Source organism: Chenopodium album, chromosome 20 (genome assembly GCF_948465745.1).
Source record: "Chenopodium album chromosome 20, dcCheAlbu1.1, whole genome shotgun sequence".
Taxonomy (NCBI): domain Eukaryota; kingdom Viridiplantae; phylum Streptophyta; class Magnoliopsida; order Caryophyllales; family Amaranthaceae; genus Chenopodium; species Chenopodium album.
This window is the reverse complement of record NC_137853.1, coordinates 24,405,964-24,478,052: the sequence shown is the minus strand read 5'-3', so window position 1 is coordinate 24,478,052 and position 72,089 is coordinate 24,405,964. Positions and strand designations below refer to the sequence as shown.

Genomic DNA, 72,089 nt, shown 5'->3' with positions numbered 1-72,089 from the left:
GGTAGCTTTCGGCTCAGGCGGAAAGTTCTTCTTCCCTTTCCCCTTGAAGCCCTTCTTCTTTTTGCCTGCCCTTTTGAACGGCTTACCCTTCTTAATCATGAGCATATCATGCTTTCCCTCATCCTTGAGCGTCTGCTCAGCTTGCTTCAACATCCCATGAAGCTCGGTGAGGGTTTTCTCCATGCTATGCATGTTGTAGTTCATCTTGAACTGGTCATAGCCTTTGTGAAGGGAATGGAGAATGATGTCAATAGCCATTTCGGTTGAATACCCCGCATCAAGCCTTCCCATGTTCTCAAATAATCCGATCATTTTGAGCACATGTGGGCTGACTGGCTCTCCTTTCTTGAGCTTAGTCTCAAGGATCTGCCTGTGGGTTTCAAACCTTTCAGTTCGAGCCTGTTCTTGAAACATATTCTGTAACTCAGAAATGATCTCATAGGCCGATTCCTTCTCGAAGAAGGTTTTCTGAAGTTCAGGAGACATAGTGGCTAGCATTACGCACTTGACATCCCGATCGGCCACTTGCCATCGATTAAGGGCCGCTTGAGTTACCTCCTCATTGGGAGCCTCGGGCATTTCCTCATCAAGGACATACTCTTTCTGTTCTTGCATAAGAACGATGCGCAAATTCCTTTGCCAATCAAGGAAATTAGTACCACTCAACTTCTCCTTGTCGAGAATTGAGCGTAATGAAAACTGGTTGTTTGAGGTTGAAGACATGATTCTACAATTGAAAGAATTTTAATGAAAAACCATTCAAAAAATATTTAAATAAGATTGAATTTTATTAATGCAAATTTTCAATACTTATTTAACGTCTTATTTACACGTGAAATTGTCCCTATTTTGTGAAAATAAGGCGATTCCAAGATCCGAAGAAACAAAGAGTGGTTAAGCATGCTTTGGCTTGTCTTAAACACTCAATCATCTAGGGTAAGCATTGCCTTGCTAATGGCTCTAAGCCACTCTTGGTTGACAATCGTCGCATCTAATGCATCTTTGACGATATATCTCTTTTGCCACGGTATGTGAGGACTCCTCACTCATACCGATGAGTTAAACCAAAACCAACGTGCACACCTGGTGTGCCTTACGCCCCTTGGAGAAGTGATGGCACCTCGCTTTGGCGTAGCCTACCATAACCATCGTCCGGTTAGTAAGTGTTGATTTGGAAAGGCAAGTTTGACTAAATATTATTAGGGACCTAGGATTTCTATGTTGGTTGATTTAAGTGAACTTAACTAATCATCGCAACATCAAGAAAACCTAAACATGCATCTAACGAATAATTCACACATATTTATATAAGCATAAGATATAAAGCGAAATTATAGATGCATATTGGCAACTAGCATGACCCCTTGAAATCTTCATATCTTCAAAAGGTCTTCATTTGCAATTCAAGGCTTTGTCTTCCAAGATACGCCGTCTGCTAGACTTAACCAAACTATGCAAATACTAGTGTCTACAACTAGGAATAATCTAAATATTAAAGTACAAAAATAATTAACGGTGCGTAGACCGTATTTAGATTTACAAAAATACATAACGGCACGTAGTCCGTATTTTCTATCCTAGTCGGGTCCCACTAGTTGCCATTTCATAAAACCTGTGAGAGAGAATATATATATTCCATTCATCCATTCACTATTTGTGAATGGCCCATGCAATTTACAAATCAAAACACGTAAAATGCATTTAAACAACGAGCGCACTAGTAACTAATCTAGGTGGTTAATCCGATTAACACGCCTAATTAAAACTAGTCAAAGTTATTTAACCGATTATATAATTTACGTCATTAATAATTGAAGCTCCCACTAAATTCCGCATTTCCTTAATTAATCTAATTAATTAAGTCGGTAGCACCCAAACTTATCAAAATGAAATTTTGCCAATGCCACTCAAAACCGAGGCCTAGCCTCCCAAAATTTTAATTAAAATAAACAAAATTAATTAAAATAAATAAAACGGCAAAATGATTAACATTAAGCCTACTACGGCTAGTCACCTCACCGCACCAAGCATACGCACACGCCAAAAAACGAACACACGGCCCACGGCACACGGCCGCGAGCTGCTGCCACGGCACAGCCGCGCGTGGCTGCTGCTGTCGCGCGTGTGCTGCTGCCGTGCGTGGCTGCTGCCGCGCGTGTGGCCGCAAGCAAGGCGGCGCATCCACCTTGGCAGCCACATACGGGCTGCTGTGCAGCCCGGCTCGCCAAGGTGGTTCGTTGCCTCGTTTTACGTGCCACGGCCTCGGGACTTGATCCCTTTTTCGCGAGACAAAAATAATTAATTCTAAATTAATTTTAGAACTAATTTAGTGAGCAAAATAAAATTTTAAACAAGTCTAATGCAAATAACCAAAATAATTCCAAGAACCATTCTTAATTAAATTGGTTTAGCTTGGTGCAAAATAAAATTGAGGCAATTTCTCACTTTTAATTTAATCAATTTAAATTAAACTTGAGAATTTGACAAAGTAAAGGGAAGTTGGAAAAATATGAACTTTAATGTTCAAATGAAAATTCCAACATCTAAATTTTGTGAATCCTTGAAAATTATATCTTCCAACATGAAGATAACCAAATTTCTATCACAAAAATTGAAACTTTATGTTTCCAATCAACTCAAAATGATTAAAACAACAAAGTTCAACACAAAATAACATGGAATTTAGTGGTTTTTAAAGTTTCAATCACTTATCACAAATAAAGATTGAATCTTTAACACTTAGGAAGCCTCATAATTAAAACTTTCACACTAAAAAGCAATTAGTTTGCAATTATGTGAAAATAAATCAACCTTTAAGCATCAAATACTACCAAGTAAGTGTGCTTTAAGGGGACATAAAAATGCAGAAAATAATGCAAATAATCAACCATATAATCAACAATTTATGCCATTAATTTCAAGGTTAGAAAAGACTTAAAATTTTTCGTCAAAAATGAAAAACCCCTCGAAAAAGGCATTTCTGGTCAAAATTTGGCTAAAATCACAGTCCCTTTTGGGGTAAAAACCTTCCCAGAACACATTTTCCACCCAAAATTCACTAGTCTTGGGCGAAAATCTGGGTTCTAGGCCAAACTCGACATTAAAAACGGGATTAAAATAAATAAAACCGAGCTACTAATCTAATTAGCAACTTAAACCAGAAAAATAAGCCAAAATAAACCTTGAAAAAAAAACATGATTATAAAAATAAACGAGCGGGGCTCCGATACCGCTGTTGGGGTTTGGTGAGTCCGACTCACCGCGGAACCAACCCCGACCCGAGGAACCACTCGCAATAATTAAAATCATAAAGCATAAATAAATAATCACGAAGAAAAGGAGAACGAATCTTACCCTCGAAGCGAGCTTCGCCCAAAAACCGGGGCTCTTACTTGAAAGCTACGAGCACGTCAAGCGCCGCGCCTCCGGCGGTATCCACCCACAAAAAGGCGAACACAACTTTAAGGTCCGCTACCTTGGGGTTAGCAAGGTCCGACCAAAACCCGAGTGTTATATGAGTTTAAGAGTTTTCCCAAAATTATGGAATGCTCTTTGTAACTCCCACTCAAGCATCATTCCTAATGCCCATACTTGGGTATTTATAGGAAATGATGGGAGTATCATTTACTCTCCCATCAATGTGGGATAGTATGATTTTTCCATTTTATTTTAAAGCTAAAATAAAATAAATAATCAAGCTAGTAATAAATCAACAAGTGGCAAGCTCATGTGAGTGGTTTGGTGAGGACCACTCGGAGAAGGGGGGGACCAAACTTGCTCCCCACTCCCTCTCCCTTAGCAGTCCACCTCACACCACATACACTCAAGGACCACAAGCCACATGGCACCCACCCTTGGGCACCAAGGCAGCCAAGGTGGGCTGCCATGTGCTGCTGTCCGTGGCAGCTACGAGCATCGCAAGCCCAGCAGGCCCAGCACTCGCATGCGGGCTGCTAGGCGCTGCTGCCCAGCACGCCCAGCATGCTTGTGCGGGCTGTTGTGGCTTCGTGCCTTGGCCTCGCTGCTAGGCAGCAAGCAATGGCCCTCGCCATGCTGCTGCTAGCTGTGGCTAGCTGGCGCGCCTAGCGTACTAGCTACTGCAGCTTGTTACAGCATGGCTTGCTAGCCAATGTGCGCACAAGGCTGTGTCTAGCATGCTAGCACGCACTAGGCAGCGCCCAGCTTTGCGATGCTAGCATGGGTGCGCTAGCACGCACCAGCCAGCCTAAGTTCCGCTTGGTGAGCATGCTAGCCACCATGCTAGGCCATACGCCCTTAGCACTCGGTTTGCTTGGGCATTCCGATGCTAGGGGTATTTTGGTCTTTTGTTGATTTATTACTATTTCTCGTCTCATCTTTCACTATTTTTCGACTCGACTTCCGACGCTCGGTTTCGACGCTCTAAGCTCGAATTACCGACGTCTAAATATTTAACACTCGGGCGACGAATTAATTTCTTCCGAATTAATTCGTCGAGTTGGTTTGTATATTTTGCTTGTGTGTAACCCGAAGGGTTCAGTCAAGATTAAGCTGTAATATTAATTATATTAATATTACTGATCGGAAGCGGCCTCCACCCAGGCATTCCAATCACTTGACCTTACTGAATATATTAGCTTTCTAATAATTCTGAACCCGCTATCATAATAATACACTTGTTCGAAGGACACCATACCTTTTAGGGACAGTCCATCCATTTTGGCCTTCAGCTGGCCCTCCAAATCTTCAATCCTCAGGCTTTGAGTTTCAGCAGCGGTGTTAGCCTGAGAAATATGAGCGTCCTTGGCTTTCAGTGCCTCCTCGACGGTTGTTTCCTTAGCCTTAGGGATTTCAACCCTTGACTGCAGCTCTTAGGTCTAAAGGGCCACTCTTGCGTTGGCCTCCTCGGCGATTCGGCGCTCAACAGCCACCTTGAAGCTGGGGATGTCAACAGCCCCATACTCATTGATCAGCTGCTCCCCTTCGAATAGAGTGGGGAAGATCTCAGTTTGCATGGCTTCGCAGAACTGTTTGAGGGCTTCGGCAGCTTGCTTCTCATACTTCTGAGCCTCAATCTGCTTCACTTCAGCAGCTTTTGCCTTTGTTTCGGCCAGAGATGCTTCAGCCTGGGCAATCTCCAGCTTGTCTTGGAGATTGTTAATCAGGTCTACAATAAGAGTCTGATTGTGCACAACCTGAAAGCCAAGGCACAAGTCAGTAAAAATAATAAAAAAAATAAATAAAAATATTGCAGAGCTGAAGTTGCAAAATGAAAGCAAGTACCTGCATCAGCAGGCGTTGGTTGTCATGGGCAGGGTCAGGAATCTTCCTGCTGGACTCCCCCATCCAGCAGTGGCCTTCATAGACAGCTCTCTTGCCCGCTCTATTTCGGACATTCCATCAAAAGTGCCGAAGAAGGCCACGGCCTCGTCTCGACGACCCCAAATAGTCTCACGGACACTGTCCGGAACGTTGATGAATGGGGCATGGAATCCCATTTCTTCGGACCTGAATGTCTGGAATGAGGGAATTGAAGATGAAGGCACCTCAGCATTCTGGTCCTTTGTCTCTTTAGCAAGTATCATTCAGGTTAATTGTCTCAACCACTGGATTTTCCTCTTGCTGCGTCAGTAGAGCATCGGCAGCACGCTGAATCTACGCAGCAAACCCTTCAGTAGTAGCAGCATTCGTTGTCTCTTCAGCTGCTACTGTCTCCCCAGCTACCCCCGTGGTAGCTACATCCTTCTTAGTTGAGAGCTTGGAAGCGCTCTCTTGGTTCAGCACCTCCTCCTGAACCGTTTCTTTCGGCTCAGGAGTCCTCTGATCTACCTCCATCTCCCGTGTTTCTAGAGGTGGGGTCTTCGGTGGCTATGGGATCCGAGGTGGTGGCTTAACTGGGGGTAGAGGACCCCTTGAACTTCTCACACTTTGAGCCCTGCCTCTGCCAGGAACAGGGTCTCTAATTGCAACCCCTGGCACCGGCCTCAGCTCAAAGCCATCTGGACCCACAACAGCCGAGCCTGTCCTTCTCCTTTTTCTCTAATAGAGAGGCTGCTCATCCATGTCTTCGAAATCAGAAGATTCTGAATCCAAAAGGTCTTTAGGACGGGCTGCCTTCTCTCATCCTACTCTTTTCTTCAGACTGCAGAAGTGGGGGGCAAGAAAGGCTTGAGTAAAAGTAAAAAAATAAAAAAATAAAAAAAATAAAAAAATAAAAAAAAAGAAGAAAGAAAGAAAGAAAGAAAATAGCAGACTTCTAAAATTGCTGAAGAACTTACCAAAGTCCTCGGCTGGGCCTCGTCTGTTGCTGCTTCCTCTTCGGCAGCCCTAGAGGTCTCTTTGCCTCCTTCACAAGCCTCGAGTGCTCGAGCGACCTCTTTGGCTGTCCGAGCAGCTTCCTCTTCTTTGGGAAGTAAGCAAAGCCAAGGGTCGTGCTTCTTCCACCAAGGTTTCTGCCTCTGATAGAGCGCAGCAGCTTCAATCTGGAGATGAGTCGAGTGCAGGTGTTGCTCTCGGTCCTTCGGATCAGTTATGGGTGGAGCAGGATTAATTATAGTCCTCTCCACGTTAACTCCAAGGCGCTTGTAGTTGACCCTGGCAGTAGCCTCGCTTAACTCTGAACAAGCAAAATAAACAAAGTTAGTTCAGCAAATGAAACACTGAATAGCGCTAAAGAGAAAATGCAAGACAAAAAAAAAACAAAGGCCCTCGGCCCCAGCCGAAGAAGCTTACCATCTCTAAACTTTCGGCTGAGGCCGACGGCAGCAAGTGTATTCTCTTGGAAAGCCTAGTGACTGTCCGGAAGCCAAGTCATCGAAACAAATTTCATTCGGCCAACTCCTGTGGAATTATCTATCTTCCTTAAGAGATTTTCTTAGTTGAGATTGAAGTCCCTTTCGCCGTCATTCTCGAGTGGGCCCAGATCTGACATCGTTGGGTCTGGCTTGGATAGATATCTGGGAGCGCTAAAGACGTAAGGGTGGTCAGGATCTGTGGGTGCCCTAAACCATATCCATTGTCCTCTCCAGTCCTTGTCTGAAGAGTCGTTCGGCCACATTGTCAGGTACTGTGAGTGGCTCTCAATCCTATACCAGCCAGGACCATGGTCGCTGTACCTACTTTGGGCATTCGGCACCATCTTGTGCAGATTTTTGAAGCAGTGCAGGTTCGGCGTGTACTTAAAAAACTTGCAGACCAACAAGTATGTAATCACCCTTCGGATGCTGACAGGGGTCAATTGGCACAGGGAGATCCTGTAGTAAATCAAAAGGTCCCTGACGAATTCGTCCAGGGGAAAGCGCAGCCCATACTGCAGCTGCCTAGTGTACACCCCCACAAATCCAGGTGGTGGACGATGAATCCTATCTGATGCCGTGGGCATTCGGCACCAATACCCATCGGCTTCCATAATGCCGTACTGCAGTTTAATTTGTTCGGCGAACCGATACACTTCGACATGCCTCACCCACCAAGAGTAAGGCCTATTCTTCATCATGGACGAGATCGTCTCGGGATCCTCCCATTCAGTGAAACCAGGGAGTATGTCCCAAAGCGTGGCAGGAACCTCTTCGTCCTGCCCAGAAGTGCTCGGCTCCTCCGTTCCTTGGGGAGGCGCCGAAGAAATCGGGATAGCTCTAATTCCTTCTACGGGGTCGGGTCCTCCCTCTCCCCATTCCAAGTCTCAGTCCGGTCCCTTGGATCCGGAATTTGCCTAGATCGTTGGGGTTGACGCGCTCTAGCTCTCACACCTCTCGCCATTGTTGGAATTTCGAAAGAAAAATCAAGAAAAGGGGGGTGCGTTCAAATTTTAAGAAAATAAAAAGAAATCAAGGAAAATTACCTTAATCTGAAGCGGAATTTGCCGATCTACAAGTTCGGAGCGACGAATTTTAGTTTCAAATTTTAATTCTCGGGGATTCAGTGAAGTTTTGATGCAGATTCAAGGGTTTTTCGTGAGTTCTAGTTTGTGTTTGTGAAGAAGTGAGGAGAGAGAGTGCGCTCCTTTTGTTTTTATTTCCAGAAATGGGAATCTGGGAGTTCGCGCTTTAATTTCTCTTGAACACCTCACTAAGTAACCGTTAAACACACTCCCTCCAAATTAACTACCCATTATCCGTCCAACTTCCTAAATTATCCATTCAACTGCCGTTACTTCATTAATTGCGGTTTAAATTCAAATTTTTTGGATTAATTAAATCATTTACTTCCCTCCTTTTTTCTGGTTAATCAAACCCGACCCGTCATCCTTCCAAATCAAGTCTGGGGGCAAGTTGTTTGGGTCCAATTTAGTCCAATTGTGCTAAAGTCAAGGTCAGTCAATATGGCAAGCCCATTTGACTTAGGCCCACTTCTCCAAGTTATGCAAAGGTATAAAAGCCATCAATTGTACAACTTTACATTCATTCACATATAGCCTCAAGCAATTAATTCTCTTGCACAGCTATTTCTCTCTACACATTGTACTGACTTTAGCATCGGAGGGGCCTTCCTCGACAACACCCCCGAGGCTAGTTTACGTGTGTTAGTTGTGCAGGAAACCCTCGGCCCAACATCATTTGGACCGAGCCCAGTCTTCACCACCTCTCTAGACCTTCGGCAAGGTCCCGTTGTTTTCATCCAAAAACATAATTAAAAGAGAGAAATAAATTACCTTAATGAATTAAAGTAACAAATTCAAGGACAAATCCATGGAGGAATCCATGGTGTTGTCCATGAAAAACTAGGGCTAGAGAGAAATCTAAAAAGAACGTAAAATCTAGAAAATCAAGCTTAAGGGAAAAATAATATCTCTTTAGTATATATATTATCCTAAAACTAATCTAAAAATAATTAAAGAAAAGATATAAGTAAATATAAATTACGTACACAAGTTGCATTACTATTGGATAATTGAAGATGATGTGGCACAATAACGTAAGCGAGGTTGAATGGCGTGAATCAACGAAGGCTTGTGGGCTGCTCGCCAAAACCTGCGGGAGCAGGCTGCTGGCCGCGGGCTGGCGGTAGCACCTGCTGGTGTCGAGTGGTCGCGGGACAGGGGCGCAGGGTTGGCCGCAGGTGCTGCACTTCGTCGCTGACTGCATGTCTCAGATTAAAACACCTATAACTTCTGTTCCACGAGACTTCTTAGGGTGTGTGACCTATCATTGGAAATCTCTTTAAGTTTAGTTTCCAACGCAACTTGAATCGCTTCAATCCGATTTGTAGAACTCAAGTTATGATCAAAAGAGTGGACAAAGGTCAGTTTTGCCACTTTGTAAAATATCGTTTAACTTCGTTTCTAACTCAAACTCATTTCTGAAAGATGCATAGCAACCCTTGTGAATGCTATCTTATTCCTCATGCATATAAATCTCAAAATCAACATTCACAAACATGGTATCTTCGATTAATAAACTCGATTCATCGGCTTCCACCTAAATATCATCTTAATTAACTCCAAACACTTCGAAAGCATCCAATTGACTATTAAATCACCTGAAACATTAAGAAAAACACAAACGGAGCTTAATAAAGCACAAAACAAACAAGTTATGCATTTGCGTCCTAAAAGCAACAAAAACACCTAAAAAGCTATTATAAACTTAGCATAAACGTGCCTATAAATCCTATATAAATGTGATTCATCAATCGTGACACGGACCACCGTGTGACGGTGGCTTGCGCCGTGACACGGTAGTTTCTGCCGTGGCGCGGCAGTCAGGAAATCTGACTGGTGCCTCTTTTTTTCTTCGTTTGCAATCAGGTTATCTAATTTTTCCTACGGGACAGACCTAATAGCGACGTTGAAATGTCTTATGCAAAAATTGCCATATTAATCACAGGAATGTGATTCAAGAATCTTTCAAGTCTCATCCACTCATCTTAATTAAATACCGATCACTCAAATCGATAAATAACCAAGAATCCTCCCTAGTGGAGTCGCTAAATTGTAGACGTCGTTTGAAGTGCACCTACGTTAAAGCATGTGGTGGATATGCTTGACACTCATAGGAAGTGGGAATTGACATTACGATTAGGGACAACGAATAGGGACAAAGCAAAGTAGGGAGCCGCCAACAAGTATTTAAGGAACTTGTAAACCGTTCACAGATTATTTATGGCAACCATGATTAAGGGACAACGAAAGGCAACAAAGATTGACCCGTGAAGATTACACCGTATTCATAATCCATGAGATTACTAACTCCATATGGTTCGGAACCGTGTCACGGCAACTGGTACCGTGCCACGGTGGATTTTCACGCGAAAAAGATTTAAAAACACCACCGTGACACAATGTAACCTACTGTGTCACGGCACTAGGCTCCCGTGCCACGTCATCAGGTGTCGTGACACGGTGGTTTTATCATGTGCGTGGTAATTCCAGTTTTTTTACCTGTTTTTAAAATCATCATAACTTTTGATCCGTAACTTGGAATAAGGCATATAATATATCATTGGAAAGCTTATCAAGTCTACTTTCCATCCCAATTATAATCAAGTCAAAATCATTTTTATATTTTACGATATGACCGTTTTAGTAGAAGGGTGTTGGTTTTTGGCCGAGTTTAGTGTTTGGCTCATATCTTCTTCGTTTTAAATCAGAATTGGGCTTATGATATATTTTTGGATAGCTTATTGAAAGGCCTATTCAACCAAATAATACTTGGATCAAAATTATATAGCTATAAAATCAATTCATCCCGGTTTTGTGATGTGGATACGAAAAGTGGAAAATAGGTTATTGTTTAGGGAAATGAGCCAGGAAATGGGTTGGTTTATGAAATGCATTGGATAGAAACATGGTTTTAAGCACTCCAAAGGTTAAATACTCAACCCGACCAATGATGGCGGTGACATATTATTCATCATCGGGTTTGGTTTTGCAGAGACATTTTTAGATGTCTACAGTAACCGGTTGTTACAGGTTAACTCTCAAGCAGTACCAAGTTCAGTACCTAACTAGCAACAAAGCAAAGTTGAGTACCCAATCTGCAACAAAGTGAAAAGTTTATAATACATTAGACAAAGATAAAATGCAAATGCAACTAACCCTGCTTTTCTCCCAAATCCTATCACTATCTCAATGTAGATTTTAAAGTAGGGTTATTATGGTGTATATGACCTATTGAAATAATTTTAGGTTGGTAACATTCATCTTTTACCTCCTTAATACATTTGGCGTTTTAATATGAAACAATGAAATATTTAGGACTAATTTAGCACCTAATTATATCACCATTACTTCTATTGGTAACATCACATGGAAACAAACACAAGGGTTAGTATAATAATAGTAATAGTAATAGTAATAGTAATAGTAATAGTAATAGTAATAGTAATAGTAGTAGTAATAGTAATACCAATAACAACAACAACGACGACGACAACAACAACAACAACAACAACAACAACAAAGAAAATTGAGAAAAGAAGAAAAATACCTTGAGCTAGACGTAGCGATTTTCAGATAACACCTTTGTCTTACCAAATTCAAGGATGAGATCACTCTAATTAAAGAGAATCAAAAGAAGTCTAAGTGATCTTTTTGTAACTTTTGAGATATTTAGAGAAACAAGTGAAAATAAAGCTCATGAACTTATTTTTTTTTTGTATTAATAAAATAAAATGGAGCATTGTACTCTGACACTGTAAATGAAAATATTAATACACTTATTATACTCTGGAGGATCAAATAATGCTTGTTAATAGCTTCATAAAAAACGACACATTCCCCTGGTGAGACAAAGTGTCGTACTTTTTATACTATACGATTATCATACGTATATGTATAATAAGACGGTATATTATACACATTTTTACTATAAAAAAAATTCCATTTATCCAAATCTCCACTCATCACTTATTTCTTATCTCCTTCTATCTTCATTTTTACCCAAAAAAATAAATAAAAGTCAGCATCAATTTTGGCCATCATGTTCCAAAATAACCAAGAAAATCAACTTATCTTCACCTTGGAAGAGAACATAAGAATGATAAAGGTGTACCTCATGTACATTGTGGGCTTAGTGGTCCTCCTAATGGCCGCATTAATTTACTTACTAACCGACAAGTGAAGCCCGAAATTACTTTAGTGGAGTTCGGCAAATATGCATGTGGTGTTAGCCGTACTTCGATTTTTTGTAATTTAGTAGTTTAGAAGTACAAATTGTAACATGCGTTTCGGAAGTTATGAATAAAAATTATTATCATTACTCGCGTTTTTCATCTTAAATAATTTAAATATTGTCATTAAGTTTAGCCACCGAACCTGTCGTAGACTAGTCACTGCCTAGTCTGTCGGCCACTATTGTGGGTTCTCTATCTCTTTCTTAGTTCCCTTATGTTTTAAATTGTTACTTATGTAATTATTTACTTTAAGTTTTTGAAAAGTTAGTCTTTAGATGTGTTACTTTAAGCCTTAGTTGTTACTTTAAGCCTTAGTTATTATCATGGTGGCGGTAATATTATGATTATTTCCTAAGTTAATGATTTATTTAAGGGTATTTTAAAATAAGGAAATTTTCAAGGTGTTATAGGAAGATTCGAACAAGAAAATTTAAAATACTAGGTTCATTCAAACAGGCCTTCGGTTCACTCGGATGCATTCGATACTCTATTTTCTTTTCTTTTGTTTTGGAGCTACAATGGAGTTGCTAGTGGCTTTGGCCGACTAAAACGATAGTGGTGAAGGAGTCGTGGTTGCTGGTGGAGGCTTTGTGTGTGTGCGTGGTGGTTAGTAAAGTGCAACGCTGATGTGGTGGAATAGAAGTGCGGGCTACAACTGTGTTTAGTGGTTGGGATTTTTGTTGGAGCTTGAAAGAGGGATGTAGCATGCGAGGCTGCTGTGTGAGTGAGAAAAAGGAGAAGCAGATGACTTTGTGTGCATGTTGTTGTGGTGTAGGATGAGAGATGGGGTGGTGTCATTGGCGGACCCACCTTAGATCACGGTGGGTCTCACGACCTAGCAAAAAAATTAAAATTTAAAAAAAAACCAAGCTAGGAAAAAAAACAAAAATAGTGGGTAGCCGAGATAATATAATAATAATAATTATTATTATTATTATCATTATTATTATTATTAAAAATAACAAAAACCTACAAAGTCAATCAACTTACAAGAAATTGGTGGGGAGCCGAAATACAATCTGGGCCACCACCCCTCTAGTTATAGCGAACCCGATCTTGTTGAAGATGTGAACAGCTACACAAGCACCAATATCCAGAGTCTTAGCGAACACTTGAACCCGCTTCAGCAATGCAGTATCGTCCTTCTCTAATTCCCCCAACGTAGAAAATGAGAAAGGTAGAGAACAATAGCCAATAGCCCTGCAACGTGCCCCATACCAGTCTCGCTTCCGCTTTGCCGTAACCGACACAACCTGACTAGGAACGAAGTCAGACAACCCAGATTGTGTTAAAGGAGAAGACCTCATCAAATCAACACATACATCAAGGCCTCTGTCCCAAGAATAAAGTAATACATCTGCTAGTCGAAGAGCCCCGTCGTCCCCTCCAGTCAACCCAACGTTAACCTCCTTTCTCAAAGAAATCCCAAACCAGAAACAAATATCTACAAGGGTATCACGAACAACGTTGTGCCGATGTTTAATACCCACTTTCCTAACACAAGACGCTGCATGATCCCCATAAATATCCCACCAAAAACCCTTGAGCAAGCAAATTACGGTGTCAAAATGGAAAACGAAGGAACTGATGAGTGTCATTTATGGCACTCATTTGATTCTTTTTAGGGTGAATTTCATTCTCTTTTGTAGCTCTTTTCATTCCTTATTCTTTAGTTTTGCTCTTTATTCCTTTAGTTTGCATTTTCCTTTGTTGGCGTTCCACCTTCTTGTATTTCTTGGTTTATTTTGCCTTTTTTTCCTTTTATTTGTTTGTTTTCTTTCATTTTCAGGTTAAGATCGTTATCTAAGGATTCCCGAGGTTCCTTCCCGGATTTTGCATTGATTAGGATGCCTACTGCCTTCCATATAAAGGTCAAGAATAGAGATGTGCAAGTTCCAAGTTTCCTTAGGGCTTGCATTCAAGTCGTGGGGGCACCATTCTTGGTGTTGAACCCACCATAGAAGCCCCTTGGAATCTCCCATGTCCCGTGTTCATCAAGCACACCAAGTGGAGCGCACGAGGAGCGTTGAAGTGAAGAAGAAGGAGGCTGCCCTATTCCCAAGCGCAGCTGCGCACGACTTTGCGCGGGGCCTTGGCGCGGCCGCGCACCTAGAGGTCCCTGTTCCGTACCCTTTTCTGCGCGGCCGCGCACCTAGAGGTCCTTGTTTTGTACCCTTTTCAGCGCGGTCGCTCATCTCCTTGGAGATGGCCGCGCCTGTACGGGTCTATTTTGGACGATCTAACTAACTTCCTTTTGTTAGTATTACTATATATAGATTTTCCTTCTATTTTTAGAGAGAGAAGTTTTTGGGAGATTAGATTTTAGAGAGAGAAACACTTGTTTTTAGTTTTTAGAGAGAGAAATTCATGATTGATGATTCTAAGCACATTTCCTTTGATTTGATTCAAGCTTGTAAGGATTTCCTTTACTTTAATGCAATCTTTAGCTTTTGATTTCAATTTTTTTGTTGATTGTTCAAGTTGATTGAATTTGTTTGATTAATATGATGATGATGAATTTGTTAATTAGTGTAGTTTTGATCTTGATTTCATCCATGGATTGTGAGCAGTTCACTTGGTAGGGAGATGGAGAAACATGTATGAGTAATGGATCAATACTAATTGGGAGAAATTGATTGATTTAGCATTGTGATTAAATTGGTTGATTGATTGTCTGCATGTGTGTGATTGATTAAAGAGTAGCTAACTTTGATTGACATACTAGATTGCATTGTGAGTTTACTTGATACGGACATTGATTTGTAGCTTGCATTTGTCGATTGATTTGGTTAGTGACATTCCTAGTAAGAGTCTTTCGTAGTTGGCGCTAGTTAGACCTTTTGGAGATAGCTTATCAAGCTCTTTGATTGCATTGTCTATCTTCCCTCGCAATACTCGAATTAATCAATCTCCAACTCTTATACTCGTTATAAGGGTTTGTTAAGTGATTACAAATTTTGTTTGGCTCTAGGGAAGATTAGATAACGACCTAGTCTCCATCCTATGTCAGGAACACCCAACCGGTAGCAAAGAACACAACGGTAAGTCTTACCATTCATAGTCTGACCCAAACCTGATATTGGGACCGCTTGCAACCAGGCCGAATGTGATCCCCCTGTTGGGACTTCCATAAGGCAACTTGACGCGGAGATAAGGAGAAAGTGGATTCTGCAGATGCAATGACCTTCGTGAAATATATATCTGCCAATGTCTTCATGAGTTTGGGGGCAGCGATCTCACTAAGGTTACTCATAAGGCCAGTCTCCATAGTCCTATCAAAAAGACTAAGAGCACCATCGAAGGCCGGTCCAAGACCAACAATACCAGAATTGCGAAGAGGGCTAGCTTGTAGACCAGAAGACTGCATAAGAGACACAAGGAAAGCATAGTGCCGAACATCACTTGCTGAATAGACAACCCCAATCCACCAAAGCAAAAGGTAAGGTGGCAAGTTGCCATTGCCAATCACCAAAACCAGGCCCAGAAGCAGTTACAATGCGATCGAAAGAAGCTCGAAGAGCCACATCAAAAGAAAACTGTTCCGCTTTAAAAAGACAAGGAGGACAAGTACGCATAGCAAAGTAGAGTTTTGAAACCCCAGTACACGCACGAAGAAGTAACAACTCACATTGGGGATCATCAAGCTTAGCAACATCATCCATTAGCACAATGGTCTTTGACACTCTCTGTGAAACAAGCTAAATCACCACCAAAAGAGGAATCCGCATTGAAAAGACCACCCTGCAACTTAACACCATGTATAGGATGGCCAATATCTGGAGGAAAGATACCCACGAGACGGCTACGAGGGTCCTCCGAGGGCCAAAGAACTTCTGTTTCTCAATGTTGACATGGAGGCCAAGACGAGGTCCCTCCGCCAAAATCAACTTCAAAACCTTTCCTACCACTAATGTGTCACCAATAATATTGTCATCATCTAAATACCAAGCGTGCAAACATAGGTCAAAAGAATCCCTAATTTGGCACACCAACGGATGAAGAATCAAAGAAAAAAACAAAGGGAATAGAGGATCACACTGTTGCACTCCCTGATATGACCATTAGATATGCTCCCCGTAAAATAACCTGACAGGAGTAGAGTAACAGAATTCAACCCATCGCGAGAGAGCTGGATAATGGAGACAAAATTCACGCAACAAAGCCGAACGATCAACCAAACTAAATGCATTTTGGAAATCCATCAGCAACATAGAAAGAACAACATCACCACCACGAGCCTTAACCAAACGATTAACAGCATACAGAATAGCCTCACCACCCGCCCGCACCCCAACACCAAATTGAAGACCTCCTAAATAACTTCCCAGACGTGGACCAATTAAATTAGCCCCAACCTTTGAAACCAGACGCCTCCAAACTGTACCCACAAAAATGGCTGAATACCACAATCAGGCTTAACAAGAGGTGTGAGAGAAGCACTAGCAATATACTCTCCCAACTCAGCAGGACATTTCCCAGCGAGAAAAGGATTAACTGTTGGGGTTTGGTGAGTCCGACTCACCGCGGAAACAACCCCTTCCCGAGGAACCACTCGCAATAATTAAAATCACAAAGCATAAATAAATATTCACAAAGAAGAGATAACGAATCTTACCCTTGAAGCGAGCTTCGCCCAAAACCCAGGGCTCTTACTTGAAAGCTAGCACGTCAAGCGCCGCGCCTCCAACGGTATCCACCCACAAATGGGCGAACACAACTTTAAGGTCTAATACCTTGGGGTTAGCAAGGTCCGACCCAAACCCGAGTGTTATGTGAGTTTAAGAGTTTTCCCAAAAATTATGGAATGCTCTTTTTAACTCCCACTCAAGCACTTTACTCCAAATCCCAAGGTTGGTATTTATAGAGGGAAGTATGAATGGGAATTTCTATCCCATCAATGTGGGATCATGAAATTCCACAAATTAATTTAAAGCTAAATTAAATTAAAATTGCAAACTAATAATAAATCTACAAGTGGCACCACCATGTGAGATGGGTTAGTGAGGACCACATGGAGAGTATGGGACCATACTTGCTCCCCACTCAATACTCTCCTTGTGCCACATGTCCTCTCCCACTTACTCCCATATTCCAAGCTTCCCCTTATTTATGGCCCTATGGCCCGAGTCAAGACCCGAGCCAAGCCCGAGCCCGACCCGAGCCCGGCCCGCACCAGCCCGCACCTGGCCCGAGCCCAGCCCGCACCTGCTGCTGCTGTGCCTAGCCGCGGTTGGCCGGGGCTGCTAGCACGGTGTGCTAGCTCGTCTTGCCCCTAACATTCGGATGCTCGGGGCACTCCGATGCTAGGGGTATTTTCGGGAATATGGTCGATTCATTATTATTTTGCGCGTCTCGTCTTTTATCATTTTAGACTCGACTTCCGACGATCGGTTTCGACGCTCTAAGCTCGAATTACCGACGTCTGAATTTTTAACACTCAGGCGACGAATTAATTTCTTCCGAATTAATTCGTCGAGTTGGTTCGCATATATTTGCTTGGGTGTGACCCGAAGGGTTCAGTCAAGATTAAGCTGTAATACTAATTATATTAATATTATTGATCGAAAGCGGCCTCCACCCAGGCATTCCGATCACTTGACCTTACTGAATATATTAGCTTTCTAATAATTCTGAACCCGCTATCAGAATAATACACTTGTTCGAAGGACACCATTCCTTTCAATCTCCCACTTGTTCTTCCGGACAAGTGTGCATTTAGTGTATAGCCCTTATCCTATGTCTCTTCATGTCTCTTCATGAACTACAGAGTAAGATTACTAGTCATCTCTGTTACGTCCAAAAGTGTTTCTCGAAATCCAAGTTTGACTGCCAATAAGCAGATGATTTCTAAAATCCATCTGAGCACGGCCATGCATTTTTCACAGTCTCGCTATTCGAGAGGCCTTGTAAACAACAAGACATGTTCCCTATTGTTAGTAGGGGGACATTTCCAGTCTTATAATGTAGCTTCTCTTACTAAGAGGACTCACCCGCCCGATATCCGTCTTTATAATCCCCAATTACGGCAGACGTTTGGCGGATACCAAAACGGACCAGTACTCAAACAAGAGATCTCCCACTACTCATGGTCAAAGGAAAAGAGTTCTGATAGTGATAATGAGAAAATACTTATGACGATATTTAATCTCTTAAAGTATCCTCATAGGTCTGTCTAGTATGGTACTAGATCAATACCTGTGCAAATGATTTGTATCCTCATAGCACAAGAAACGGTGCTACAAATCATACTACACACTAATCTCTGATGGTCATTATTCGCCCATAAAATACGACCTTGATTAGGGATAATTTTCGATTAAAATATTCAACATTCACTTAATAGGTGTTTCTTTATCCAAGCCATTGACTTGATACCCTATTTTGAATATTTATTAAAATCGAATGGACTCATTATTTAATTCTAAACCACAATTAAATAGAGACGGAGTGATTTAAATTGCATGAAAATTTTAATTACTCCAAAAACTGAATGGTTCATCATGGTGCTATACATCAACATTGTTCAAAATCTGATTAAAACACTATAAATGGAATTCAAAGCCAGTTCGCAACATGCTTGATTCCCATTGCCTCAATGTGTTTGTTGTGCTTCACTTGAGACAGAGGTTTAGTCAGTGGATCGGCTACATTGTCATCCGTTCCAACTTTACAAATTCTGATTTCACCTTCTGACTTCCATTCCCGAATCATATGAAATCGCCTCTGGACATGTTTGACCTTCTGATGTTCTCGTGGCTCTCTTGCTGAGCAATAGCTCCATTGTTGTCACAATAGAGGTCTATTGGACCCTTGATCGAGGGTACAACACCAAGTTCATCAATGAACTTAAGAATCCAAACTGCCTCCTTGGCTGCCTCAGATGCTGCCAAGTACTCGGCTTCAGTTGTAGAATCAGCGGTTGTGCTTTGCTTTGCACTCTTCCAACTAAACGCTCCTCCATTGAGACAGAATATGTATCCTGATTGTGACTTGAAGTCGTCTCTGTCTGTCTGGAAGCTCGCGTCGGTATATCCCTCAACAACCAATTCATCTTTACCACCATAGACCAGGAATTTATCCTTGTTCCTTTTCAGGTATTTCAGAATATTCTTGGCCGTAGTCCAATGCGCCTCTCCTGGGTCTGATTGGTATCAGCTCGTAGCACTCAAGGCATACGATACATCCGGCCTAGTACATATCATGGCATACATGATCGAACCGATAAGCGAAGCATACGGAATTTGACTCATCCTTTCTCGCTCATCAGGTGTCTTTGGACACTGCTTCTTGCTTAAGGTTACGCAATGTGACATGGGTAGGTGCCCTCTCTTGGCTCCTTCCATTTGGAATCGAGCCAGTACCTTATCGATATAAGTACTCTGACTCATTCCAATCATCCTTTTTGATCTATCCCTATAGATCTTGATGCCTAATATGTACTGAGCTTCTCCCAAGTCTTTTATTGAAAAACATTTCCCTAGCCAAGTCTTTACAGACTCCAGCAATGGAATGCTATTTCCAATGAGCAAAATGTCATCGACATATAAGACTAGGAAGGCGATGTCACTCCCACTGACCTTCTTGTAGACACAAGACTCATCTGGATTCTTGATAAATCCAAACTTACTGATGGCTTCATTAAATCGCAGATTCCAACTTCTGCTTGCTTGCTTTAGTCCATAAATGGACTTCTTAAGCTTGCATACCTTCTTAGGATTATTCTGGTCGACAAAACCTTCAGGTTGTGTCATATACACAGTTTCTTCCAAAATCCCATTGAGGAAGGCGGTTTTGACATCCATCTGCCATATTTCATAATTGTAATATGCAGCAATCGCTAGAAGAATTCGAACGGACTTAAGCATGGCAACTGGAGAAAAGGTTTCATCATAATCAACGCCGTGAATTTGCCTGTAACCTTTTGCTACCAGCCTTGCTTTGTAAATAAATACATTTCCATCTTTGTCGGTTTTCATCTTGAAAATCCATTTACATCCGATAGGTGTGTAACCTACGGGTAAATCAACCAAGTCCCATACTTGATTTTCAAACATGGAGTCCATTTCGGATTTCATGGCCTCTTGCCATTTTGCAGAGTCAGGGCTCGTCATAGCTTGCTTGTAGGTTGCCGGCTCATCTCCATCCACTACTAGGATGTCCTGATCTTCGGTTAATACAACACCGAGATATCTGTCAGGTTGAGATCTTGGCCGAGTCGACCTACGTAGGGTAATGGACTGAGCATTTGCATTGTCAGTTTGACCAACGTCAACAGCTGCTTGGTAAGCACTTTGATTGTCAATTTGACCTTGTTGCTCGTCCTCTCGAACTTCGTCGAGTTCGATTTTCCTCCCACTTGTCATTTTGGAGAGATGCTCCTTCTCCAAAAAGACACCATCACGAGCAACAAACACTTTGTTCTCGGATTTGTTGTAGAAGTAATACCCTTTGGTTTCTTTTGGATAACCCACAAAGTAAACCTTATCAAATTTTGGATGAAGTTTGTCAGAAATGAGTTTCTTGACATATGCTTCGCATCCCCAAATCTTGAGAAAAGACAACCTTGGCGGTTTATTAGTCCATAATTCATATGGAGTCTTTTCCACTGCTTTTGACGGAGCACGATTCAGTGTGAGTGCCACAGTTAAAAGTGCATGTCCCCAGAAAGAGATTGGAAGTTCACTAAGACCCATAGTCGATCGGACCATGTCTAACAGGGTTCGATTCCTCCTTTCAGATACTCCATTCCACTGAGGAGTTCCCGGAGGTGTCAACTCTGAAAGTATTCCATGTTCTTTCAGATGGTCATCAAACTCTTGGCTCAAATATTCGCCACCTCGATCCAATCGAAGTGCCTTGATTTTCTTGCCGATTTGGTTTTCAACTTTTCTCTGAAATTCTTTGAATTTATCAAACGATTCAGATTTGTGCGACATTAGATAGACATAACCATATCTACTAAAGTCATCCGTGAAGGTTATGAAATACCGATAACCATTTCTTGCGGGTGTACTCATTGGTCCACATACATCGGTGTGTATAAGTCCCAATAAGTCACCGGCCCTTTCTCCTAACTTGGAGAATGGTTGCTTTATCATCTTGCCTAATAAACATCCTTCGCAATTCTCAAAGGATTCTAAATCAAATGAGTCAAGAATACCTTCTTGTAGAAGTTTCTTGATGCGTTTGATGTTAATGTGGCCAAGGTGACAATACCACAAGTAAGTTTGACTAGACTGTGTAGTCTTAGCTTTCTTTGCAGGATTATTAACGTTATAAATTTCTTTGTCTAGAGATAACACATAAAGACCATTTTCTGAATGTGTCGTACCGTATAAAACATTATCGAGATAAAATGAACATGATTGGTCTTTAACTCGAAATTCAAAACCTTTGGCGTCCAACGCCGAAATTGAAATGATGTTTTTGATAATGCTGGGAACACAATAAACATTATCAAGTTCCAAAACTAGCCCCGTGGGCAAAGACAAACTGAGAGATCCTACAGAAATAGCACCAATCCTTGCTCCATTTCCTACTCGGAGCTCGATCTCTCCCTTCGCTAGCTTCCTAGTGTTCCTTAGTTCCTGTGAATTGGAACAAAGGTGTGAGCCACATCCGGTATCTAATACCCATGAAGCCGAGCTAGTGAAGTTAAAGTCTATAACGTAAATACCTGATGTAGAAGCAAAGGTTCCGTTCTTCTTATCTTCCTTGAATTTGAGGCAGTCTCTCTTCCAATGTCCCTTCTTCTTGCAATAGAAGCATTCGGAATCAGACTTAGAAGATGCTACCTTTTTCTCCTTGTTGTCTTTGGTAGCTTTCGGCTCAGGCGGAAAGTTCTTCTTCCCTTTCCCCTTGAAGCCCTTCTTCTTTTTGCCTGCCCTTTTGAACGGCTTACCCTTCTTAATCATGAGCATATCATGCTTTCCCTCATCCTTGAGCGTCTGCTCAGCTTGCTTCAACATCCCATGAAGCTCGGTGAGGGTTTTCTCCATGCTATGCATGTTGTAGTTCATCTTGAACTGGTCATAGCCTTTGTGAAGGGAATGGAGAATGATGTCAATAGCCATTTCGGTTGAATACCCCGCATCAAGCCTTCCCATGTTCTCAAATAATCCGATCATTTTGAGCACATGTGGGCTGACTGGCTCTCCTTTCTTGAGCTTAGTCTCAAGGATCTGCCTGTGGGTTTCAAACCTTTCAGTTCGAGCCTGTTCTTGAAACATATTCTGTAACTCAGAAATGATCTCATAGGCCGATTCCTTCTCGAAGAAGGTTTTCTGAAGTTCAGGAGACATAGTGGCTAGCATTACGCACTTGACATCCCGATCGGCCACTTGCCATCGGTTAAGGGTCGCTTGAGTTACCTCCTCATTGGGAGCCTCAGGCATTTCCTCATCAAGGACATACTCTTTCTGTTCTTGCATAAGAACGATGCGCAAATTCCTTTGCCAGTCAAGGAAATTGGTACCACTCAACTTCTCCTTGTCGAGAATTGAGCGCAATGAAAACTGGTTGTTTGAGGTAGAAGACATGATTCTACAATTGAAAGAATTTTAATGAAAAACCATTCAAAATTACTTAAATAAGATTGAATTTTATTCATGCAAGTTTTCAATACTTATTTATCGTCTTATTTACACGTAAAATTGTCCCTATTTGGTGAAAATAAGGCGATTCCAAGATCCGAAGAAACAAAGAGTGGTTAAGCATGCTTTGGCTTGTCTTAAACACTCAATCTTCTCGGTAAGCATTGCCTTGCTAATGGCTCTAAGCCACTCTTGGTTAGACAATCGTCGCATCTAATGCATCTTTGACGATGTCTCTTTTGCCACGGTATGTGAGGACTCCTCACTCATACCGATGAGTTGAACCAAATCAACGTGCACACCCGATGTGCCTTACGCCCCTTAGAGGAGTGATGGCACCTCGCTTTGGCGTAGCCTACCATCATCATCGTTCGGTTAGTAAGTGTTGTTTTGGAATGGCAAGTTTTACTCAATATTTATTAGGGACCTAGGATTTCTATGTTGGTTGATTTAAGTGAATTTAACTAATCATCACAACATCAAGAATACCTAAACATGCATCTAACGAATATTTCACACACATATATATATAACCATAAAATATAAAGTGAAATAATAAATGCATATTGGCAACTAGCATGACCCCTTGAAATCTTCATATCTTCAAAAGGTCTTCATTTGCATTTCAAGGCTTTGTCTTCCAAGATACGCCGTCTTCAAGACTTAACCAAACTATGCAAAAACTAGCCGCGCGTGAGCTGCTGCTGTGCGTGGCTGCTGCTGCGCGTGTGGCCCACCATCGAGGCGGCGCAACCACCGTGGCAGCCACATGCGGGCTGCTGTGCAGCCCGGCTCGCCATGGTGGTGCATTGCCTCGTTTTGCGTGCCACAACCTTGGGATTTGATCCCTTTTCCGCGAGAAAAAATTAATTAATTCTAAATTATTTTTAGAACTAATTTAGTGAGCAAAATAAAATTTTAAACAAGTCTAACTTAATAAAATTTTCAAAGTGCAATAACCAAAATAATTCCAAGAACCATCTTTAATTAAATTGGTTTAGCTTGGTGCAAAATAAACTTGAGGCAATTTCTCACTTTCAATTTAATCAATTTAAATTAAACTTGAGAATTTGACAAAGTAAAGGGAAGTTGGAAAAATATGAACTTTAATGTTCAAATGAAAAATTCCAACATCTAAAATTTGTGAATCCTTGAAAATTATATCTTCCAACATGAAGATAACCAAATTTCTATCACAAAAATCGAAACTTTATGTTTCTAATCAACTCAAAATGATTAAAACAACAAAGTTTAACTCAAAATAACATGGAATTTAGTGGTTTTCAAAGTTTCAATCACTTATCACAAATAAAGATTGAATCTTTAACACTTAGGAAGCCTCAAAAATAAAATTTTCACACTAAAAAGCAATTAGTTTGCAATTATGTGAAAATAAATCAACCTTTAAGCATCAAATACTACCAAGTAAGTGTGCTTTAAGGGGACATAAAAGTGCAAAAAATTATGCAAATAATCAACCATATAATCAACAATTTATGCCATTAATTTCAAGGTTAGAAAAGACTTCAAATTTTTCGTCAAAAACGAAAAACCCCTCGAAAAAGGCATTTCTGGTCAGAATTTGGCTAAAATCACAGTCCCAACGGAGTAAAAACCTTTCCAGAACACGTTTTCCACCCAAAATTCACTAGTCTTAGGCGAAAATCTGGGTTCTGGGCCAAATTCGACATTAAAAACGGGATTAAATAAATAAAACCGAGCTACTAATCTAATTAGCAACATAAACCAGAAAATTAAGCCAAAAAAAAATAAACCTTGAAAAACATGATTATAAAAATAAACGAGCGGGGCTCCGATACCGCTGTTGGGGTTTGGTGAGTCCGACTCACCGCGGAAACAACCCCTTCTCGAGGAACCACTCGCAATAATTAAAATCACAAAGCATAAATAAATATTCACAAAGAAGAGATAACGAATCTTACCCTTGAAGCGAGCTTCGCCCAAAACCCGGGGCTCTTACTTGAAAGCTAGCACGTCAAGCGCCGCGCCTCCAACGGTATCCACCCACAAATGGGCGAACACAACTTTAAGGTCTACTACCTTGGGGTTAGCAAGGTCTGACCCAAACCCGAGTGTTATGTGAGTTTAAGAGTTTTCCCAAAAATTATGGAATGCTCTTTTTAACTCCCACTCAAGCACTTTACTCCAAATCCCAAGGTTGGTATTTATAGAGGGAAGTATGAGTGGGAATTTCTATCCCATCAATGTGGGATCATGAAATTCCACAAATTAATTTAAAGCTAAATTAAATTAAAATTGCAAACTAATAATAAATCTACAAGTGGCACCACCATGTGAGATGGGTTAGTGAGGACCACATGGAGAGTAGGGGACCATACTTGCTCCCCACTCAATACTCTCCTTGTGCCACATGTCCTCTCCCACTTACTCCCATATTCCAAGCTTCCCCTTATTTATGGCCCTATGGCCCGAGTCAAGACCCGAGCCAAGCCCGACCCGAGCCTGGCCCGCACCAGCCCACACTTGGCCCGCAGCCAGCCCGCACCTGACCCGAGCCCAGCCCGCACCTGCTGCTGCGATTGGTGCGGCTGCTGCCGTGGCACGGCGCGGCTGCTGATGTGCCTAGCCGCGGCTGGCCGGGGCTGCTAGCACGGTGTGCTAGCTCGTCTTGCCCCTAGCATTCGGATGCTCGGGGCACTCCGATGCTAGGGGTATTTTCGGGAATATGGTCGATTCATTATTATTTTGCGCGTCTCGTCTTTTATCATTTTAGACTCGACTTCCGACGATCGGTTTCGACGCTCTAAGCTCGAATTACCGACGTCTGAATTTTTAACACTCATGCGACGAATTAATTTCTTCCGAATTAATTCGTCGAGTTGGTTCGCATATATTTGCTTGGGTGTGACCCGAAGGGTTCAGTCAAAATTAAGCTGTAATACTAATTATATTAATATTACTGATCGGAAGTGGCCTCCACCCAGGCATTCCGATCACTTGACCTTACTGAATATATTAGCTTTCTAATAATTCTGAACCCGCTATCAGAATAATACACTTGTTCGAAGGACACCATTCCTTTCATTAACCACCTGCGTAATAAAGTCCACCAACTCACCTAAAATAGCAACTGCAGTACCACTCAAGCAATCCATAAGGTGTTGAGCACGCAAGCCGTCTTTACCGCATAACGTACCACGCGAAAAACCCCTAATCTGGTCTAAAATAACAGTAGAAGTAGCAATAAGGGGATGATCAGCGGGAATATCCGGTAAGATAAGAGCCGGAAAGGAAGGGTGCTTAGCTTGTAAATCTGCAAGAGTAGCATCATTGTAAGGGGCAAGACCAGAAGACGAAAGAACCCTTACCGTAGTAGTGTAAAAAAGAAAAAAAACAAATTACCGTCCTCATCAGCATCCAATAAAGGCGGAGACACTAGGCTCACACCAAGAACGAATAGCAGCGGAGATACTCTCTTCCTGCCGTTGACACCCGATGCCCGAAGAACACTCACGATTACTCCGTGGAGAAAAGGTTTTAAGGACACAAAGAGGCAACACGAGCAATTGAATCCAGCAAGATATGTCATCAGGCTTGCAAATCACCTTATCAAGAGCACCTTTGAGAACCCTAGAAAAACTCAAGCGACACTTAGGAGGGATAGATTTTACTAAACGAAACCGCTTTGATAGCAAACTATTAAAGAGAGCAATATCGAACGCAAAATGAGGCTAACGAGGCACACTAGGAACAAGATCTGATACCACCGAAGAAGGACCCTGCGGTTTAGGAAAACCATAAAGAAGAAAACGTACAACACCATCCCCCGAATCAGGTGGGGCACAATATCATCAGAACCAATACCGCGTCATGACAACACTTTGTACGAAGAGTATGTGTCTTGAAACACTCCCCACAAAGCCAAATGCCCATACGACAAAAGGTCGACTCAGCCTCCAAGAAAATTGCCAAATCAGAACTAAGAGAGAGTCGGGTCATATCCCGCGCATTTGCATAACAATGACGGTCACGGAGATGAGTGATCAAAGAGGTTTTTGTGAGCCCATTACCCCGGCCATCATGACACCCATTAAGACCCATAAATGGGCAATGAAATTGAACAATAGGAGGCATAACATCCACGAGAAGATCGCCAAAATTGCACACCCAAACCACACCAACGCTGCCACAAAAACAGCACTAAATCCACACCAAACTACACCAAAAACACACCGAAACTGCACCAAAAACACTCCTAAGCTACACCAAAAACAGTAGCAAGTGCACACCGAAACTGCACCGATAACAACCTCAACACAACACCAAACAAACAACCTGAAAACTGCACCAATAACCGAGAGGAAAATAGCCCACAAACTGACCCAAAAGCCACCTGAAATTCGCACCAAAATCGCACCCAAAAACACGCCGGAAAACAAAGCAGATCCACACTTGAAAACACAGCAGAATTACACCTTAATTTCACCCAAAATCGCACCTGAAAGTCGCCTGAAATTGCACCAAACTACGGAGCAAATTGCACCCAAAAAACACCTAGAAGCCGCCTGAATTTCACTGAGAAATACACCTGACTTGAAGACTCCTAAAGCCGTCAGAAAAGCCGGCTAAAAATGACGCAAATCGCCTGCAAATTGCCACAAAAACCCCACTAATAGCCGCCTGAGTTTGATAGAAACTACCCACACCGCCTTAGAATTTGCCTGAATGTGGTAGTCGCCGGAATATGGACATGGAAGGCGCCAGAACTTGGACGTGGAAGCAGCCCTGGAAATTGGCCAGAAATTTGACAAAGTTTCAACCTTTAATTGCCTCTAAATCACTGAATTATTATTATTATTATTATTATTATTATTAGTTATGAGTTTGGTTAGCTCCCAAGCTAAATACCCAATATTTATTAAAGGGCTAGGTAAGGAAAGAAACCCAACCCGATTGCTAACTATTAATAAAAAAATATAATGCAAATTATGAGCCAAAAGTAAGTTGACTTATATTGTGTAGCAAGCATGTTTATTTTTTTATTGTTAGGATTAACATATTAGTGTGTTCATTTTATTAGGTATGGTCTAGTTATTCTATGATTGTATGATAAATGTTCATTTTTAATATACTACACGTTCATAGTTTTTTAAGTATTTTTTCTTACTACTAAATGTTTAATATTTTTAACATGTTCATAATATTTTTTTTTACTTAATGTTCATTTCTAAAGTCGTTGTCTAGCAATTCATGACCATTTTTAATATACTATATGACCATTTTTTAACATATTTTTTTTACTACATCCATAATTTCTATTGAAAGGCGTTCCTAATCAAGGATAAACCCCACGTGTCACCCTCCATTCAACTAACAGGATGTCACATTATTCAATTAGAAACCAATAACATGCCACGTCATCCAGTTAGAAATCAATAACTATGTACTAAAGGCGAAACTAGGAATGACACATGTCATCTTATGGTTAAAAATTTTCGCCTCCAAAAGATTTTTTTTTTTTTTGTGTGTTTTTTATTTTTTTGCCAAAATAATATTTCTTCTCCTATTTAGTAAGTGTATTCCATTTATACACATTCAACAAAGATATTAACAATACTATACAATCTATATCTATACTTAGTTAGTATTTAAAAAGTATAACCAAGAAACTAAGAAAGACACATGTCCCCATCCATTCTATTATACTTTTCTAACCATAGTGCCACATGTCATCTTACACTATTAATTATTTATTACACCATTTTTTTTTAATTCTTTCATTAAACCTATACTTCATCTCTTCATCTTATTCTCTCCCCTTTAATTATTCAACCTTTTCCTATCCTCTCTTTAATTTTAGTATTTCCACCTTCTATTTAAGCCTCTTTTTTTTTAATTAAAGTTCCAAAAATTTAATTTCTTAAATCATGTTTCCGATTACATATTATAATCTATAATGATTTACTGATATTTCCTCACTTATCTCTCAATACAATTTTATATGAATAACCCGTGCATTGCACGGGCCAGAAGGCTAGTTATATTTTTCTATCTATAACTTTGTTATCTAATCAAGGATACACACCACGTGTCGCCCTCCATTCAACTAACATGATGCCACATCATCCAGTTATAAACCAACAATATGCCACGTCACCCAGTTGGAAATATAAATGGTACACACACGTCAATAAAAAAATGTTTATGGCAAGAATTGAACTTAGGTCAATTGGAAAATGAATAAGAAGTCACACCATCTTTGCTATCTAATAATGTTGTTTATTTATTTTTCCTTAAATATAATTAATGTAGACCATGAGAGTGTATTTATTTGTAATTTTAAAGTTGCTCTATATTTGTTAAGTATTACGGAGTACTCCGTACCGTACTTTATATTAACTAGAACACAAAAATGTTTCCTTAGATTAAATCTAAACTAAATAGATGTACTTAAGATTATTATGTACATCAAAACCTAAAAATAAGAGTCAAATTCATCTACAAAAAAAAATGAAAATTGAAAACTATAATCCAATAATATTGTAAGTATTGATCCGGGGCATCGCCCGGGCTAAACACTAGTGCTCATGTTATAAGTCGTGATGCATCTATCCTAGCTGCACCCTGGTGTAGCCAAGACTTATTGTCCAACTTGTGAATTGATTTTTAATTGGTTTGGTTATAAAGTATTTTAACTCAAGTTATTTTAATATTGGTTTAAAACATTCATTGTGTTACTTTGAGAAACCTTGTCTTTTTAAGGGCTAAAAAGGTATATAAAAGAAAGAAATGTTTTTCTCTGAATTTGGCCCCAGAGGTTCTTCCTTCTTGAGCGGCTCAGCAAGATTCAATGGTCACTTATGATGATTTCTAAAATGCATGAATAATCCGTATTTTTGAAATGAAGTCTACTAAATAGATCCTTTGTAAACTTCTCCCCGTGGGGTTGGGGGAGGGGGGTCATGATCCTTCTTAATGTATCTAGTGTGGTTAATGTCGCTATCTACCCTTACCATTTCTGCCAGGAAATGGAATTAGAGCGTACTTTAAGGGTAATATTACATATCATTGCAACAATTTTACTAATTTTTTGGAAAGTTTGACGTTAACTTCTATTTGTAAAAATTGTTAAAAGTAATCTCATTTCTTGTCCGTTCACTTAAAATTTTAAATAATCCTAACACTAGTGTGTCTAGTGTAACAATGAAAGTTTCACACATTTGGCTCATAAAATTATAGAGTTGCACGCAACACATAAATCAACGAAACACAAGAGGGGAATTCGAGCAGTAGACTCATCTCCCCCCTGTATCCTTTCACCATTTTCAATCTCATTCTTCACTCAAACCTCCGTTTTTATTGCGGTTCCAAGATCAACGAAATAGACCTCATTCTCAAGTTTCAATTTACATTTACTGAACTGAATAGAGCTGAACTGAAGTGAACTGAACTGCTATAGCTGAAATGAAAAGGAAATTAAGAATTGAACTGAAATTAAGCCGAAGTAAACAAGCCTCGGTCCTTTGTTAACCAAACATCACCTAAGAAACACACACCACTCTCTTCCTCTCCTTTCTTCCATTTCATTCATTCATTCATTTTCCCACCACACCGGCGCACACACAAACGCAAACGCAAACGCCGACAACCCACACCAAATGTGCGCGCACAATCTCATCATCTTCTTCAACCTCCCTCAAATTTAACCAACCAACCAACCAACCAACCAACAACACTCATTTCTCACTAGTCATGCCCTGCTCTTCTCCCTTCTTTCATGGCTACCTACGCACAACTTCACACCTCGTCATGTCCCTTAAACCCTCTAGAAACCTCCACAACATTTCTCCAAGACCTTTCTCTCTCCTCCAATTTGGGAAACATAAATCCTTTAAAACCCTAGCTTTCAGGCCTCTTCAATGGCGCCCAATTGCTTCTTGTAGGGTCTCGGCTGTTGGAGGTTCCAGAAGGTCTTTTGAGTTGTTTCAGAGAAGCAACCCGAATTTGTATCAGCAAACTAAGGAGTTTGGGAGGTTTGCGTATGATGATTATTCCGAAGACGAGTCCGACCGTGAATATGATTCTGGAAAACAATTGGTGAGTTGTTTTTTTATTGCATAATGTTGTCATTTCAGTTTTGAATATGTTTCTTTGTATCATATGGTTTGAAGTGCGTTTGTGTTGTATTATGGTGTTTTGATTGTATGGTAATTAGAATATGTGTGGCTTGTATGTATGGAGCTGTTGAATTGTAGAGGAATTTCGCTGTGTTATCGCGTATGGAAAGTGAGGTTGTGTTGTATTATGATTGAATAGGAATTAGAGTATGTGTGGCTTGCATGTATAGAGCTGTTGAATTGAGGAGGAACTTCACTGAGTAATCGCGTACCCGTGATTCACATTTAGAATTCCCTTGGAAAATCAAAAAGTTAATGAAATTTATGATACAAGATTGTGAATTTGGTATAAGAAAATTAGAAAATAATTGGAAGGGTAACTGCTGATCTGTCCTCTAAGCGAAATGTTGCATTAAGTATCATTCTCTAGATGCTACCTAATAATCCAATAAAATTTGAAACGAAATAATCGAGGGAAAATAATAGGGCAAAAGCGAAGCAGTATGAGAATCTGTAGTATTCTTAAATGTGGATGAATATGATAAACTTTGGGAGTAAGGAGTCGTTAAACATGTGCCGCTTGAGTTGGAGGATAATTCGAGCATTTGTTGCTTCGAAAGGAGAAAGTACATTTATGGAGAAGCTGAAGTAGAAATTGAAGGTGGTTAGAAACTTAGTTTAAAAGGCGTGCCTAGGCGCAAGGCACAATGAGGCTCAAGAGTTGGCACCTTAGGTCTGTGAGGCTCGAAGACTTACAAAAGGCGTGCGCCTTTGCGCTTTTCTTTTAGGCTGCTTCTTGCACCTTTGCGCCTAATTTTGCGCCTTATGTTGTAAAGCATCAATAGCTATTGTGTAAGTTACTTTTCTCTATAAAACACTATGGGATATTGTGACGGGTAGGTTAATTCATTTCTAGAGGAGAGAGAAATCCCATATCCCCCTATTCGATTCCAAGAATCCAAGCTATTGATCACATGGCCCTTTCTTTTCACATAATTCCAATTTTACACTTACTAGGGATTCTTACGCGCGCTTAAGCGCGCTGATTGCTAGCCCTTTATTGATGACCTTTTATGCCTTTTGCATATATTTGTATGGTATTTTATTATATCTATTTGCAAGGTAATTGTTAAATACTTACTGATACTAATCGAATAAATTAAACAAGTCATCATAAAATCATATACTTTGTAATTTTTCTACACCATATATATTAAAATTAATTTAGAATACCTTGTATTAAATAGTGTTTATATTCCTAATAGAAAAAACAAAAAAGTGAAGAGAATAAAAGATGTTTTAAAAATTGAAATAAACACAAATAGTTGATCAATTTTGGTGATTCAAGAGACAACATACATTTGTTTCAAAAAAAGAGACAACATACTTTACGGCTTTTGAATTCAATGGGGGCAAATGTGTAAAAGATCATTTTTAGGGATATAAATGTCCATGCACTATTCTTAAGAGTTTTCTCAAACTTTTTTTAAGGTAGGGATGTAATAGAAATTATTATTTATTTTTTTATAAGAATAAAGTGCGCCTCACCTACAAAAGGCGTGCGCTTCACCTACAAAAGGTGTGCGCCTTTGCCTTGCGCCTAGGCTCCAAGGACTTTTGCGCTTTGGTGTGCCTTGTGCCCTTTAATACTAAGGTTAGGAAAGGCTTGAAATGACACTTTGGCAGGAGTATTGTTGAAGCTAAGAGCCCTAATAGCAGGGCACATAGGGTAAGCAGAAGAGAGGTATTTGCTATCGTTTTACAATTTATTCTTTCTAGTGTTTTGAGGTAACCATGGCCCTCCCTCCAGAAAAAAAAAAGAAAAAAAGAAAAAAAAAAATTGTAGAGCAAAGGTAATTGCTTATTGTGGTATTTTAGGTAAACTTAAAAGTCCCTATCTGTTTACTTGTTGCTCAATGGGAAGGGATAGACAGAAAGTACTTTTGTGTATTTGAGGGCGATTTGGGAAGAATATTAATTATTGCTATTTTCAGATTAAGTTCTTGTTTATTATTCTCCTCTCGTTTTGACTAGTCCCTTATGAACACCTCTCTTGGTAAGTTTGAAAAGGGGTATTACAACATGAATGGTTGTTTTTTCAAAAGCTCCTTATTTGGGTCTCATGTCTGTTACACATTTATTGTTTATTCCTACTTTTTGAATGAACCAAAGATCTTGGATGTTACACACTAACACAGGCCTTGCTCTCAGCAATCTTCAACACTTGACAACATTGATGAGTGGAGATGGAAATTGACCATGCTTCTTCGAAATAAAGATGAACAAGAAGTGGTGTCTAGAGAGAGAAAGGACAGGCGTGACTTTGAGCAACTTTCTGCAATGGCAACCAGAATGGGTTTGCACAGGTATCACCAATTGGTTATAAATAATTTTTCCTCACCAACTTTTATTGTTCTTGTGACTTATAATGACGAATAACTTCATCTCGCAGCCGTCAATATTCCAAAGTGGTTGTATTTAGTAAAGTTCCTTTGGCAAATTATCGCCATGACTTGGATGATAAGCGGCCACAAAGGGAGGTAATGTGGCTTTCTTGTATCTTCTGTTACGCGTGTTTCTCTCTGCAAGAAAAGTTAGAAAATTTCTTTGTTCTAGATAGTTGTATTGATAGGAAGACCATCTTTTGATAATGTTGGTCTCACAGGTGGTACTTAGTTACGATCTGCAAAAGGATGTAGATATTCTTCTGAAAAGGCACCTGTCTGAAAATTCCCTTAATAAGGAGACTTTTACAAATTATTCCATGTCAAGAAATAGTTCCACATTGGGTAAGCAGGGATACAACCATCTTGAACCCACAACACAGATGAGTGCTGCAAAAGAGAAAATGCTTCGAGAGAAAAGTTTGCGACTCCGGATTCAGCAGCGAGAGTGGCAGGTTATCTTTCAATATTTTTACTAACTTTTGGTAGTATCCTTGGTTGTCGTGCAAGTCTTTTTTTAGCATTTCATACATTATATAGCTGTCATTTTGGGTGAGAATCTAGTTACATTCCATGTGCCATTGATGTGGCAATGTGATAGATCATGGGGTTGAAAGGTGAACAGCAGGGGGATTTGCTACAAATAAACCCAAGTTCCCCACAATTCAGTCTATTCCTGAAAGTGTCCCAAGAACTGAATGGTAAAAGCATAGAGTATAAAAATAGGTAAAAGCATAAAGTATAGAATAAGGTAAAAGCAGAAAAGAAATTAGTTTTCAAAGTTTATAATAGAAGGATGGATGTGTGATAATCAGTTTTTAGCTTGTTAATAGGAATATTTTGCAGCAATGCAGAGGAGAGCTGCTGTTATAATTAGGGAAAGAGAGCACCAGTGAGTGCATGCTGATTGTAGAGAGAGAAAATTCTACTGGAAGGAATATCACCCCTAGAAGAGAAGAGTGATAAGTTTGTACTTAGTATGATTTTACTGATCATCAAGTTATTAAGCTTCCCTTAATTGCATTATTGTCCGTTCCATTTTATTGTCCATTTACTGCATTGCTGAGAACACTTAATACGTAGCAGAATAGAGAAGATTGAGAAAGGAAAAAAAAACCTTGAATTTAGTGTAATTGCAGCAATAGTTTCCTTTGTCATTAAATGTTGAAAACATATTATCCAGTTCAATTTGATCCAATGCTTAGCTGCCTCATAGCCCTCATCCTTTTCTCTTAATGCAATACCCTTTATTTTGGTATGAAAATGGGCTATTTTCATAAGAAGATGCGAACCTGCCTATGAGTTTTACAGAACAGATTATGCTGAAATATACTCATATTTTACAAACCATAAATTTTTAGAAAGTATAACTGGTTCCACAATCATAATTGGCAGTTTGGCACCAAGACTTTATTATGATGTAGATCCTACTTAAATTTTCATTTTTTTTGTTAATCTGCTGAGCTACCTGCTTTACATATAGATTATGCTTTAAGGTTCTGATGAATTCAGTTGTTAAGTGCAAATCTGAATTTTCGAACTGCCCCAAATAAATGGAGCTCTGTGCTCTAGCTCCTCTATCTTATTAGCACTCTTCATCACATCAAGTAGATGTATGACTTGTAGCATATTCACCTTTTGCACTGTTGAAGTGGTGAGATCCTATGCTTTGACCATCTTTAGTTATTTATATATGATGGAAAAATATAACTGCATGGAAAAAAAACCGAGGAAGTATATTATATCTCACTTCATATTAGCCAAATGACATGCAAAATCTTCATATCCAAAGCTACTTTGGGATGTGTCTTGGCGCAATGCTACATGATATGTGGTACAATGAAATTTGTGGCATGGGTTCAGGATCATGGAACGCTACCTATAGGGAATCAGAAATGCTCGTTGAACAAAATATAATGAATTCTAAGCAAATAATCACCCTCAATGAATAGGTCATCCGATTGTTAAAATGGGATGCATGGCTCATCAAGTTGAATTGCGTTTCGGAACCCACAAATTCCGATTGCATTATGGGGGGACGTCATATACCCAAACAACGTCAGACATATGTAGTTTAGAGTGAAATTCATATCTGCTTCTTTCTTTTTATCCTTTTTTTTGGGAATATCTGGCTTTTCCTAATTGTTTTCATGTTCTTAAATTTATTCAACTTTTCCCCTTGCCTTGAATGATTAAATGATCTGTTATAAAAGTCTGGCTTTGTTAGTCTCAAAAGTCAAAATTATCTGACCCATCTCTGAATCAGACGGAAGATGCTCAGATAGCCCTTGAATCTTCCCTCCATCCTGTGTCAAATTCTTGCATTTTGAGTGGTTACATATTTTTTTTTTTTGTTAATGGATTATTTTGATTAATGATGATGGTGTTTTTGGTATAGGAATCATCGGAGGGTCTGAAGATGCTAGAATTTCGAAGAAGTCTACCTGCATACAAAGAGAGGGATGCTTTATTGAAGGCCATCTCAGAAAATCAGGTTTCTATTCATCATTAGTTGATAAGTTTTATTAGGTGTTGCTCTCTTTAATACTAAAGAGTTCAAGTTAGTGACAAGACATTAAAGGCTTTATTTATTGTTGGCATTGAATGCGTTCTTCTAAACTCTGTACCAACAAATCATTTATCGAATTTTGTCAATGAGGGTTTTAAGGGGGGCAAAGTAGGGGGGCCCAGATATATGACAAACTGTTTAATAGCTGCTATGTTGAAGATAAATAAAATGCTTCAAATCTCTTCTGCAAATTATTTGTCCCATCTCTTTGGAACTTATGTTATCAGCATCTTTTTAATATTTTTATACTTCATGCTCACCTTATAACTAGTAAACAACTGTTATGCCTAGTGGTGACAGCAACTTAATAGAGGATAAAAAAAACTTCACTAAAAGGAATGTAGTTCACATATTTTTAATCAAAATAACTGTGCATGATAAACAATCAGTGGTTCTGTGTAGAATTTAGTGTCAGCACCACCCCCTCTTTACAGAGGAAGTTGGTTTAGTTGAGGAAGTTGATTAACCTACAAACAATGGCTTCATCAGCTCTTTATCTTTAGCTTTTTTGATGGAGTCAGTGCTTTGTTTACTAATTGATGATTTGCATTTGTTTTTGCTGATTCAATTGGATTCCTGTTTGTGCTTAGCTTTCACTCCTATATGTATAAACATTATCCTAATTTGGTCCTGATATGCCTTCGAAATTGTCTCCAAATAAAAAATTTCAGGTAGTAGTTGTCTCTGGTGAAACTGGTTGTGGTAAAACAACTCAACTTCCTCAATACATCTTAGAGTCTGAAATTGAAGCTGCTCGTGGAGCTAGTTGTAGCCTCATCTGTACACAACCAAGAAGAATATCAGCTATGGCTGTTTCAGAGAGGGTTGCTGCTGAACGAGGGGAACAACTTGGAGAATCAGTGAGTTTCTATTTTTTTTTTATTCTAATTCCACTTAGTGCTCTGACCTTAATATCTGTATAGCTCTATAAGAATGTGGCCAATTTCTGTAGCAAGTTATTTTATTCTCTTTCCGATGACAGGTTGGCTATAAAATTAGATTGGAGGGGATTAAAGGAAGGGATACAGGCCTCCTCTTCTGTACTACTGGTATACTGTTGAGGAGACTGCTTGTTGACAGAAATTTAAGGGGTGTGACCCATGTCATTGTTGATGAAATTCATGAACGTGGCATGAATGAAGGTAATGCTAGTAGTTTTACCTTTTTATTTAATCTGTAGCAGAACAAGAAAAGTCTTACTGTTGCAAACTTTGCCAGATTTTCTCCTGATTGTCTTGAAAGATCTTCTACCACGTCGGCCAGATTTGAGGCTGATTTTGATGAGCGCAACCCTGAATGCTGAGCTATTTTCCTCTTACTTTGGTGGAGCTCCTATGCTACATATTCCTGTAAGTTTATGGATTAAAAGAAGCTTTATGTATTGACACTCTTTTTTACTAGGGGTTGTTTGAATTATTTTGGTGTAATCACCTATTCCTTAAATCAAGCTTCTTGGCTCACAATTGTATAAGAGAGCACAAAGGGCAAATGGACTATTTAATCAAAATATCTCAAAAATCGGTAAGAGGGTTGGGTTGGGATGTTAAGGTGATACAATATTTCCATTAATATGTCCATTAACCCTTTCTATTATCTTTCTTAAGATGTATGCCAAGAAGCTTGGCTACAAGTATTTTGAATGAAGTATTTTTTTTATCCATTTTAGTCTAGTAATTTATGTTGCTTTTCTCCTTTATTATTCTTCTGTCAGCAACTATTTAAAATGTATATTGCTATTTTTTTTGTGGCTTATCTTGATGTACCTAAATGGTATGAGCAAGAAGATTATCTCATTAAGTTGGCCTAATCAATATTAACGTTATATCCACCCACCTGCCATCTTTTGGTTAGGCTCTTTCTTTTTTTCACTATAAATTTAATGTTCTTTTTTCATCTGCTCTATATATATTGGTTGGTTCATGCTCTTCATGCTCTTCATGATAGTTTACCTTTACCCTAAGTACCAAATAAAAAGAATGCATCCTTGAAGTCCTTTTTTCTTGCAAATATTACAAGTGTGAAAATGTACTATCTTCTGTGTCAAACAAAATGATTGTTTTAGCTTGGGGATAAAAGAGGGTAGCTGTTCTCTAATTGAAGAAAATTATGTGTAATGCATGCTGTGGTATTCTCCAACCTAACAAAACTCTTAAAAAGACAACAAATAAAATATAATAGTTAGGGTCCTGTCTTTAAACTATGCAAAAATCTTCGGTTGAACATTCTACATTCTAGATGTGATATGATTCCCTGAAAAGTTAATGACTCAGGGGCCATTTGATTTTCAAAAGGGAAGGGATAAGGCCAGGGAAAAAGAAAGGGGTATAATGAGAATAGAATGAAAAAGTCCCAAACCTTTGATGTTTCTGTGAATATAAGAAAGGAGATGGAAATGAAAGTTAACACCACCAATTCATCATCCCTTCATTATAGAGCTACCAACAACAGCTACAACATGATAAAATAATTCAACTACCACCATCCCATAGTCTATAGGATCACCCCAACAACTTCAATGGACCAGGCCACCTCATCCCTCTATCTTTGGCAGCGGACTGGCCCCTATGATGATTTCTCTTTCTCTCTCTCCTTTTCTTGGATCTAATTTGAGGTTGGACAGGGATGGTTTTCCAGGCGGCTAAGTAGGGTTTTCGTAGGTTCCATGAGGGTTTTCATGGGTGGTGGCAGGATTTTTGAGGGTGGAGGTTGATCATTGGGTTTCCAATTGATTTTTTGATGGGTGGGTAGGGTTTTTGTAGGTATGGGCTAGTGTTTGGGTGGGTGGTTTTCGAGTGGTGGGTAGTTTTTCAAGGTGGTTGGTTGGGTGGTGTTTGTTGAGGTTTGATTGGTTGTGGGTGGTAGCTCTGTGGATTTTGTGGTGGTTTGGTGGGTTTTCATCAGTTGCTGTGTAGGTTTTGTGGTGTTTAAGTGGTGGTGGCAGGTGGTTGCAGTGGAGGGGTCGGAGACAGTGGACGTTGGGATGTTGGTTGAGGGTTGATGTGAGGGGTTTAGTGGTCAAGGAGTTGGTCAACTGTGGGTCAAGGTGAGCATGCATAGTGGAGCGAAAGGGTTAGTGAATCCTTTTGATTGATTGGGGAATGGGTGTGGAGGACTAAGGGGAAAGAGAATGGCAAAATAGACCAAACAAACAGCTAAGGGAATGAACCTTGTTGATTGATTAATTCTCTTACCCTTTCCAGAATACCCCTAAACAAACGCCTCCTAATTCCAGTGACAAAGTTGCTATGTTGTGATAAGTGTATTGGTCTTTGATCTGGTTGTAGTAATGGCTTGAAACCATATGCATATTACATACTTCGTATGTATTTAGAAGTGATTGAAAGAACTTTAAAAATTAAGTTATGATTGCTTATGTCTAGCAAAAGTTAAATATTGGTATCAGCCTTATGAGCTTTGTCGATAAAGAAAAAAGCATCACCATGCCAATATGAAAGGATGAGATGGTGGAGAAGATTTAAGCTCGTGAACTCTCATTAATTAATGATTTTCAGGGTTTCACATATCCTGTACGAGCACACTACCTGGAGAATATCTTGGAAACTACAGGATATAGGTTGACCCCCTATAATCAGATTGATGATTATGGTCAAGAAAAGGTATGGAAAATGCAGAAACAAACCATGAGGAAGAGAAAGACACAAATTGCATCAGCAGTAGAGGTATGAAAGATTCTTATGCCATTTCTAGACAGCATTCTTATACCAATTAATTTTGTGCTGAAGTTATTTCTTATACTGAACATGGGGCAGGATACACTAGAAGCTGCTGATTATAATGGGTATAGTCATCGGACTCAAGATTCATTGTCCTGCTGGAACCCAGATTCGATTGGTTTTAATCTCATTGAGCACGTACTATCCCATATATGTAAGAATGAAAGACCTGGTGCGGTCTTAGTTTTTATGACTGGTTGGGAGGACATTAATTCTTTGAAGGACCAGCTCCAAGCTCATCCTTTGCTTGGAGATCCTAGCAGGGTTTTGTTGCTTGCTTGCCATGGTTCCATGGCTAGTGCTGAACAGGTAATAATGTTGATTTCTCTCTCTGAGAATTTTATTTAACATGTATGTTTTTACTGATAATTTGTATGTACTTCATTGCTTTTATGATGAATGCTTTCAGAAGTTTGAGTACGTCCAATAAATGGCCCTCATTCTAGTTTAGGCAAACCTTGATTACATAGTCTGAAAAATATCACAAGGGAAATAATTCCTATTAAAAAAATTAGAAACAATTCAATCTTCCTTGACGAATGTGTAGTGGTCTTCCCTTTGTATCTGATTTTTATTTTTATATTACTAAAGAACTTATGTTAATTATCATTTATAAATGACCACTTCACAATAATTTAGACATGCTTGGCAGTTTTGTAGTATTAAATATATTTATTTTTATCTATTGAAATCTATAATGCGACCTTTAACCATTATTATTGTTGTTTCCCATTAACACAAACATTATGCTGCCTCCGTTTCTTATTTTGTGCAACAAAATTAGTCGCACGTTTCACAAGACAAATTTTCTTAATGGTTGTTAAAGAAATCAATGGGTATGTCCGTATGTGATTAAGGGAAGGATAGAGAAAATGAGATAATTACTAAATGAAGGACAACCACCAGTCCACCACCATCACCCACTTTCTCATCAACACCATCCACCAGCTGCCACCACTCGCCATCGCTACCACCAACACCCACCCTCCCTTTCTCCCTGAGACCACCAGTATGATCCTCCCTTTCTCCCTGAAACCACCAAACCCGCCGCCCACCCTCTCTCACCGAACCCACCACACCCACTCTTTCTCCTCAAAACCACCACACCCACTCTTTCTCCTCGAAACCACCAAACCCAGGCCACCACACCCACCCATCTTTCTTCACGAAACCACCACAATCCACCCACCCTTATCACCGAACCCAGGCCAACAAACCCACTCTTTCTCCACGAAAGTACCACGGTCCACCTCTCTCACTGAACCCACCTCTCCCTGAAACCACTACCTCCAAAACCACCACGACCCACCCTTAAAATATGAACAAAAAAGATAAGAAGGGCTATTCGTTACCTTCACACCATCAATTATGGCTTTATTTGGTCAAATTTGACCATGAAAACTCTAGATCTGAAATCTTCATGGTCGACCATAAGAACCTCAACTCTATGCTTTCATTGTGGTGATAAATCAAATAAAGAAGAAAAAAAGGAGGAAACCGGCGGTTGAACGTTGTTGGTGGTGGCGGCGGTCAGAGTTGAACGGTGGTGGTGCCGTGGTGGTGGCCAGAGAAGAGGATGAGAAAGAGATGATATTTTCAAGGAATAAATGATGAATGATGTTGGGTGAATGTATTTATTTTGGGGTAGCTTAGATGGAATCATTAATTAAATTATGGTAGTTTAAAACTTAATATTGTTGTTTTGATGGGTTAATTGAGTTTGAGAATATTTAAGTAGGGGCAATGACTAATGAAGTAATTTTACTCTAAAATATTTACTATAAAAGGAAATAAATTTATTGTTGCACATAACTTGAAACACCTCAAAAATGGCAAAAGTTGTACAAAATAAGAAATGGAGGTAATAATATTTATTTTGATTCTATTGTGTCGCCACAAACATTATGGATTATGTAATTGAGTTGAGATGATTTTGACTCTATTGTGTCGCCACAAACATTATCAACTTGAGTTTGATGATTTGATCTCGATTAAAGCTTTTTACCCCGTTGATGTGTAGTAACGGAAGAGAGTTTGTACTATGTAAAATAAAGTTAAATTATGAGTATATTTCAGTTGTATTACCTTTGGAATATACGGGTATATAATACATCCCATTTGCTATCATGTTTAATATATTTTATAGCTTCAAAAAATATTTATTGGAGCAAATATATAAAAAATACCTATCGTCAAAAATCTAATAATGTACGAAATACTTTGTATTTGATTAGTAATAATCATCAATTTTGTAAATATTACTGTGTGTATGGATATAGTCATATTGTTTTCAAAGTGATATTATATAATTTTTTTAATTGATATTATAGTACTTGTGTTGATTTCTAGATAAACCAATAGATAAACCTTAAAAAAAAAAACCATATTTTAGTTACTTTGTACTGTATGTACTTTGTATTACTTTGGGCTTTGGCTTTTTGGTTTTTTGTTGTTGTTGTTATTAAAAAAAAAAAAAAAAATTTGTTTTAGGGAGGCTAATGATATGATGTCAATTGTCACCTAGACCTTACATAGAGTTTTTTGCTGATATTTTTTGCTCCATATAAAGGTTGTGGTGATGTGGGATCTTGTTAGATTATTTTGTATTTACCCCATGATTAATAACACTAAATTGAACCAGCCGGGGGAGTATTATAGTAAAAGTAATGATCAAAGTTGAATATATAATGCGAATGTCACATTTGAGATTGAGATTGGCCTCCTAGTATATAAAGAATCGTTGTTTCTACAGAATTCTTACCTACAAAACAAGCAATTATAAACATCGAAAAATAAAGAGGTTTGTTTATTTGAAGTCCACCATATAGGAATAATAACCTAGAACTTTCAATGCAATAGGGAATTTCATCTTTTTCCTCAAAAGATGTACATATATGACAATGGTGAATATGCCCATTGTTATTAGCATTTGGAGCCAACACAAGATGTCCCTTTAGAAATGATGAAGACAAGGTTGTGATTACTTGCAGCGTCTGTTGAAGCCATGATGTAGATCCCAATCCCTTGTCTACTCAAGATTTTAGAAAACCACCATCTTGAAACAAAGATCCAATCTTGATAAGATTCTTGAAGATGGAACGAATCGAACCGATATTTTTGCTCACAAATCCACTTCTAAACTTATGATTTGAATCCTTAATCTAATTAACGCACTCCTAGAAGCTAATTATTTTGAGATTAAACCCTTAGATACTCCTAGACACTAAGTGTTTAATTTGGGGTCAAAACACAAACTATCACTTGAAAGCAATTTAACGATAGTATCCTAGATTAGGACCTAGGATAACATCTAACCATACTCCAAAAGATTTTAAATACAACACAGCTCCATGCTAGCAGCGTTGAAGCTTAAAGAGCATGCTTTTTCATTAAATGAAATTCTTAAATGGCACTGGAAACAAGAAGACAAGCCAAATTTCCAAAATTAGAACTTCGCAAACACATATGAACAAGTTGTCCTAAAGATGTGTGAGTTCTCTACATCAAGTCAATCAACCTAAGCTAAGGCTCTTTGATGTAACAATGTATTTATTCCATCTTGGAAATTCATTATGGAATGATTTAATTCATTTAATTGGTTTTTGATCTAACTTTTATCATTCGTCTAATATTTGTTTTGAGCTTTTTTTGTACATCGTGGTCACACTAATGTGTTATTCAACTATTTTGGATGCAGAGGTTGATATTTGATAGGCCACCAGAAGGAGTGAGGAAAATAGTACTTGCGACAAACATGGCAGAGACTAGTATCACCATAAATGATGTGGTCTTCGTTGTCGATTGTGGTAAGGCAAAAGAGACATCATATGATGCACTGAATAACACTCCCTGCTTGCTACCAACCTGGATCTCAAAAGCTGCTGCTCGGCAGGTAAAAACTAAAGTCTGATGTTAATATGGTCAACCATACTAATTGCATAATTCGACTACTCTTTCTAAAGCTTTTTCATTACTGTTATTGTTATCGCTGCCTACTTCTTGATCTTTGAATGAGACTGCATTAATATTGCTTTATTTGATGAGAAAAGTTGGTGGTAAATATGTTTGTTTATTGGAAGCTGCTACATATTCTTCGGGCAATCACTGATATATGAGCTGTTTTTACTTTTTACATCATTAAAGTGAATTTACAGTGGACTGTAGAGAGCATGGGAATGGGACATATGTTTTATGCCGTGAGTGTCGGAAACAAAAGAAATATTGAACATTATGGTGATGGGGGACGTGGCTATATCTTTGTTTTCAGTTTCCCACAAATACTTTAGATGCTGTAAGATTACACATGATACATCTGATCCTGATTTGCATAATTTTTGTGTTATTATGTTTCTATGTTCTAAGTTTCAATTTTCATTGTGCTATTGATTTTCATATCTGGGGTCATTTGTGATTAAGGTCTTTCAATAAAAGTCACTTTTTTGGCATTTTTTTTTATAATGTTTGAGGCTAGTTTTAGGGGCATATTCAGCGTTAAAGTATGGTTAAACAACTCTTTCAAGAGCGATTGACGACATTAAGATTTAAATCTTTTTAGGGATACTTTATTCTCGGAGTTGGGTTATGTATCATATTGGAAAGTTATGAACTTTTGGGTGATTGTTTATTTTTGACAATTTTGAAAATTTGGTGGGTCCATCTGCTGAAGTGATTAATAATCGATCTTCGTTCCCTTTCAAATGCAGCAATTCTCATTTCACGCTTGCCAATGTGTTATTTCAATCATTAATATCTTTTATTACTAGTAGATATCAATAAACTATGAAGCAAGATGAATCTAACAAGATCCCATGTGACTATACTTTTTCTTAACCATAAATCAACACAGCTAGTCAAAGTATAGTATATGAAAAGTGTAAAAGTCAAAATGTTGTATTTAAAAGGGAATGGAGGAAGTATATTGCAACAATTGGGTTGGGCACAAAGATTAAGAAAGAGAGAAAAGTTAGGGTGGTCCAACGTTACCCTGTGATTGTGTAAAAGGAGGAGTGAGAAAAGAAAATAGACTAGAGAAACGTAATTACTTTACGTGTTAAATGCTTCCCAATAGAGAATTTTTGTAAAATGTGACTTTTTTAAAAGGCCATTGTTGTAACTTGTAAGTAATGTGAAACATCCGTAAAACGCAATTGTCGTAATATACTTTCTTTATTTTTTTTAGTTGGCACCATTTGGTTTGGCATGCAAATTAAGGAAATGTAGTAAATGTAGGCAAAAGATAGTAATACCCTCCCATCAACCAACAAACCCATTCTCCTTCTCCTTCACACTTTGACATGGCAACCCAACAATAAACTCTGTAAAACTACTTAAAATTTAGATCTAAAATAATTATTTGATTATTTTTTAAAAAAAATTGATGGATTCAACTCATATAGTCATACCCACTTCCAAGTTCGACATAGAGTAAATTGAAGAAAGAGAAAAATTCATCATCCACTAACCACTGTTGCGCATCATGGAGGTCGAATTTAGGTATGGTTTTAGATTTGGAATTTCCGACCAAATCCGACCACCATGGTCTCACATATGTTAGAATTCGTCAAGTGGTTGTGGTATGCAATTAGGGAAGAAGGGAGGAGAGTGGAGGTGGCAGTGGCAATTAAAAGGAGAAAGAATAGGGGTGGAGGCTGCGGTGGTGGCAATGAATAGGAGAAAAGGTGGGGATGGCAATGGCGGTGGAAGAAAAAGAAAATGGGATTGTGGACAAGCTGATGATGGGGATCATGGTGGTGGTGGTGGTGGTGGTAATGGAAGATGGGGTGATCATCTCTGGAAAGTTTAGAATGGTGGAGATGATGATGAAGGTTTTGTTATGGGTTTATGGGTGAAGGCAAGAGAGAGAAGAGAGGAGTGAGAAGACTTTCATGGGTATAATTGACAATTTAACACTTAATACCTACAATAGAAATGTCAACTATAAAAAACTTCCGAATATGTGTCGACTAATAAAAAGCTAGGAAGTATAAAGATTGGAGGAAGTATTGGGTTCTATAAAGGTTAAAATTTTGTATCCTTGTTTCGGGATTAATAGCTTCATGGGCTTTTGTATGGTTAATATAGTGTTTTTTTTTTCCTTTTTTTTTTTCCTAACTTTACTTTTTATTTCTAGATTGAATGTCACTTATATTTTCTTGGTATATGATAATTAAAATAATAGAACATTAGAAGTGCTTGATTATTGTGTTGATAGTATTTTATGGCTGATAGTGTTGATAATTTCGTGACATGAGCCAAACAGATATTTTCGTGGGGGCGTTCCCTACTCAGCGACGCGCTGCACTTCCTAGACCCGGGTGTAGTGATAAGTATGCAAGGGTTGCTAGGTCGTCGCCCAGAAGCGACGCGCCACATTGCCCGAGTGTGGTGTCAAATGAGCAAGGGCGTGCCATTGGGGCGTTCCCTACTGAGCGACGCGCTGCACTTCCCAGACCCGGGTGCAGTGATAAGTATGTAAGGGTTGCTAGGTCGTCGCCCAGAAGCGACGCGCCATATTGCCCAATTGTGGTGTCAAATAATCAAGGACTTGGAGTTGGGATCAGGAGGGAGCGTGGGAGAAAAGAATTTAGTTTGCGGATTGGTTCTTGGAATGTGGGGTCTCTTACGGGAAAATCAGCAGAATTGGTAGAAGTAATGAAAAGACGACGCGTGAACATCATGTGCCTCCAAGAGACAAGATGGACAGGAGAAGGAGCTCGAGGCTTGGTTTTGGGGTATAAGGTATGGTATGTTGGGCAAGAAACGAGCCACAGAACAAGGAATGGTGGAGCTAGGAACGGAGTTGGTGTGGTTCTCGATGAGAGGTTGGCAAAAGAGGTGATCGAGGTCTATCGGAAGAACGATAGGTTGATAAGGCTGAAGTTGCTATGTGGCAAGGAGATTGTGAATGTTATCAGTGCTTATGCTCCCCAAGTGGGTTTAGATGCAGAAGAGAAACGACAATTTTGGGAGGACCTAGACGAGGTGGTGCAGGGTGTCCACCACTCAGAGAAGTTATATATTGGAGGGGATCTAAATGGGCACGTTGGGGCGAGCCGAGATGGCTATGAGAGTGTCCATGGAGGCTTTGGGTATGGGCAGAGGGACGCCGGTGGTGAAGCTATTATGGATTTTGCCCAATCATATGATTTAATTTTGGCTAATACTTGGTTTAAGAAGAGGGATTCACACTTGATAACTTTTCGGAATAGAGCAAATGCAACTCAAATAGACTTCCTGCTCACAAGGAGCATAGATAGACAAAGTTGCATAAACTGTAAGGTTATCCCAGGGGAGAGTGTGGTCACCCAACACCGGCTATTGGTAATGACTATTCGCCTGAAAGAGAAGGCGAAGAAAAAAGTTAGACAAGAAGAACCAAGGATAAGATGGTGGACCCTAAGGGATGCAAAAGCTAAGGTTTTTACAGAAAAGGTAATTGAAGAAGCGGATTGGGATGGAGAGGTGGATCCGGACATGACCTGGTTACGAATGAAGAACTGTTTCCTAAGAGTGGCCAAAGAGGTCTTAGGGGAAGTAAGGGGAAGAACTTCGGTACAGAGAGATACTTCGTGGTGGAATGAAGAGGTGAAAGCAGTAATTAAGCAAAAAAGGGAATGCTATCAAGCCTTAGGAAAATGTAGGAGTGATGAAACCTTTGCAGCGTATAAGGAGGCTAAGAGTAAGGCAAAGGCAGCTGTTCGCCAAGCAAAAGAAAAGGCATATCAGGAGGTTTATGAAAAGCTTGATTCCAAGGAGGGAGAAAGGATCATTTATAAGATGACAAAGAGAAGACAAGAGGCAAGGAAGGATATTGGCATGGTGAAGTGTGTCAAAGATAAGAACCAAATGGTCCTAGTGCAAGAGGAGGGCATCAAGGACAGGTGGAAGGGGTACTTCGATGAATTATTTAATGGAAGTAATGGAGTTGTGATAGGAGATACCTCTATGAGTGATGAAGAAATCAACATGGAGTATGTGCGAAGGATTAGGAGAGTAGAGGTGGAGATTGCACTGAGGAAGATGAAACCTAAGAAGGCGGTTGGCCCTGATGGGGTACCGATAGAGGTGTGGAGGTGTTTGGGTAAGATTGGTATTGATTGGTTAACAAACCTTTTCAACAAGATATGGACGGCTACAAGGATCCCACAAGATTGGAGGAAGAGCACCTTGGTCCCGGTTTATAAAAACAAAGGAGACGCTCAAGATTGTTCTAACTATCGAGGAATTAAGCTTATGAGCCATACTATGAAGTTGTGGGAAAGGGTGATTGAACAAAGGTTGAGGGCATGCACAAGCATTTCAGATAACCAATTTGGTTTTATGCCTGGGAGATCTACTATGGACGCAATCCATTTGATAAGACAAATGATGGAGTTTTATAGGGTAAAGAAGAAAGATCTTCATATGGTCTTTATTGATTTAGAGAAGGCATATGACAAGGTGCCAAGAGAGATACTTTGGTGGGCAATGTTGAAGAAAGGTATCCCACGAAGGTATGTAGACCTAGTTAAGGATATGTATCGGGATGTGTCAACAAATGTGAGGACATGCGGAGGGTTGACAAAAGATTTCCCTATTACAATCGGATTGCATCAAGGGTCTGCATTAAGCCCTTTTCTTTTTGCAACGGTTCTAGACGAATTAACTAGACCAATTCAAGATGAGGTTCCATGGTGTATGCTGTTCGCAGATGATATCGTTTTGGTGGATGAGACTAAGGATGGGGTTAATGTCAAGTTGGAGCAATGGAGGCAAAGGTTGGAATCTAGAGGGTTTAAGCTAAGTCGGAGTAAGACTGAATATTTGGTATGTCGTTTTGGCACTCAGAGGGGGACAAGCAATGAAGTGGTGAGTTTGGATGGAAAGGATTTGACCATGAGTGAATGTTTTAAGTACCTAGGGTCGATCATCCAGAAGAATGGTGACATTGATCAAGACGTGACCCACAGGATTAAGTCAGGGTGGCTTAAATGGAGAGCGGCCACGGGAGTGCTATGCGACCGCAGCATTCCCTTAAAGTTGAAGGGAAAATTCTACAGGACTGCCATAAGACCAGTGTTGCTCTATGGTACAGAATGTTGGGCTTCTAAGAAAGAGCATATTAAAAAGATGGAGGTTACGGAAATGCGCATGTTAAGGTGGATGTGTGGAAACACTTTAAGAGATAGAATCAGAAATGAGGTTATTCGCAAGAAAGTAGGTGTGGCGGGCATTGTAGATAAATTAAGGGAAAATCGTCTGCGTTGGTTTGGACATGTAAGACGGAGACCCGAGGGTGCACCGGTGCGAAGAGTGGAAGAGTGGGACCATGGAGGGATTAAACGAGGAAGAGGGAGACCAAAGATGACTTGGTTGGAAGGAGTGAGGAAGGATATGAAGTGCATGGATTTACGTGAGGATGAAGTTTTGGATCGTAAGGGATGGAGGAGAAAGATTTATGTTGATGACTACACGGAATAATCAAATTTGGTTCATGTTAGCCGACCCCACTTTTGGGATTAAGGCTTTGATTGATTGATTGATTGATTGATTGAGTGTTGATAATTAGCCCCTGTGATGTGCATAATGATGATTGGTCGTCTTTCTTGTAAAATCAATTTCTTTAATGGGTGTAAGTTTGGATATCTTCAGTGGGTTAAAGCTTGAGAGTTTGTTAAGAATCTTCATCTGTTTTGGATTTTTTGAAGGATTTAATTTTAAAGGAGAGTATGAGTCAAAAGATGAAAGTGTAGGGGTCTAGCTATGACAGGAGAAACAAAATCCAAAATTCAATTGTTTGCAGATTTTTTGTAGTAGCAACTGAAGATTTTGATATTACTGCATACATAGTCAATATTGTTTTCATGGCTTCCAAGTTTATACTTTATAGAGTTTATACTTTATAGTACACATGCTGATCTTATAAGCTAGGTAGGCATTAGAACACTTGTAGCACGTTAATGTGTGTAAAAATGAAACTTGTTTAGAGAATTAGAGAGTATCAACTAAGGGGCATGCAATAGGTTTATCTTATTTGTCATCAAAACCCAAAATACTCAAATCTGAAACGAATAGTCAATGTCACTTAATCTGAAACCAGACTGATACATGCATCTGTCACTTATTACTAAATTCAAAATTTTATAGCTTGCTGATTAATCACCTCTTCCCCCCCCCCCCCCCCCCCAAAAAAAAAAAAAAAAAAAACCAAAAAACCCAGATGGTGTTTCAGCATTATCGTCAGAGCTCTATCTATGTTTTGTATAGTTTTACAGCTTTCTTGTTATAATTTTCTTTTACATGCTTATTGTGTGCTATATTATACTTATTTGATTGCAGTTTCTTAAACTAATGTCTAGTTCTCACATTTTTTAAATTCTATTCAAATACTAATTCTTTTCACTAACTGTAGAGAAGAGGTAGAGCTGGTCGTGTTCAGTCCGGGGAGTGTTACCATCTTTACCCCAAATGTGTCTACGATGCTTTCAGTGATTATCAGTTGCCAGAACTTTTGAGGACACCCCTACAGTCCCTCTGTCTTCAGATTAAAAGCTTAGATCTTGGTGGTATTTCTGAATTTCTATCGAAGGCTTTGCAACCACCTGAGCCATTGTCGGTATTATTCTTGGTTTCCCACATTTACTGATCATCTTGGTGATTTGTATCTTGTTTCTGAACAGTGCATGCATAGTTTGCATAACTCTTCTGTTGGCAATGTCATTCGTTTGATGCAATTGAAGTAAATAACTTGATAGTTGTTTTGGTTGGTATTATAGGTTCAAAATGCTGTTGATTTTTTGAAAATCATTGGAGCATTGGACGAAAACGAAAATCTTACTGTGCTTGGTAAGTAGTTAAGAAAATCTCTGTTGCATACTATTGGTTCATATTCCTCTCTGCTCTTTTCACCATCAGAAATAACCAGATTTCCAACCTAAGATTTTATCATGAGTTGTGATTAGAGATCTTGCACCACAAAACTGTATAAACTCTTGTCACCATGCAGGTCAAAACTTGTCTGTGCTTCCTGTGGAGCCCAAACTTGGGAAGATGCTAATATTGGGGGCTATGTTCAAATGCTTAGACCCAGTAATGACTGTTGTTGCTGGTTTAAGTGTTAGAGACCCCTTCATGACGCCATTTGACAAGAAGGATGTAAGTTATCTATAAATGTGGTGGTTTTCTTACAGTTTCTTATTCTGTTTGTATATCAAAATTTCACCATACTTGAGTAAATCATGTTCTGCAGCAACTTGTGCTGAAATGAATGGGATTTTTTTTTCCATACAATATAGAGGCATCTTAGATGTTAGTGTTGTAGTCATGCCATTATATATATCACATGGAAACTTTTACTTACGGCAATGCTGTACTATCATTGTGTTTAGTATTTCTTAGCTAATGAGAGCTTGAGGCCCTCTAGGAGCCTTGTTATAAAGGTCCCTACTGTCTGGAGTCTGGACCTTTAAAGTAAGGATTGGCAGCAAGGAAATGAATGGTAGTGTATAAATTTGCAATGGTTTGTGTATACATTGACATGTAATTCCTTTTTTTATTTAAAGTATCATTTAGAAATTTTCTGACCCAAAAAGCCTCAACATACTACCTCCTTTTCATAAAGATGTTAACACCTACTATAACCCAACAACGTAGGTAGCAATTAAAAATATTGTCAGATGTGGTCAGGTCCCCAAAATGAAAATGTTGCAAGTGGATAAGTGTGGTGAGTCTAAAGTCCAGTGATGGTATATTTGTAAAATAGCATTTGCCAAAAATGAAATAAAATGGAAGTATTAATAAGTTAAAGAAATCAACTATAATTAATAAAAATGAACCATAAGGATGGTGCAAATCAATTAAAAATGGCATACACTTGTTAAATTGACACAGAGCTATTATAAGTGACACTAACTTACATATTTTTTTAAAAAAAAAAAAAATAAATAAAATAAAATTACACCAGTAAAATGTGCACTGATCCCTTGGAAAACGACACCTATTTTAAATACATATGGAAAATGAACCTGACTTCTGAAACTTATAAAATGCAATTGTAAAATATCTACAAAATATTAGAAAATTGACATTCAAATCTCAAAAAAAGACATTAACGGGTGGTTTGAAATAGGATGTTCACCTGGCGCCTCCGAGAATTCTGCAGGTGTTTAACTGTTGGGCTAGGTAGTATTTGTGAAGCTTATTGTTTACTAATTTTATCATTTTTGTACCTTTTTATTTTTTAACTTGATCTTTATACCCTGAACATTATTTATAACAGTTGAAATAGAAGGGCAATGTGACATTGAGTTGCTTTTTCCCAAATAGCATATTGCTAACCCATGCATAGGATTGAAATTCATGATTATTGATCTTTATACCCTGAACATTATTTATAACAGTAGAAATAGAAGGGCAATGTGACATTGAGTTGCTTTTTCCCAAATAGCATATTGCTAACCCATGCATAGGATTGAAATTCATGATTATTGCTTGTTTTATGCAGCTCGCTGAGTCAGCTAAGGCTCAGTTCTCCGGCCGTGAGTTCAGTGACCATATTGCCCTTATTCGAGCTTATGAAGGATGGAAAGATGCTGAAAAACAACAATCTGGTTATGAATACTGTTGGAGAAATTTTTTGTCTGCCCAGACATTGAAAGCTATTGATTCCCTGCGGAAGCAGTTCTTTTCATTACTTAAAGATACAGGTCTTATTGAGCTCGATAATGAAAGTCAAAATAAGTGGAGCCATGATGAGCATCTTGTTCGAGCAATCATCTGTGCTGGTCTTTTCCCTGGTGTTTGTTCCGTTGTTGTAAGTAGCTTGTTCAAAACTAACAGTACATTTTTCCGCAACTAGATTTGCCTTTTCACAAAATAATTTTGTGCTCTGTGACTTGTGGAACTTATGTTGAATAGCTTTTTAAAAATAAGGAAAAATGTTTTGTGGTGTATAGTTTTACCAACATTAGGAGCTGAACTTTGTTATACTCGTGCAGAATAAAGAGAGATCAATAATGCTGAAAACAATGGAAGATGGACAGGTTCTTTTGTATTCGGTAAGAATTTTCATGTGCAAATGCTTGAGTACTGAAGTTGGACATGCAGGTACTGTTAACTTTATTTATTTCCTTCCACAGAATTCAGTGAATGCGCAAGAGCCAAAAATACCATATCCATGGCTAGTCTTCAATGAGAAGATAAAGGTCAATTCTGTTTTCCTGAGGGATTCAACAGCAGTTTCAGATTCCGTGTTATTACTGTTTGGAGGAGACATTTCTAGGGGTGCACAGGTAAATTTTTGCTTTTTTTTCTAATTTTGGGTTTCTTTCTTTTACCTTGTTTCCGAGGCTCAGTGATTTAGTGTTCTGTCTATTTTTGCGCTTTTCTTTAGGATGGACACCTAAAAATGCTGGGAGGATACTTAGAGTTCTTTATGAAACCTGGCTTAGCAGACATCTACCTCTGCTTGAAAAGAGAACTTGAAGAGCTAATTCATTACAAGGTGAACAATGCTTACTTGATTTTACTAATTTAGATCATGGTATCATTCTGGCTTGATTTTTCACACTAGAGTGCTCTTTTTTTTGCGTCATAGTTTTGCTAATCATTTTGTTGTGTAATTCAGCTCTTGGATCCCAAGTTCGACATACGTAGGTTTGTGGATCTTTTATCTGCAATAAGATTATTGATATCAGAAGACCAATGTGAGGGTAGGTTTGTCTTTGGTCGTCAGGGCTAGTACCGTCAAAAAAGGGAGGTAAAGTGACAAGTGTTCATGGTGATAAAAAGAGCGGTGATGATAATTCCAAAAATCAATTGCAAACTTTGCTTGCAAGGGCAGGACATGAAGCACCTGCTTATAAGACGAGACAACTGAAAAACAACCAATTTCGCGCTACTGTAAATTTCAATGGCTTGGAGTTTGTTGGCCAACCTTGTAACAATAAGAAGCAAGCAGAAAAAGATGCTGCTGCGGAGGCCGTAAAATGGTTGATGGGTGATACCCCTTCATTCGGGGGAGATATTGATCATTTGTCAATGTTCATGAAAAAAAGCAATAAAAAATATGGCAAAGGAACATAGATGTGTAACTTGAATATGTCGATGCCCCTGCTATTTCTACCTCAGAAGGATAGAAATACTGCATCATATGGAGCTAAGTTATTGGAAGCCAATTTTTTGTTACTGGTATGACCTTCTCACCCTTGTTTTTCTTGTGGGTTAAAGATGGGAATTTTTTACATGTTCGATGGTCAAGTTTTGCAATGAGGATGACCCATGACAACACCTTGTTTATAGGACATAATGTTTGGTGTCATTTGGCTGGAATTTTACGAGCTTAAATTCATCCCTTCCTGCCAAAGTCTTGCAATTTTGACCTATAAGGATGGACTCAGGTAGGGTACTGATGTATATGTAAATAAGATTAAATGATCAATGTTCAAAGTATCACAATGCACTCATTGTTAGGAAAATAGACTGCTTTTGTAAACATGAATATGTTCGTCTACATTTGCATTTTTGTACTTTGAGCAGCCCCCACTGTAATGGATGAGTTTATTAAGGCAGGGATGTCGGGAATTGGATAAAGTTTGCTCTCAATGATAGCCTTGGACGTGATTATACGAAGGCTTATTCAATTGGATTGAATGGGTTGATATGGGGCAAGGCGAAGAGAGTTATCTTAGAATCTTAGATTAGGGACTAAGGGCTCTACGACATTCACTTCTACTTGTGGAAGTTATAGGAATCAGTTATGTTTACATGGGAGCACAATTCTCTTCCTGATGAGATACGTAATATAGAACACTTTATATGATTAATCTTAAGAACAAAAACTGAGCTTGTTGGTCACATATTGTTTTATATTTTTTGAAGTACTTGTTTGTAATTTTATTTAGGTTAATATTGTCTCTGCTGTTGTGTGGTAGTTTCAAATTTTGCCAATTGACGGTCGAACTTTACGAATTGATCATGCCCCTCTCGAAATAAAAAAAAAAAAAATAAAAAAAAAAAAGTATCCTTCATACTTCCTCATTTTTTTTTAATTGTGGCATTTGTATATTTATTTTTGTTGAAAAACATTTAATGTTATTAATATGTTTGATTATATATAAGTAAAAACTAGTGTGGTTCATTTTGAAATATGGGATATAAAGGTGAGATTGTTTCCAAAATACTCAAAGGTGAGATTGTTTTTAGAGGATGAGCAAAAGGTGGGATTATTATTTTATCCATAGTTGTGCTTACTTAAAACATATTCATTTATACAGAGGATTTAAATTATTATTGGTTAAGATGGTAAGTAATGGGATCTTATATTCATGAGCTTCAATGTTCGAATCTTATAGATTTGATAATGACATGGATTAAATGTTGCTATCCTAATGGTGATGTGGCACAATGTTAGTGTAGATCTACATGGTACATAAATATTTTTAGAAAACTTGTGAAACAGAGAAAATTATAGAGTGGGGAATATATATACATACATTATAAATAGGGTTTGCTTAACCATAGATCTAGAATTTTCTGGAATGTGACGAGATGAGAGAGCGTTAGAAGAGAGAGAAATTGAGAGGGAGCTTTTATTTTGGGTTGATTTTCGTCGAGTGCAATTTCATCAAACTCAATTGGTAAGTTTGACTTTTGGTCCATAGTAGAATTTTTTAGTACTCCCTCCGTTTCACATTGTTAGTCTCATATACTATTTTGGGCGTTTTAAAATGATATATTCATATGGAATAAATGCATAACATTATGTATAGGGTGAATAATTGTATAATTTGTGAATAAGTAATCTAATTGGGTGTTTAAGGAGTCAAATAATTTTAATTGGTTAATATGTGTGCTAGTGGATTGCTGACATGGCAAATTCTTCCATTTAAGATTTATTATAGGATTAATTACAACCAATTCTCATAAATAAAACAGGAAAAAAAAAACAAAACATTAATTACAAATATGTTAGGGGGGTGTTAAATACCGCCAACAATTTTTATCAAAACCGCCAACATTTAAGGTGAATGGACATCGATACCCTTACTATATCCCCTACCCCATCTTCCTCTTCCTCTTTTATTTTTTTCTCTCTCATCACCCATAAGGGCCACAACCACCACCAGTTCCCAACCACCATCAACTACAACAACAGCTGTACATTGGAGGTGAAGAGAAGCGGCGGCTGTACGTACGAGGTGGAAGGAAAAAGGCAGCGAGGATTGGAGGTGATGAATTGACATCACGGTGGTCGGAAAAACCAAATCGCCATCAACTAGCTCCAATTTTTTTTTAATAATCTCCGCACTCACCACAGCACGCAAAACCAATTGAACGTCACCATAACCGGTTTTGGACGCCGGTCAACTGTGGTCAATCGGCGTGCAAAACCGGTCACCCGGGACGGTAACCGGTTTTGGACGCCGGTTGCCATGGTTAACCGAAGCTGGAAACCGATTACCATCCCAGGTGATCGGTTTTTCGCGCCGGTTGTGATGGTTGTCGGATTTAAAAGAAAACCACCACCTTCCCGCCAGCGAGGGAAGGTGGTCGGTCGTTTTCCAAATGATTGTTAATTATTAATTGTATGTTGCTGGTTCTTTGGATATTTAAGCTACACAAAAATTCTGGTACCTCTTATGTAATTGGTGGTTGTGTGCAGTGATGGTGGGTGGTGGTGGTCATGGTCGTGTTGGCGTGAGTGGTGGTGGCGATAGTGGTTGCTTTGTGGTGGTTGACGGTTGATTTGAGACTTGATGCACTTAGGAGAAAGAAAGCAAAGTGGGGATGAGTAAGGATAATTTTGTCCCTTCACCACTTTTGTTGGCGGTTTGATAAAAAACGTTGGCGGTATTTAGCAATCCACATATGTTATCAAATTCCAAATTACTAAGATTCCTCCTTTTGTTATTTGAAGTGATTGATTCCAAAGGGGACTAATTAAGTGAAACGGAGGGAATATTTGATTGGGTGAATATTTTGTGTAAATTACTAGTACTTGATAACATTGAAATATAAAAAAAAATATTTACAAGGAAAATACAGCACCAAAAGTGACATGTGTCATTCTTGGTGTTTGTTTTAGTATAATACTAGATTAGATCCCGTGCAACGCACAAGTTTAACAACATTTTTATGAATTACTAGTGTATGTCCCGGGCAATGCCTCGGATTACTAATTTTTACTTTTTTACTTCTTTAATTTGATAATTATGCTCAATTGATTGTACAGCTAGTGTTTGATCTAGGCGTTATTGCCTAGAATGTTACAGTTTTTTTTAACATCATATGTATTTGTTTTTTAAATATAGTGAAGATTAAATAAATTGAATAACCTCTAATTAGAAAGGAATATATAATGTTAATTATGTGAAATTTAAAACACTAATAATAGTGGTTGAGATGGTAAGTGTATAACCATTATTTGTTGGAGGTTGCGGGTTCGAATCTAGATCAAATCATAATTTATTTATTTTGTTAAATGAAGTTGCAAGCTTATGTGTTGCATGAATAGTGACGTGGCATTGTGACATGGTATCGTATACATTGAAGAGTGTCACGTGGCACCGTTCCTTTAAAATGAACACCTTTTAATAGATAGTATAGATTACTATCTTCAAAAAGTTATACAATAATTTACACAAAAGAGAGAGTTATAGTTTCTTTTAATAGAAACAAAATTACTTAGTTTTATACTAGATCATAATCTAACAAAGACACCAAGGTTGGTACCATGCAATACTCTCTTAATTACAGCCTTTAGTTAGCTCTACAATAATTTACAATAAGTAAATAAATTAAAAGCGATTCTTACCCTTTATAATACGCATAAAATAAAGTGATTTTATTTACCAAAGTCAGAACAAAGACATCTAGGTTACTGATACAACATTATCCCCCTTAGCAATTTAGTTGATAAACTTTATTCGTGATGAGTATCATTTATGGCACTCATTTGATACTCTTTAGGGTGAAATTCATGCTATTTTATAGCTCTTTTCCTTAGTTTTCTTTTAGTTTTGTTCTTCATTTCTTTAGTTTGTATTTTTTGGTTGATTTTCTATTTTTATGCATTTCTTGGTTTATTTTGCATTTTTCCCTGTTATTTGTTTGTTTTCGTTCATTTTTCAGGTTGAGATCATGATTCAAGGATTCCCGAGTCTCCTTCCCAAATTTCACATCATTTTAGATGCCTCTCGCCTACCATTTGAAGTTCAAGTTTGAAGGAACGCAAGGTTCAAGTTTTCAAGTTGGTACATTCACGCGGTGGGGGCACCATTCTTGGTGTTGAACCCACCGTGGAGGCCATTTCAAGACTGTCACCTTTCGTGTTCATCAACATCATCAAGTGGAGCGCACGAGGATGAGCAAGATCGAAGAGAGGAAGAGGATGCCCTGCTCCCAGGCGCGGGCGCGCGCGACCAAGGCGCGGCCGCGCAGCCTGGTGGCGTGGGCGCGCCTTCTTGGGTCTTTATTTCGTACCCATTTTTGAGCGGCCGCACCATAGAGAGGTCGTGCCTTTCTGGGTCTTTTTGGGATGATCTAACCGACTTTCTTTTAGTTAGTTTTACTATGTATAGATTTTCCTTCTATATTTAGAGAGAAAAAAAAAGAATTGGAGAATTCATTAGAGGATAATTAGCGAGATAATTGATATGTCCATTTTATATAGTGATTTACCCCCGTCCATTGGTCATAATTAGTAGTGTTTTTGGCTCTTTCGAGTCACTTTTATTACTAATTGGTGTTTTCTAGTGTTTGCTTAGTCTTTGTTGAGTTTTGTAGGAAATTGCATCTTTGGAGCATTTTCTCGGGTTTTTCATGGAGCGACTACGGGAATGAGAGGGCACGACCGTCATTGAAGCCCAAGGCTGGCTAGAGTCATCAAGCCGGTGATTAAGGGCTCGGTATTTGGAATACCGAGGTTTTTGGACTGAGTATTCAAGACCCGAAGAGGAGATCCGGATTGGGCCGAGGAATCGAGCCCAATCGAAGTCCAAGCCTCGAGGAGTAACAAGGGCCCGATCGGGCAAGACCTAGCACGATCGGGCAAGGCAGTAGCAAAGGGCTATGCGTGGCTAGGCGCGCCCGATCGTGCGAGGCTTAGCACGATCGGGCGGAGTTGCTGTGAACATGGTGCTGGCAAAAAGGCGCGCCTGATCTAGAGAGCTTTGTTAGACGAAGCACTTAGTTTCGTGTTTCTGTAGAGCTTTGTTAGACGAAGCACTTAGTTTCTAATTAGGAGTTGTTTTGTTTTCGTTTAAGTATGTTTTAGGATAATTATTTTTACTTACTCTTTCCTCTTAACTTTCTCTCTTTACTTAGTATTTTTCTCTCTCTAGACTTTTTTCTCAACTTTTCCCTTGTTCTTGATTACTTTGTAATTTCGCCGATTCGGTACGATTTCTATTTTAATTAATTTAAGTAATTTCTTTCTTCCAATTCCTCATGACTTATTTTATTACTTTGCGTGTTTTATATTTAATTATGTCTGAGTTGTTTAATTCTAGGGTTTATGGGGATCCATAATTAATATGAAGGGATAATTTGTTATTATTGATTATTGATATTGCATGATAATTTCATATTGAATTGTTTTAATTCTTTGCAATTAGATTATGAATCGAGCAGATGTAATTTGATTGTGAATGTTTAGCAATATTGAATTGATGAATCGAGCAGATTTTAATTTGATATTAAAGGCTATTTTCAATAGGAACTTAGATCTAGTAAATTGCGAGAGCCTGTTAGATATATGTTGGTTAATAAATTGCGAGAGCCTGTTAATCATGTTATTTGTATAATGTTAATTATTGATTGTTATGTTTTATCCCGGAATATTAATTATTGGTGAACCTATGACCCTAGGCCTTCTTATTATTGATTTTCTCCCTAAACTCAATCTTCGTAGTAAAGTTCCACGTTAAAAACAACAAATTGGTTACTTTGATAATTTAGATTATATTAATTAATTAGGAGTAGAAAGACCAGTTTCCCTGTGGATTCGACCCTACTTCCCTACCTGCTTTAGTTAGAGGATTTAGGTACTACTTTTGATTAGGTGATACGACTTTAGCCTGTCAATATATAATTAACTTAGATTTGTAGAGAGAGAAATTCTTGATTGATGATTGAAGATTGATGATTTTAAGCAATTTCTACTTTGATTTGGCTCAAGTTTGTAAGGATTTCTTTTACTTTAATGCAATCTTTAGTTCTTGTTTTCAATAGTTTTGTTGATTGTTCAAGTTTGATTGATTTGTGATTGATTTTAGTTTGATTAATATGCTAATGATGAATTTGTTGTTTAGCTTAGTTTTGATCTTGATTTCCATGGACTGTGAGTAAATTACTTGCTAGAGTGATGGTGAAGCATATATGAGTAATGGATTGATGTTAATTGGGGAAATTGATAGAGTTGATGATGTGATTAAATTGGTTGATTGATTATGTGCATGTGTGTGATTGATTTAAGTATAGCTAACTTTGATTGTTGCACTAGATTGCATTGTAGGTTCACATTGATACGGACAATTGATTTGTGGCCTACATTTGTCGATTGAGTTGGTTTGTGAAGTTCCTAGCTAGAGTCTCTCGTAGTTGGCGCTAGTTTGACCTCTAGGAGATTAACCTATCATACTCTTTTCATTGCATAATTGATTTTCGCTTACATCACTCGACTTAGTCAATTCCATTCCCGATTAGCTATATCCGATCCATTGCAAGTATATGTGGATCCTAAACCCTAGTGCTTGACATATTTGGTTTAATACTTGTTTTCCTAGTTGTTTAGAGTACACACACACCCAACCTTTTGTTTTCGGAATAGCTTAACTTAGGCAATAACGACCACCTCCCATTCCTTAGTGGTTCGACCCTCGACTTACTCCTATACTAGTATAAGGGTGTGTTGAGTGATATAAATTTTGTTTTGGCCTAGAGACGATTAGTTCAACAACCTAGTCCCTAGTCAAATCGACACATGGTTTGGGCAATAATGATGAATTACCTTATATAAAAAATATGAAATTAAAAATATGGAATATATATGTTAACAAAATATTGAAAAAAATATATTCGTTGGTATAATAGAAGATTGTTTCAGAAGATTTGACAAAACTACAAAAAAAAAAAAAAGAAAAACAACTTGGAGGGAAAGTACAGCACTAAGGAAATGACATGTGTCAATCCTGGTGTCTGTTTTTGTATTATGTTATTGACTAGATTAGGTCCCGTGTATTCACGGCAATTTCACTACATTTAAATAATAAATTATATTAAAAATAATATAGATAAAATAAAAATATAACATATGTATTATCTTCCTATTTTGCGTACATAATGAAATGAAACATGAAATAGAATGAAAATAGTCGATTAGACAGATGAGTATAATAAAGCTACATATTAGACTATAGGAATGTTTTTAAAATTCAATGGTAAATTGTTATAAGTTTTTTTATTATTAACCATATAAGTATTTAAAATTATTTATTACACCTAAAGGGCAGGAATAATAACCCTAATTTAATAATATTTGGTCAATTTTTTCCCTAAAATATGATAATATATGAAAGTACTAGAGATACAAATAAAATAAATGAAAATTTAAATTAATCAAAATTTCTTACATGATTACATGTGTAACACCCCAATAATTCTCCCTTTTCGAAACCACTTGCTTTAAATAAAATAGTGGAGAACCATTAACGTGCTACCGCCACGTGTTAAAACGTTAAGGCTTTATCAAAGTATCGCAGCGGTAAAACAAACTTAAGTCTTTAAAATAACATAGTTTAGAAAACGAATAAGTCAAAGCTTACAAATTGGAACCTTAAAGACCCTTATTTAAAACCAAACCAATAATCAAAATCCAAAACATAAACAAAATAGAAAAACATGAATAAGTTCAACACAAGAATTGAACACTCTCAATCACACCAATCCCTTGACAATGCGTATGTCAAATTCTTGAACTTCACATCATCAAGCTAACCTGTGCAATACTGCTCCCCAATAATACAAGTGTAATAATTGGATCATCACAGGGTCATTGAAAGGCGAAGGCCATGACCAAAAGAAAACACACACAAAAGCACGCAATCAGCAAAGCTGAGTACGTACATACAAGCTACAACGTACAAAACCTAGCATGCTCAATTAATTATAATAAATAAACATACAACACGAATTTATTAATCAAGACTCCACACTTAGACAATTCAAATGACTCAACATACTTACTAATTAATTCCAAACACTTGACTCTATATTTAATTTAATTAATTTAATTTGGAGTAAGCAATAGACCAGGCTGTCCAATCCACCAAATCATTATGGTCCCAAATGACCATTTGAAATAAAAGTTTAGCGCGATGCAAGAATGGGCGCGACTCCGATCCATTCTCACAAAGTTAGTCTAGGATCCCATCTAACTTTCATTATGAAATAAAATGTAAATACCAAAAGAGAAGAGGACATGTTGATCAAAAAAGCCTCGAAATGCCACGGGCTACCACCGTGTACCCCAACCCATAGAAGTGCACGATTTCCAGAGTTTTATTGTTCATCCATGTTTCACTTTACGTGATTACAATTTTAATTAATAGCCGACTCAATCAAGAAGACCATACATAACAATCATATATCAGTTCACTTTTAATCTAATTTAGGACAATGGTGATCACATCACAAGTTGACCTTTAATTCCATTAAACTTCCAAATTATTCAAAATTGTTGAACATAGTCAACCCACCTAGCCATTTCGGCTTAATCCACCTTTACTCAACATACTAACAAGTCATGATTAAGTAATAAATAAATAAATAAATAATAACCTTGTGGAATAATTAATAAATTCATTCCACTTAAACCATTCAATTCCAATCCTTTAATCATCCAAATGTGGTTAACAAACCAATCCAGTAAAATATGTTTGTATCAACATTCCATACAAACAATTAATCCAATATAACTCTACATGTTTTCATCCATAATTCCATACAAACATAATCAATTCACCAAAACATATCTCATAAACATAAGCACATGAATTAAATCAAGGTGTAACTAAACAATTTCCATCCAAGTGTACCCTAATCATGAAACTAAGTTCTTTCCTTTTGGTACCTAAACATGATACTACTTATAACGAAGTAGACATGTACGTACCTCGTACAAACAATCCTTTGAGCTACTTTTAATCACTTAAAATTCTCCTAGGGAATAATCACTTCCTAGAAAACAACCAACAATTAATATTACTAACCCAAGTAATTTCCAACAATATAATATGATGAAAAACTTATTGAAATAAAAAAAAACATATTTAAATGCTTAATTAACTTTAAACATAATTAATATTATTAATCAAACTCAAGGATAAAATTTTAAGCATAAAAAAAAAACTTCGTTAAAAATGAAAAACTGCCCGAAAATCATATTTAGAGGCAAAATTTGGCCACGAGAGGGTGGTGCTCACTACCAAAGGTAGTGATTCTTTCTTAAATCATCGTTTCCACATGGAAAACACTACTTTTTTGTCAAAATCGGATGAGTTCAGAACTTGATCGGGATTAAAACGGGATTAATATTAACGAACCGAAATCTAAACCTTAAAACACGAATTTACGAGTTCAAAATAATCTGGAATTAAGTTAAACTAATTAGTAGTTATAATCACCAAAATTTCAAAACATCATTACTATAAAAGCCCTAAATCAATTGTTCATAAAAACCCTAAAATCATGATTTTCAATAATTAAAAACCCTAGGTTATTAAATTTACAAAATCTGAAAATTATAACATTTATAAAATCTGAAATTATAAAGTTTAATCATCAAAATACAATTTGATACTAATTAAATTAATTTCAAACAATAAAATCAAAACCCATAATCAATAATTATAATTACACAAATTAATAAAACAAAAGAGAAAGAAAATAAGACTAACCTTTTGTGTGGGGAAATTTTGGAGATGTATGGGGTATTTATAGGAGAGAGAGTGGTGTAGGGTTAGTTTTAAGATTGGGCCTCACAAAATTAATGGGCCAATTAAGAAAGTAAAGTGGGTTTGGTTTGTTTGTTGGACATAAATTATTGAAGAAAGGTTCATAAAAAATTATTTGTAATAGAATCGTTCATCAAACCCAAAAATAATTTGAAACTTTGAAATTAAATCCGAAAAAATACAAATAAATATTATGAATAAAATATAATTTCATTAATAATATATTTAAAAATACAGGGGATTACAACATGCATAGATAAAGTGTTTATACTGTTATGCTATGTTGTTAAACTCTCTTCAATTTTTTTTATGTTATTTATATTAGAAATAGGTGAGAATAGAGTATTTGTAACACCCCAATAATTCTCCCTTTTCCAAACTACTTACTTATAAAATAGTGGAGAACCATTGGCATGCTACCGCCACGTGTTAAAACATTATGGTTTTATCAAAGTATCGCAGCGGAAAACCAAACATAAGTCTTTAAAATAACATAGTTTAGAAAATCAACAAGTCAAAGCTTACAAATTGGAACCATATAAGGCCCTTATTTAAAACCAAACCAATAATCAAAATCCAAAAGGTAAACGAAATAGCAAAGCATAAATAAGTTCAACACAAGAATCGAATACTCTCAATCACACCAATCCTTTGACAATGCGTATGTCAAATTCCTGAACTTCACAACATCAAGCTAACCTGTGCATACTGCTCCCCAATAATACAAGTGTAATAATTGGATCATCACAGGGTCATTGAAAGGCGAAGGCCATGACCAGAAGAAAACACACATAAAAGCACGCAATCAGCAAAGCTGAGTACATATAAGCTACAACGTACAAAACCTAGCATGCTCAATTAATTAAAGTAAATAAACATATAACGTGAATTCAATAATCAAGACTCCACACTTAAACAATTCAATTGACTCAACATACTTACTAACTAATTCCAAAAACTTGACTCTATATTTAATTTAATTAATTTAGTTTGAAGTAAGCAATAGACGAGGTTGTCCAATCCACCAGATCATTTTGGTCCTAAATGACCATTTAAATGAAAAGTTTAGCGCGATGCAAGAATGGGCGCGACTCCATTCTCACAAAGTTAGTCTAGGATCCCATCTAACTTTCATTATAAAATAAAATGTAAATACCAAAAGAGAAGAGGACATGTTGATCAAACAAGCCTCAGAAAGCCACGGGCTACCACCGTGTACCCCAACCCATAATTGTCAATACTCTAGAAGTGCACGCTTTTTAGAGTTTTATTGCTCATCCATGTTTCACTTTACGTGATTACAATTTTAATTAATAGCTGACTCATTCAAGAAGACCATACATAACAATCATACATCAATTCACTTTTAATCTTATTAAGGACAATGGTGATCACATAACAAATTGACCTTTAATTCCATTAAACTTTCAAATTAATTATCCAAAATTGTTGAACATAGTCAACTCTCCTAGCCATTTCGGCTTAATCCACCTTTACTCAACATACCAATAAGTTATGATTGGGTAATAAATATATAAATAATAACCTTGTGAAATAATTAATAAATTCATTCCACAACCATTCAACTCCAATCCTTTAATAATCCAAATGTGGTTAACAAACCAATCCAATAAAAATATGCTTGCATTAACATTCCATACAAACAATTTTTCCAAAATAATTCAACATGCTTGCATCCATGATTCCATACAAACATAATTAATTCACCAAAACATGTCTCATAAACATATGCACATAAATTAAATCAAGGTGTAACCAAACAATTTACATCCAAGTGTTCCCTAATCATGAAACTAAGTTTTTTCCTTTTGGTACCTAAACATGATACTACTTATAACGAAGTAGACATGTACGTACCTCGTATAAACAATCCTTTGTGCCACTTTTAGTCACTTAAAATTCTCCTAAGGAATAATCACTTCCTAGAAAACAACCAATAATTAATATTACCAACCCAAGTAAAAACCAACAATATAATATGATGAAAAACCTCTTAAAACTTCAATAAAAAACATATATTTATGCTTAATTAACTTTAAACATAATTAATTTTATTAATCAAACTCAAGGATAAAATTTTAAGCATAAAAAAACTTCGTTTAAAATAAAAAATTGCCCGAAAATCATATTTAGAGGCTGAATTTGGCCACGAGAGGGTGGTGCTCATTACCAATGGTAGTGAGTCTTTCTTAAAACATTATTTCCACATGGAAAACACTAATTTTATTTATCAAAATCAGATGAGTTCAAAACCTGATCGAGATTACAACGGGATTAATATTAATGAACCGAAATCTAAAAATTAAAACACGAATTTACGTGTTCAAAATAATCTGATATTAAGTTAAATTAATCAGTATTTATAATCACCAAAATTTCAAAACATCATTACTATAAAAGCTCTAAATCAATTGTTCATAAAAACCCTAAAATCATGATTTTTAATAATTAAAAAAACCCTAGGTTATAAAATTTACAAAATCTGAAAATTGTGACATTTATAAAATATGAAATTATAAATTTTAATCATCAAATTACAATTTGATACTAATTAGATTAATTTCAAACAATAAAATCAAAACTCATAATGAATAATTATAATTACACAAATTAATAAAACAAAGGAGAAAGAATATAAGACTAACCTTTTGTGTGGGAAAAATTTTGAAGATGTAACAGAGTGGTAGTAGGGTAAGTAGGGATATTGGGCCTCATCAAATTAATGGGTCAATTAAAAAGTAAAGTGGGTTTGGTTTGTTTGTTGGACATAAATTGTAGAAGGAAGGTTTATGAAAGTAGTTTGTGCTAAAATAATATTCAACCCAAATTAATAATTTGAGATTTTAGAAATTAAATTCCGGAAAAATAAAAATAAATATTATAAATAAAATAAAATTTCATTTATAAAATATTTAAAAAATACAGGGGATTACAATATTAAAAAAAAAAATCAAAATTCCTATTTTTGTAATAATAAAAATAATCATTTTTTTAGTACGAATCTATTATCTAATAGAATCATCATTTTACATATTTTTACAAAATTACCTAATTTAAAATATATTTATCATTTAAAAAAATAAATTATAATGTAACACCCTAGAAATTTCTTTCCTTAAAATACCTATTTTGCTCTTTTTAAAACTCAAAATAGGAAAATCTAAGACATTGCCGCCACCGTGAAAACGACTAAGGCAATTATCAAAGACACACAGTGGAAGACAATTTTTAAAAATATTCAAAACAAGTCAACTTAAAAAGTCTACCCAACGAAAGTAAAGTCAAACCAAGGTCAAACAAAGTCAACCTACAACTTGAAACCATTGTAGGTCCTTATTAAAAACTAAGGCCCTGTTCTTTTGAGCTTCTGGGCAGAGCAAAGCAGATTTCAGCAGAGCAAAGCAAAGCAGAGCAGAGCAGAGCAGAGCAGATTTCAGCCGAGCCGAGCAGAGCAGAGCAGAGCAAATTTTATTATTATTATTATTATTATTATTTTATTATTATTATTATTATTATTATTATTATTATTATTATTATTATTATTATCATCATCATTATTATTATTATTATTATCATCATCATTATTATTATTATTATTAAATATTATTATTATTAATAAATATTAATTAATATTAATACTATTATTAAATATTATTATTATTATTATTAATTATTATTATTAATACTATTATTATTATTAAATATTAATTATTATTATTATTATTATTATTATTATTACTACTACTACTACTACTACTAATATTATCGCATTATTATTATAATCATTAAATTTTTAAAGTTAAATATTAATTATTATTATATTAATTATAATTATTATTAAATATTATTTAATTATTATTATTAAAAATTAATAATTAGTATTATCTTTAAATATTAGTCATTATCTTAATATTAATTGCTATTATAAAAATCAATTATTGTTATTATAATTAATATTATTAGTTACAAATATTATTATTACTATTAGTATAATTACTATTATTATTACTATTATTATTATTATTATTAAATATTAATTATTATTGTTATTGTTATTATTATTTTTTTTATTAATAATTATTAATAATTTATTATTATTATTATTAAATATTAATAATTATTTATTATTTTTTTTATTAAATATCAATAATTAATTATTGTTATTATTATTATTATTAAGTATTAATTATTTATTATAATTAAATATTAATTATTTATTTATTATTAAATATTATTTATTATTATTATTATTATAAAATATTAATTATTATTATTATTAAATATTAAATATTAATTATTTATTATTATTAAATATTACTTATTATTATAATAATTTAATATTAAGTAAATAATTTTAAGTAGAGCAGAGCAGGGCAGGGCAGAGCAGAGCAGATTGAAGCAGAGCAGAGCAGAGCAGATTTCAGCAGAGCAGAGCAGAGCAGAGCAGATTTCAGCAGAGCAGAGCAGAGCCAAGCTGATTTCAGCAGAGCAGAGCAGAGCAAAGCAGCTCTAAAGAACGGGGCCTAAACCAACTTAAAACCTTTGTATTAGTCTCACAAACATAATAATAAAATAATTAAAGCAATAATCCACATCATAAACTTATGGAAACTAAGCATGATTCGCTCTTCACTCATGCCCATCAATCCATCATGAATATGCTTCATCACCTGAAAAGTTTCTCTCTACTTGTCTCCACTACTCTCCATTAAAAATGGGTAATCATAGGGCCAAAGTAAAGACAAGACCAAACAAACTTACAAACACACAATCAGCAAAGCTGAGTACATAAGCGTAAATAAAACACTCTAACATGCTTTCACCCTATCATCACACAACTTACCTTGTTGCACCTGTTTACAAGCATTCAACATATAACATGACCCTCAAATAAATTACTAATTTATTTATTCATCTTGATTACGCATCGAACGGGTTTCCCCTTAACCTGCCCTAATAAAGGGTACTCACACGGGAGCTAACCGTGTCAGTATAAAAGAACCACTCGTAATTGACGGAATTCCTCCGCAAAATAAAAAGGAATATACAGCGTCTTGTACTCCTAGTAGAAGTTATGGTCAAATATAAAGTCGCATAACTCTCCCCATATGTTCATACTCAAGGTATATATGTTCCAAGAGTTTTGGTGCATAATCTCTTTCACTTTACGTTGTTTTACATATTATTAAACTTGATGATGACTATCAAACCATAACACATTCAATCATTATAATTATTCAAACAATCAAATATACCAATTTAATTCCTATCCCTTAGTGTTAAAGACACCTTAAACGCATATTGCGCCACAATTCCTAAGACACCAAAATATAATTTAATCTTCGTGTTCAAAGACACTTAAACAACTCCTCTCTCATGTTTATAGCATCAATAAAAATAATATGAACCATAATAAAATGGAAAAATTGATAAAAATAATCCCAACTTTCGTCGGTTTGCTTAAAATAATCCCAACTTAAGGTTATTTTTAAATAATCCGAACTTTGGTGGTTATTTGCTCAAAATGGTCCCAAGTGACCGGTAACCTATTGAAGAGGTAATTTATTTTTTTTTAAAGTTTGAAGTGACACGTGTCATTCCCTTATAATAGGTTGAAAAAATATTTTTTTTAAAAAAAAACCAAGACCCACACAATCCCACATCCACCACCACTATTCCGGCATACCCTCCCTAAAGCCTAGCCTAGTTCCCCTCGCCGGCACCCAGACAACCCTCCCCCTACACCAATGCCGGCAAAACCCATTCCTCCATCCCCTACCCATTGAACCACCAAACCGCAACCATTCTCGCAGACCAAAACCCCTAAAATAACCATCTCCTACCTCATTAAAACCCGAACCACCCTCACGCAACCTCGAAACCCCTAGTCATTTCCAAGAATTTTATCAAATCTCGGCTCATTTCCCGAACACACAACACTAAGAATCTCATCAAATCTCAGCTCATTTCCAAAAAACTTTACTTTTAAAGATGAAACCAGAAAAGTAGTCCTTGTTCAATGAAACCAACCATTAATAGAAATTCACCAACCAAAAATCATTCTATTGATTTTCAATTTTTTTGGGTACAATATTATCTTATTTTTCACTAATAATGAATTTTATTTCCTACAATCATATGTAGTAGCTCAGCAGGGGTCGTTTTGAGGGTAGGTTAGGGTCGTTCGGGAGGTTTAATGAGGTAGGAGAGGGATTTATAGGGGGTTTGTTGGGTGGGTTTATGGGTTGCGATTGGCGGTTCAGTGGGTAGGGCATCACCGTCGCCGACTCCGGGGAGGGGGAAGGTTGTTTGGCCGCCGGCAAGAATGGGGGGTTCCGGGGAGGGTCGTGGCTGGTGGTGTGGAAGGGTGGTCATGGGTGGAGCTGTTTTGTTTTTTTATTTTTTTTTTAAGTTTCTCTTTTTTTCAATTTTTTTAAGTTTTTTTTTATTTTTATTTTCAACTAATTACATGGTGACATGTGTCACCTTAACCTATTGTAACAGGTTAAGTGACCAGTTGGGACCATTTTAAGCGAATGAACCCCAAAGTTCGGATTATTTAAAAATAATCCAAAGTTGGGATTATTTTGAGCGAATGAGCAAAAGTTGGGATTATTTTTATCAATTTTCCCTAATAAAATTCCTTTTCAATATTCCAAACCAAATTAAACATGTAATTTAATTAAACATGCTCTTTATCACGCCAATAAAAAAAGTGTGGTTCATATCCAACATGCCAAATAAATTATTTCCGATCATCAATCCATCACAAATAATCCATGTTTCATAATTCAATCACCAATATCAACCAAATCACAAATTCCAAACATAATCTAGCATGATACTACTTGGAATTAACTAATCAAAGCCTAGCATGTTCCTACATAATCAAATATATGCCAAGTACGCGAACGTACCTTGAATACGATCTTAAAATCGCTACGACTATATGAAATCACTCACTTGGAAATCTCCTACAATCCAAAATCATAAAGAGACATTAATATCTACTCCTCACAAATTTACAGCAATATTTACACTCATTAAATCACTCTTTTTTTTCTTTATTTAATTTTACTCATTAAATCACTCATAAATTAATTAAAACAAGCTGAAAATTAATTTAAAACCCCTTAATTTTATCCCAATTAATGGGTATTATATAATCCCCTCAAGAAACTCAATTATGGCTTACTAACCAAATTTCCAGTTTTATTAAATCATTAAAACTTGCTGTAAATATGTTTTAAAATACCCAAATCAAAGATTTAAACCATCCAAAAACAAATTTCACCATCATATAATAATTTAGAAGCCTAGGGTTTTCAATTTGGGGCTTTTTAATTCAAAAACAAGTATGAAAATATATATGCATAATACTTAAAATCAAACATCATGAAAATCATCACAAAACCCATAAATAATAATTAGATTAAGGATTAAAGCAAAAAAAAATAATTTTTTAAATAGGCGTGCGCTAAGCAGCAGCCCCGACACCACAGCCAGCTACTGGCGCGTTGTTGATGGTGTCGTCGTTGCCGTCGGCGCCTGCTAGTGGTGCGGCGGCCGTCTGGCGGTGTGGTGATGGCCGACGGTGGTGCTTAAAAAGAACAAAGGGGAAGGGGAAATAAGAGAGAGAAAGGGAAAATAAGATGAGAAAGAGAAAAATTACCTTTGGGTATTCTCCACTCTGGGCAAAGTTTAATTTGCCCATGTGTTGAATATTTATACCCCTTTTCTCTAGAAAGCCTGTTACGCTTAAATTCCCTTCCTACCTTTACTAATCCCTTTTCTATTCAAACTTGTATTTGACTTTGACTTAAAAAAAAATTCCTTTTATAAAATCAAATGCCCCAAAATATATTTTAAAATTATAAAATAAAGTATTTCCAAAATTATTAAATAAATAAGTAAAATACCATAAATTACTCATTTCGAATTATTTAATACTTTACAAAATACTTATTCAAATAAAAATATGTATAAAAATACGGGATATTAATATAATGTTTTAAAGATGTGACATACAGAGTAATACCAAGTATTTATTATGATTTATTGTGCCATTATTAAAAGATATGGAAAGTGGAGTAATAATAATAGTTAAAAAGGAATATATTTATTATAAGAGGTTTGAAATAAAATTATAATAGTTATATTATAAGAAAATTCCCAAAGAAGATTTTAGCAAAAAAGGAAGGTGTGTTTTTAGAGGGAAAAAACTACACCAGGAATTGACACGTGTCATTCCTAGTATCTGTTTTAGTATTATGTTATTGATGATATTTCCTATTTTTTATTCACTTGCAACACAGCTTTATGGCACACGCTTTGAGATCGAGATTATATTATATAAACAGACATATATTTAAAAATGATTTTTACACATGCTACCTAACCCTACTATAATCCTTGCGTTAAAATTATTTTGATAGAATCGTTTGTTTACCTTCAATAACCATCTCCTAAAATTGCGTGCCTAAAATGTGTATTGCAAGTACTTCCTCTGTTTTTTTTGTTCCATCACTTTAGCTATCACGGAATCCTAGA

At 37.3% G+C, this 72,089-nt stretch overlaps 1 pseudogene across 1 annotated transcript; it reads left to right on the top strand.

The window, feature by feature from the left end:
* The first annotated feature begins 30,228 nt into the window (after positions 1-30,228).
* On the top strand, positions 30,229-54,421 carry LOC145597294 (DExH-box ATP-dependent RNA helicase DExH3-like; annotated as a pseudogene). The gene is made up of 19 exons (XR_014103315.1): positions 30,229-30,761; positions 32,993-33,147; positions 33,234-33,321; positions 33,447-33,680; positions 35,624-35,719; positions 36,466-36,654; positions 36,777-36,936; positions 37,013-37,143; positions 39,307-39,474; positions 39,565-39,837; positions 43,226-43,420; positions 49,919-50,122; positions 50,283-50,352; positions 50,513-50,661; positions 52,010-52,318; positions 52,503-52,562; positions 52,644-52,796; positions 52,898-53,008; positions 53,132-54,421. The product of XR_014103315.1 is annotated as a DExH-box ATP-dependent RNA helicase DExH3-like (transcript).
* The last annotated feature ends 17,668 nt before the right edge of the window (positions 54,422-72,089 follow it).